We start from the raw sequence: 72,089 nt of genomic DNA on the forward strand, positions 1-72,089 counted from the left end.
ATGAACAAATAAAATTTATATATCTGAATAAAGATATTTCCCCTTTACTTTTTCTCAGAAATAGTATCTAGTGAGATTTTTACATATTATTTGTGTGCTTGCTTTGTATGCATTTGCCATAAATATATATTGATAAACAATATAGAGGATTGTTTTATGTAATTTTCTATCTTGTATGATATTAAAAACCAGAGCCTTTTGGTGGCTTGTTCTGGGACTTCTCTGGAGGCTTTTGTGGTAAGCATTTCCTGTTGTACATAAAGGCAAGTGACCTCCTTTTGTTCACAGTTGGAAACTTATGAACTTTAAACAGCAAAAACATATAGGCAATGTTTTTTTCTGTCAACCTAATTTTGAAATGTTCTGAATAATTACATAATTTATTACAGAACAAGCTGTAGAAGAATCATCTATTTGAAAGGATTTCTAAGAACTTGAAGGCTATTCAGTGGTGTTTGGAAACCATGAACTTTTTTTTTTTTTTTTGATAGGGGGGTACTGGGAGTTGAACTCAGAGGCACTCAATCACTGAGTCACATCCCCAGCCCAATTTTGTATTTTATTTATAGATAGTGTCTCGCTGAGTTGCTTAGCACTTCACTTTTGCTGAGGCTGGCTTTGAACTCACGATCCTCCTGCCTCAGCCTCTAGAGCTGCTGGGATTACAGGCATGAGTCACTGCAGCTGGCCAGAAACCATGAACTTTTACTGTAGGATCTGCTTATATTAATAGCTGTAAATTCAGTTATAATACCCAATCACATGTGTACACAAAAATCAGCTTTTTCAGACAAATATAATCATTAAGCTGGCTTAAGTGTGTAAAATTCATTTGAATACTTTATTAACCAAATCATGTCACATTCCCCCCAAACTTCATATGTTGGTACTTCAGAATGTGACTGTAAATTGAAAAGACTTCAAAGAATCTGTCCCTTAACAGCTTCATTAACTTAAAATGAGGCTAAGTTAAAATGAGTCTGATAGGGTGAGCTATCACATAATATGACTGGCATCCTGACACACCAAAAAAGAGGAGATCAGGACACAGAGACATAAAGGGAAGACCATGTGGAGACATACAGAGATAACGGCCACTTAAAACCCAGGACAAAGGTGTCTGAAGAAACCAACTTTGCCCACACTCCAGTTTGAGAGGTCTAGACTCCAGAACTCTGAGAAATTCTGTTGTTTGAGCCAGTCCATCTGTGATACTTTTATGTAAGCCCTAGCAAACAGAAAGAGAAAGGGTTTTATATCCATTCCCATATATAAGAATGTGTACTTATCTTATGCTTCTTATTTTCATTTCCTTCCTCCTTCACATATTCCCTCACATATTTCTTCTTCTTTCAACTTGATTTGTGCAATTATTTTTGGCACTATAAAGACAGATATGAGTCAAGGGAAATTTTTGATGTAACAGCAAAATGAATATAAATTGAAGTTACCATATTGCAAACATATGATGTTGTATGTGCAAAATATGTAGGAATACAGAGAGAGAAGGAATTTTTTGCTTATAATCCCATATTTGAATGAGTTAGTTATGGTGTACACAGACTCATGGGTCAATGTCAAATGAGGTGAGATTTCCACATACTCCTTAAAGTCTCACTCTTCCATCTCCATTGTTCTATTGCACTCCTTCAATGAGTCATTTTTCAAATATGTGAATAGGAAAAGAGCTGCTGGGACTATACTGTTCTTACATCTTCAGTGTTTTCAGAGAATGTGCCTATCTTCCCTTATTTGCCATTACAAAACACTAGATCTTCCTCAGTTATGAAAAATTTCATTTGTAAATCTTTTATTGTGGCAAAAATGCACAAAATAAAATTTACCATTTTAACCATTTTTCAGTGTATAGTAGTGTTGAGTATATTGACACTGCTATGAAACAGATCTCCAGAACTCTTCCATATTGCAAAACTGAAACTATGTACGTTTTAAAACATACCTCTTCACTCCACTGCAGCCAAACCCCCAGAAACCAGTATGCTACTTTTTGTCTCTGAATTAAATTTCTCTAGGTATTTCATAGAAGTAGGTTCATACAGTGTTTGACTTTTTTTTCACTTAGCATAATGTTCTCAAGGTTCATCCATATTGGAGCAAATGTCAAAATTTCCTTTCTTTTTAAAGCCAAATAATATTCCATTGTATGTTGATGCTAAATTTTTTCCGTTCATCTACCAATGAACAAAACTTGGGTTGCTCCACGTTTCAGTTCTTATGAATAGTGCTGCAATGAGCAAGGATATGAAACTACCTTTCTGAAACTTAGTCTCTTTTTGAGCTATAACAAACTATCCCAAGCTGGGTAATTTCTAAAGAACAGAAATTTATTTGTTACAGTTCTGGAAGTTTGTGAGTCCAAGATCAGGGTGCCAGTATTTGGTGTCTTATGAGAGCCTTCTTGCTGCATCCTCACATGATGGAAGAGGTGAAATGCATGAGGGATAAATGATGTGACCTCACATGGCAGAAAACAGAAGGGCAAAAAGAGCCTAAACTACTTTCAGCCCTTATGTAAGGTATTGCCACTCATGAAGGCAAGGTCCTTACGATTTAGTTTTCATGACCCAATACTACCATAATGGGATTACATTTCAATATGAATTCGGGGTAGGATATATTCAAACCATAACAGAGAGAACCTGCTTTCAATTATTATTAGTATCTACCTAGGGGTGGTAATCCTGGCTCCTGTGGTAATTCTATTTTTAGTTTTTTTCCTTTAACATTCATTGGCTGATTTTTTATAGATGAATTATAATTATACATAATAGTGTATAGAAACATACTTTATTACTTCATGTTGATTTTGTGTTCTATTATTATGGTTTGGATGTAAGGTGTATCCCAAAGCTCATGTGTGAGATGAAGCAAGATGGTTTAGAGGTGAAATGACTGGGTTATGAGAGCCTTAACCCAATCAGCGAATTAATCCCCTGGTGGGATTAACTGAATGGTATATGAAAGCAGATTGGTGTGGCTGGAAGAGGTTGGTCTTTGGGGAGAGAGTGCCTTTAGGATATATATTCTCTATCTGGCAAGTGGAGTCAGTCTCTCTCTCTCTCTCTCTCTCTCTCTCTCTCTCTCTCTCTCTCTCTCTCTCTCTCTCTCTGCTCTCTCTGCTTTCTGATGTGATGTCTTAAGCCACTTCTCTTCACCATGATGTTCTGCCTCACCTTGAGCCCCTAGAAATGAAGTTAGCTGTCTATGGACGGAGATCTCTGAAACCATGAACTCCCAAGTAAACTTTTTCTACTGCAAAATTGTTCTTGTCACAGTGATATTGTTGAATTTCTTCCTTAGTTCTTTTTTTTTTTTTTTTTACATAGAAGTTTTTGTGTATGTGTATGTGAGTGAAATCTTTAGGGTTTTCTAGGTGTAAGATCATCTCTGGTGATAGAGACCATTTTTTTTTTGTTTTTTTTTTTTTGCAATCTTATGCCTTTTTGTCACCTTGCCTAATTTCTCTGGATGGAACTTCTAGCACCAGGTTGAATGGATGTAGTGATAGTAGGCATTCTTGCTTTGTTTCTGCTTTTAAAGGGAAAGCTATCATTTTTACCATTAATATTAATTGTTAGCCTTTCATAAATGGTCTTTATTATTTTTATATGTGGTTATTTTCCTAGTTTGTTAAGTGTTTTCATGAAAATAAGTTTAAAATAAGTTCTCATGAAAATAAGTTTAAATTTGTTAAATCTTGTCCAATGGTGTTTCTTCATCAAATAAATATGTGACTTTTGTTCTTCATTCTGTTAATGTCATGTATTACATTGAATTCCATGTGACAAAACATTGTTGCTTTACAGGAATAAATCCCATTTTGCTCATGTTGCATAACCCTTTATTAAGCTGCTGAATTTGGTTTGCTAAACTTAGTTTGTTGAGTACTTATCCATCAGCATGGCTATGGTTTGGCTATGGTTTCAGTGCTCCTCAAATGTTGATATGTTGAAATTTAATACCCATTGCAAGAGGATTGGAGCTTAGTCCAACTATGATTTAGAAGTGGGCCATTCAGGGGATGAGTAAAATTAGACAAGTTCATCAGGGTGGAGGTTCCATGATTGTTAGTAGTAGCTTTATAAGAAGATGGAGGAGAACAGAAGAGACATACACAGGCACACTGTTTGCCTTTTGTCACATGATGCTCTGTTCCACCTGGATACTTTGTATCCAATGCAACCCTCCAATCTCCAGAAGTATAAGTCTCTTTGCTTTAATACTTCTACAGTCTCAGATATTTTGTTGTAGTAATAACAATGTAGTAACATATCCATTTATCATGGAAATTGGTCTGTAACTTTCTTTCCTTGTGGTGTCTTTGCTTGAATTTGTATCATATAATGCTGACCTCTTAGTACTACTTGGGAACATTCCTTCCTCTTTAATTTTTTTTTTTTTTTTTTGGAAAATTTCAGGATGATTGATGTTAATTTTTTCATAAAAGTTTGGTTGATTTCTCTAGTGAAGCCATTTGGTCTAGTACTTTTCCCTTTGTGGGAGTTTTTCTTTATTGATTCAGTCTTCACACTAATAATTCATCTATTCATATAGTCTGTTTCTCCATGTTCTTTTCTTGGTAGTTTGTTTGTTTCTAAGAATTTTTTCTTCTCATCTAACTTATCCAGTTTTCTCACACAATTGTTCATATAATCCTTTATATTTCTGTGACATTTGTTCTAATATCCTTTTTTGTTTGTTTGTTTCTGATTGCAGTTGTTTGAATCTTCTCTTTTTTTCTCTTACTTAATCAGACTATAGCTAAAGGTTTAAGGATTTTGTAGATTTTTTCAAAAACAATCTCAATGTTGTTGATTTTTTTCTATTTTGTTTATCTCCTTATTAATCTTTGTTATTTCCCCTGCTCCCTTCTCCTAAAATTGGGTGTAGTTTGTTCTTATTTTCTAGTTTCTTGAGTTGTAAACCAGTAAGTAGGTGTTCAAGATATTTCTTCTTTTCTTTAATCTGTCCCTTTACAGCTATGAACATCCATTTTAACACTGTTTTTACTGCAAATGAATTTTGGTATATTGGGTTTTGATTACATTTGTCTCAAGTTATTTCCTAATTGACACTTGACTTATTCTTTGATCCTTTGAATTCTTAAGGATGAATTATATTTTTAAATACTTTTATTAGTTATTAATGGACCTTTTTTATTTACTTATTCATATGTGGTGCTGAGAATTGAACCCTGTGCCTCACCACTGAACTACAACTCCAGCTCCAAGAGTGAATTATTTCAATTCTAAAAATTTGTGGAATTTCCACTTTTTCTTAAACTATGGATTATCAATTCACTTCACTATAACTGGAAAAGGCACTTTGTATCATTTAAATTTTTTTAATATTTATTTTTTTAGTTGTAGTTGGACATAATACCTTTATTTTATGTTTTATTTATTCTTATGTGGTGCTGAGGATTGAACCCAGGGCCTCGCACATGCTAGGCAAGTGCTCTACTGCTGAGCAACAATCCCAGCCCTCATTTCAATGTTTTTAAATTTGTTAATGTTGTTTCATGGCTTTATACATGCTGTATCCTGCAGAATGTTCCAGGTGCACTAGGAAAGAATGTATATTCTGGTGGTGGTGGTGGTTGGAGTATTCTGTACCTGTCTGATAGGTCCAGTTGGATCCTAATGTTCTTCTAGTCCTTTATTTCCTTATTGATCTTCTGTCTGGTTCTTTTGTCAACTATTGACTATGGGGTATTGGGATTTCCTTCTAGTATTGTATCTATTTAGCTTTTTAATTCTTTTAAAATCAGCTTCTTATATTCACGAATCATAGTTTTGGTACCTAAGTATTCATAATTGACATTATTCTTAAGAAACTAGCCTTATTTTCTTTATCAAATGTCCTTCTTTGTCTTTTGTAATAGTTTTTATTTAGGTCATTTGCCTGATATTAGTACACCAATCTTCCTCTCATTTTGTTACAATTCACATTGAATATTTTTTTGATATTCAATATATTCTTAGGTCTCAAGTAAATCTTTTAGCATTTAATTGGATCTTTCTTTTTTATCCATTCACCAAGCTTATGTCCTATGATTGGGAAGTTTAATTAATTTATATTTAAAGTAATTGCTCATGGAAAAGGACCTGTTCTGCCATTTTGTTTGTTTCATGTAGGGTTGTGGCTTTTTTCCTCACTCATTTACTCTTTTACTGATATGCTTTATTGATTTTTTGTAGTTATAGTCTTGAATTTTCTTCTTATATCCTGTTGTTTATTCTACAGATAATTTGTGATTATGGTTGCAATTATTTAAATCATCCTAAAGATATAATATTCTGTTTTAAACTGGTAGCAATTTAATCACATACAAACACAGTACAACTTTGCAGATCCACAACTCCAACACTTCATGTTACTGAAATTGCAAATTCTTGTATGTTGCACAGCATAAAATTATACTTTTTGTATAGTTTTCTCATTTGAAACTTCTATACCAAAATGATAATTGCATGGGTTATGGTATTTGCTCATATTTGTAGTTTAATGGTTTTGTTTTGCTGCTTATTATTGTTTTGATTCCAAAGAATACTTTATCATTACCTTTGAAGCAGGTCTAGTAATAATGAACTCTCTCTGATTTTGTGTATTTGAAAAAGTCTTAATTTCTTCTTTATTTTGAGGGATAGTTTGCTGAATACAGTATTCTTATTTGACATTAATTTGCTTTTCAGCACTTTGGATATATCGTCTGTATTGATTCATTTTTTGTTTCTATGGTGAAAAAAAAAGTGAGGTTGGGGAAAATATAAAGAAAAGAGGTTTTCTTATCCCACAGTTTGGGAGGCTGAAAGTCCAAGTTCTGGTGTTCCCATCAGTTTAGTCTCTGGTGAAGACCTTATGATGTACAGCATTACACTGTCTAGAGCATGAAGGTTTGTGTTTGGGGGTAGGGGGGAACACAAGCCAGCACTATGGATTTGAGGCCGATTTTTGTTTTCAATGAGAAGGAGGAGCCCCCGTATGAGGTTGTTCCTCCTAGTTTCTCTACAGTATGGTGCATACGAGAGGTGCATGAATGAGATGCCAATTGTCACAAGTTTCTCTGCTATTTTCTTTGTTATCTCTTCTTGATTTTTATGATAGGCTGGTGTTGTAACTTCTCAACCAGTCTTTAGACTTCTCGCAGAGGCCTTCTTGTCTATATAGTGCCAATGCAGTGTCTCTGGGGGAAGAAGGTCTTCTAACTTCTTAGTGTGCCATCTTCTGATGTCCTTCCTTTCTTGTGTATTTTACAGCTTGAAATTCATTCTCTTGGCTCATAATTATCATTTTCTGGCTTTTGTATTTTGACATTCTTGCTCAAAATTACTTCTTTATTCCTCTTATTTTTGTGGCCATCTACTGGTCTCTTTTATAATTTTTCACATCAAGAATGATATTGTTTATATTTAAGCTCCACATTTCTATATGTGCCAACTCCTGGAGTTAACTTGGCCAAGTTCAGTATCAAAATAGGTTACTTTTTTTTTTTTTTTTTTTTTTTTTTTAATTTTTTATTGTTGGCTGTTCAAAACATTACATAGTTCTTGATATATCATATTTCACAATTTGATTCAAGTGGGTTATGAGCTCCCATTTTTACCCCATATACAGATTGCAGAATCACATCAGTTACACATCCACGTTTTTACATATTGCCATACTAGTGTCTGTTGTGTTCTGCTGCCTTTCCTATCCTCTACTATCCCCCCTCCCCTCCCCTCCCCTCCCATCCCCTCCCCTCCCCTCCCCTCTTCTCTCTCTGCTCCCTCTACTGACATTCGTTTGTCCCCCTTATATTATTTTTCCCCTTCCCCTCACTTCCTCTTGTATGTACTTTTGTATAACTCTGAGGGTCTCCTTCCATTTCCATGCATTTTCCCTTCTCTCTCCCTTTCCCTCCCACCTCTCATCCCTGTTTAATGTTAATCTTCTTCTCCTGCTCTTCGACCCTACTCTGTTCTTAGTTACTCTCCTTATATCAAAGAAGACATTTGGCATTTGTTTTTTAGGGATTGGCTAGCTTCACTTAGAATAATCTGCTCTAATGCCATCCATTTCCCTGTAAATTCTATGATTTTGTCATTTTTTAATGCAGAGTAATACTCCATTGTGTATAAATGCCACATTTTTTTTATCCATTCATCCATTGAAGGGCATCTAGGTTGGTTCCACAGTCTAGCTATTGTGAATTGTGCTGCTATGAACATAGATGTAGCAGTGTCCCTGTAGCATGCTCTTTTTAGGTCTTTAGGGAATAGACCGAGAAGGGGAATAGCTGGGTCAAATGGTGGCTCCATTCCCAGCTTTCCAAGAAATCTCCATACTGCTTTCCAAATTGGCTGCACCAATTTGCAGTCCCACCAGCAATGTACAAGTGTACCCTTTTCCCCACATCCTCGCCAGCACTTGTTGTTGTTTGACTTCATAATGGCTGCCAATCTAACTGGAGTGAGATGGTATCTTAGGGTGGTTTTGATTTGCATTTCTCTGACTGCTAGAGATGGTGAGCATTTTTTCATGTACTTGTTGATTGACTGTATGTCCTCCTCTGAGAAGTGTCTGTTCAGGTCCTTGGCCCATTTGTTGATTGGGTTGTTTGTTCTCTTATTGTCTAATTTTTTGAGTTCTTTGTATACTCTGGATATTAGGGCTCTATCTGAAGTGTGAGGAGTAAAGATTTGTTCCCAGGATGTAGGCTCTCTATTTACCTCTCTTATTGTATCTTTTGCTGAGAAAAAACTTTTTAGTTTGAGTAAGTCCCATTTGTTGATTCTAGTTATTAACTTTTGTGCTATGGGTGTCCTATTGAGGAATTTGGAGCCCGACCCCACAGTATGTAGATCGTAGCCAACTTTTTCTTCTATCAGACGGCGTGTCTCTGATTTGATATCAAGCTCCTTGATCCATTTTGAATTAACTTTTGTGCATGGCGAGAGAAAGGGATTCAGTTTCATTTTGTTGCATATGGATTTCCAGTTTTCCCAGCACCATTTGTTGAAGATGCTATCCTTCCTCCATTGCATGCTTTTAGCCCCTTTATCAAATATAAGGTAGTTGTAGTTTTGTGGATTGGTTTCTGTGTCCTCTATTCTGTACCATTGGTCCACCCGCCTGTTTTGGTACCAGTACCATGCTGTTTTTGTTACTATTGCTCTGTAGTATAGTTTGAAGTCTGGTATCGCTATACCGCCTGATTCACCCTTCCTACTTAGCATTGTTTTTGCTATTCTGGGTTTTTTGTTTTTCCATATGAATTTCATGATTGCTTTCTCTATTTCTACAAGAAATGCCGTTGGGATTTTGATTGGCATTGCATTAAACCTTCAAAATAGGTTACTTGGTCAGAAACTGTCTTTATTATTCCTTGAGATACTTGATTTTACTTTATTTCATTGCATTAGAAAGCCAAAGATTACTTGTGATAGTTGCCATTTGAATTCTTTACCTTTGATCATATTATGTGTGTATAATCCCTCCTTATATTTTATAGTGACAAGATCAAAATATTCTTAAATTCTGATATATTTTGCAATAAAATATTCATTTATGCAATTAGGAGCTCAAAAGAATTTAACACGGGCTAGATAAATTCTCAAGGTGTGAATTCTCAGGAGGGATTTATTTTTAGGTGTGATCTATAATATGTTTCATGCTACATATGGATGAGTGAATTGGTTAATATCCCTAATTATCTTACATTTTTGGAGCTTAGAGGCATTTGAAAACATCTGTCTGAATCTTCTGTTGAAGAACATTTTACCTTACATCAGTTATTCTTAATATGTCCTTTGTAAATGCCTACAAGACACAGTCATGCTTCAGAACCTTAAGTTGAACTTCAGTGCCCCAAATGCATTATTTTAGTCTCCTGACTAGATCCCCAGACTTCCAGTCACTCTACTGATCTTTCTAACATATCCCTCATTTTTCACTTGCCGCTTAATTGCTTCTTTAAGTGTGGCCCATAAACAAGCTGAAATACTTGGAGTGATTTAGCATTCTCCACCTCAGCATGACAGTATATTGGGCTTATTTGGGTTTGTTTCACAACAAATATGCATTATTTGCAAGTTGATAGGTGATTCCTTTTTTAAACTATATTTTTGTTGTAGATGGACATAATATCTTTATTTTATTTTTAATGTGGTGCCGGGTATCGAACCCAGTGGGCCTTATGCATAGTCAGTGGGCCCTCTACCACTAAGCCATAGCCCTGGCCCCTGGCAGGTGATTCTTATATATCCTGAAGCTTTACAATTGTTCTCTAAATACATAGAATTATTCTCTGTATTTGATCCATGTTTTAGTCAGCTTTGTGTCACTGTGGCCAACAGACCTAACTGGAAAAATTTAGAGAAAGAAAAGTTCATTTTGGTTCCTGGTCTCAGTGGTTCAGTCCATGATTGGCTCCCTTCATAGTTCTAGGTCCAAAGTGAAGCAGAAGAATGTGGCAGAGAAAAGCTGCTCAGTTCATGACAGCCAAAAAGGAGAGAGAGAGAGAGAGAGAGAGAGAGAGAGAGAGAGAGAGAGAGAGAGAGATCTCATCAGGCACAAAAGGAGCACTCCTTGTGACCTTCTTCCTCCAGTCACACCCTGTCTGCCCACTGCCACCCATTTAGTCCATTCAAGTGGATTAATGCGCTGATTAGGTTATAGATTTTATAAACTTGATCAGTTATCCACTGAAAATTCTTACATTGTCTCACAGTGAGCTCTTAGGGGACACCTCATACTCAAACCTTACCCAGTACATTGTACCATAACTCCTTAAACATCTTAAAAATTTGGATGAGGTATATAGCAGGGCCATTGTGCTATCATAAGTAAAATGACTGCTCATTATCAAGTAATAAGATAGTTGAAAAGCATTTCAATTGAATCATTAAAAAGTGGGTTGTGAGACACTCACACATCTCATTTAATAATGATCCATAATGATCTTTAGGGAACAAGTGTGTGCCCCATAACTGACAAAATAAACATTTTCAGCTATGAATGGATCCTTCCTATATTCTGGGGTTCAAGGCCTGAAGACTGCTTTCACTGTCAGGTAATTTTGTGGACCTAGTATAATTCTATTCTGATCACAGAAAATGTCTTTGGGGAAATACTTGAATTTCCTCTTCCTTTTCATTTGTAATGTAAGAAAGAAGATTTGCTGACATTTAAGTTCATACTCTAAGGCTCTAGGCCTGAAAATCTTTGATGTAGTTGAAAAATGCCACAGACTCAAGTCCTCCACTTTCTCTAATTCTGAGAGATTTCAAATACTTAGCCTCATGTGGAGATTTATTAATCTATGTGTGCCTTTAGAACTAAGTTAAGAGTATTCTGTTGATCTTCTTCTCATTACTTTTTCTGCTGTATTATTAATAATTCTTTCCCAAATTGGTAGCTTCACTTTTTTGAATGTCATAATTTTCTTTGGGGCACAAATATTTTAGAAATACCATAGAACTTCAGTTCAATTCAAATAGTATTATGGACTTTTTTTGGTATGAATTTATGTACTTTGTATTAGGCATTATTTATCTTAATTGCTTAATACTTGGGGAATATCTTTATATTTGAACCTTACATAAGTGCCTCATTTGCTTCACTCTGGGCTTGGCCCCCAAAATAGTGGAACAAGAATAAAGAAGCCTTTCCAGATATTTGTTATAGAACAGACCAATTAATTAAAAAGACAGATAATACATGTGTAAGTAAAGTGGACACCAGTAAATGGATTAGCTCAATAGTTTATGGTGAAAACCCTCAAAGAGAAGTATGGGGGGTGGGGACATAATAGAAACACCAAAGCATTCAGATAGGGCATTTCCTTTTCCTGAACTTGCTTCATAGAACTTCAGTCTTGCCCTTCTACACAAATTTGTTCCATATTCCCCAGTCTGCAATGGACAGACAGGTGGTATATGCTGATTTAAGCTTATCCAGGGGCCAAGGTCCTGAAAGTTCTATACCTCTATCTCTTCCCCAAGGTAAGTGGCTTTATGTCTCCTTTTGGCTTAAATATAATCAGAGTTAGATTTTTCTTTTACGTTTATGGTTTTAAATTATTTCTGGAAAGAAAATCAGTTGTTCTATGTTAGTTTTAGGTGTAGTATAGTTTGCTTGTAGATAATGATTTTTGACAAAAAAATAGTGTAAATTTATTTTATCAAGGTATTCAGCATGAAATATGATCGTGTGGCTTATTGAGTCTGAGATGAATGACCGTAAAACATAATATTTTACATATTCGAACAAAGGAAAGTTTTAAGAGAGACATTGTAAGCTTGCTGTAATAACAACTTAGATTATTCTAAATCCTGCTGAAAAATAATAATCCTACAATTAAATTGCAGTGCAGTTGCATCTACAGCATTTCTGTCAGTATGCAAAGTTCAGACTTAGTAATTAACACCCTCTTCCTTCCAAAGAGAAGAGAGATAGTCATATTCAAGATCAAAGACTTGAAGTATAATTCCAACCCAATAGTTTCTAACTTGAAAAGCATAACAACTTAAATGGTCACAAGATACTGGAGCATATTAGTAACAACAAGCCCATTTAAATTTTGTGGAAATTGGCACACTTCTTTATGTCAGGGGATTTAGTAATCTTAGTGAAAGAAATAGAAAGGCTAATGAGACAAAAATATGATGGCCTGACCTGGGGACACATGAGGAGGCTAGAAACTGAAGCAGAAAATGTGTATAAAATTGCCGTGATGTAGTATTACCTTCTGCAGTATAGTTGAATTTATTGACATCAATAACATTACAATTGATTTCCAAGTTGATATTCATTTCATATTACAGCAGTCATATGAATCATAATTTTTAGTAATTCTTGTTATAAGTTTGAAACTATTAAATTATCAAAGCTTTAAGTCATGAAGAAGAAAATCTTACAGTCATCAAACAAGTTGCACTATAATCAACACTTGGAATAAGAGGAAATCAGAAGGTTTTGATAACTACAGGGAGAAAATGAGTGAGCCAGTCATTTTTTCTGATGGGACAAAACAAGTCTCTGTTTTCCTCTGTTCAGGTATGGGAAAAGTGGATTGGTGGGCTTGTTTAAAGGGGGATCAGAAAATGAACTGAACATAGAGAAATGTTTTGAGGCTTTGTCCAAACATTACCTTCTGTAATCTTGGAAAATTTGTCTACTCTGATTACAATTGTTCTCATACAAAATATCACCCTGAATATAAATCTCAAAAAAAAAAAAAAAAATAGTAGAATAAACCAGAGCAAATGGTGTGACTATAGAATACCGAAGTGATAGTGTGAAGATTGTTCTATTATGGACTCTTTGGCTAAACTATTCGTGTTGTGGCAAATGTGTAACACAGTGATGAGGTGGATCAAGACAGTCAAGGAAACCAGAAAGGGAGAGGTGAGCAATGACCTGTTTCACTTGTGGTCAAGTGGCCAAAAAGGCTTTATGTATCAGAAAAAAGCGTAAAAGCTATGGAAATTGCCTCTAGAGGTTATTTATTCATTCACAAAGAAGCATCTGCACATGCCAAGAATGCTCTAAACACTAAGGACAGGGAAGAAAATAAGATAAGAGAATTTTTTTGCTGTTTCTATTACCCTGGAGGTATGCAAACAATAAACAAAAGCCAAAGTCTGTGTAGAAGACTGGATGGTGGTAAGTGCTAGTGAGAAAAAAAAGTTTCAAGTGCAAATTAGTATTTAGGTTTTTGAGATGGTGTCACAGAAAACACAAAAATTATTAACAACCTGCCCTAGAAGATGATATGGAAGTCAAGACCTGAGGAAAGTGAGGGACAAAGCCATGCTCTGGGACAAAAGCCTTCCAAGAAGTTGGATGAGCAAATGCAGAAAACTTGGGATGAGAACACACATGTTCATCAAGTAGGAGGAATATGCAGGCAGCATATATGAGCAGATGGAGAGTAAATCAGGTAATGTTGACCCAGATTGAAGAGAAATTTTCAAACCATTTTGTATACTCAGGTCTGCTAGATGGAAAGCTATTTAAAGGTTTTGAACAATGGATATGATATAATATACTGTTTATACCAAATACAAATTAGCCCTAAGCAGGTACCTTCAGGTAACTAAATTTCACCTGGCCTCTTCCAGTGCTCAGCTGTAACTTCATTAAATTTAATCTCAGCAGAAACTCTTACTACCAGAGAGCAGGAATAAGATACTCCACTTGATTTCATAAATTTTAGCATGAATGAATAACACAATTTAAAAGTCACTTAAGTTGCCCTATTTTTTTTAGACAAAACAAAAAACTACTAATTGAATAGTTACAATGTCCCAGACTCTAGACTTAGAATTTTAGAATTATTTTATATAATTTTCTACAAAACCTGTGATGTAGGTATTATCCAATTTTACAAGTGAGAAAATTTGTGGTTTATGAAGATTGAACATATTGTCTCAAATCTCAGGTCTGCTAGATTTGGAAAAAAAAACTGTGTTCTTAGTCAATTCTAGACTAAGGTGATAAGTATTAGTGTAATGACTGCATGAAATTTTCTTCATTTTGCAAACAAACTTGGAGTTCCAAGGAGACATGAGTAAGGAAGAAAAAAGACAGAAATGTAAAATACTATACATATATAAAATGAGAAGGAAATCCATCCTAGTGCTATTTTAGGCTTATTCACTGGGTTGAGTCACTCTGGGTCACAATAGCTTTTATTAGAAATTCTAGACCAGTACTGGCTCTGGGGCCTTGGAGTTTCCTCCAGTTGTCTACTCCAATCCCCACCTCCACTTATTCAACAGGTGCCAAATAGTGCCAGATGATAACTTACATTCCAATTCTTTGAGTCTAATGTAATGTTTCCTTCCATAGCATTCCTTTGTCATATTTTACTCTACAACCCTTCCTCAGCATCCACAGAGGACTGATATGAGAATCCCTGTATATACCAAAATCTATGGATGCTCAAATCACATTTAAAATGTTATAGTGTTTGTATACATCTTATGTGCATATTCTTGCATGCTTAAGTTATATCAGATTACTTACAGTAACTAAGATAATTTAAACACTATTTAAATAGTTGCTAAGGTGCATTGTTTAGGGAAAAAACAGATGTATATTTCCAGAATGGGTGCAATATGTTTTGCCTATGAATATTTTTTTTTAAAAAGAAAGAGTGAGAGAGAGAGAGGGAGAGAGAGAGAATTTTAATATTTATTTTTTGGTATTTGGCGGATACAACATCTTTGTATTGTTATGCTCGAATTCGGGACCCCCAAAAGACCACCAGAGACCCAAGATCGATGTAAGCAGCAAAGAGGTGTTTATTGCAAGCTAGCTCGGTCCTCTGTGCACACACAGCAACAGGTGATGCTAAGAGGCCCCAAGCTCAGGGTTTACAGCAGTTTTATACATTCTTTGGAGAAGGCAGGGACCCCCACATACGTCATAGCATCTCCTAGCAAATCATCACACACCAAGGGAAAATCAAATAACAACTATAAAACATGATTAGCACATTCACTGGCGGGAACAAGTTGGGTAGGGGTGATTGGTCACTACAAGAGGGGGATTCATTTGAACTGATTGGTTTAAATCATGAGGATGTAGCAAGGGGAGTAAGTGCCAAACTGCAGGGCTTCTAGTTTAGATACGGATCACCACACCTAGGTGGGGGCCATCTGGAATTTCAGATATGTGGTTATCTTGGCCTATCTTAGGTGATCACCATCTGAGGCATTTCTGAACTGTTTCCACAGAGCTTTTCTGGAGTATTTTCCTGACTTTAGGACTACAGTAGGTCAGAGGTTAAGTTTCAGAGCAAAATGAGGTCCTAAGCAGAATAAGATTGCTTAGGTCTTTCAGTATGTGGTGCTGAGGATGGAACCTGGGCCACACACATGCCAGGCAAGCACCCTACTGCTTGAGCCACATCCCCAGCCCATTGCCTGTGAATATTTTTGATCTGTAGTTATTTGAATGTGCAGATATGAAACCCAAGGATAAGGGGGATGATTGTACTAAATTCTGTTTGAGAACATTTTTAAAAAAGCTAACTCATGTGTGTGAATGTCATAACTTTAATAGGAGAAATCATTAGTGTTTGTGTGCAATCTGAGTTATACAACTCAATTTCCCCCAGTGGCAGTATTAAAAAAAAAAAAAGTAGAACTTGCCATATAGGGCTTTTTGGAATATGTAATGTAATGAGAACAAAAGACAGTATTATACATATTGGATGTTAAAATTTTTTAACATTTAACTCAAAGCAGGTAATCATCTACACTAAGAAATATTAGAAAAATAGAAAATGTATATGTTGACAGCTAAAGATAAATTAGAAACCATTACTTCTAGTGATCTTGGTCCCAATAATAATTTTAAAAAGCAACATACAAAGGAACTTATGAAATACATTATAAATCAAAACGAGGAGATCTTACAATTAAATCACATAAAGGAGGTAGTTAAGTCTAAGTTTGAACAGAATAGCTTAGACAGAAACTATCAGAATTGTTTCCTGCTAACTTGATTTAACTTGGGAAGCTGTATCCCAGTGTTTCTCTATATTTGTATTTTTTAAATAAGCCCCTCTTTATTGTTTTTCCCTATGAAATCCCTGTTTTTAACATTGTCTTGAAGCAAAATAAATTGACATTAGATTAATTTATAATCACATTTCATAAATTAATTAACATAATCTCAATGTCTGATAAACATGAGATATTATATAGTTATTGATATGATTACTTAGAAAAACAAAGACGTCAGGTATTTTGTTTAGACCATGCAATGTTTTAGGCATAAGTACATGTTACATTTAACAACTGCAGTCTCTCCTTATCTGTAGATTTGCTTTCTGCAGTTTCAGTTTCCTGTGGTCAACATTGGTCTAAAAATGTTAAATAGAAAAATCCAGACATAAATAATTCATGTTTTCAACTTCATGTTGTTCTCAGTAGCAGGATGAAATCTTAAACCATCCTTCCCCTGGAAATGAATCACACCTTTGTGACCCACCTGTTAGTCACAGTTATGGTGTTCAAATTACCCTTATCTGAATTGTGGCCCCCAGATGCAAAAGTAGTGGTGTGAACAATTCAGTTGTTCTAAAGACAAGCCATAAAGAGCTTCTTATAAATGGTATTGTGAAAGTCCTCTAATTAAGGCAAGAACAAGTATCTTATTCTGAGGTTGCTGATCTGTGTAATAACAAATCTTCTACCCATGAAATTGTGAAGAAGGAAAGAGAAATCCAGCTGGTTTTGCTTTCTCATTTTAAACAGCAAAAGTTACAGCCATAATGTGTGGTGAGTGCTTGGTTAACATGGAAAAGTGCATGTGTGTAAAAGACAGTGAATAGAGATCTTGTTACTGTTCATAGTTTCAGACATCCTTGAAGGGGCTTAAAATATTCCCTCAGATAAGAGGGACTACTGGAGTTGAAATACTGAAAATAATGTCCTCACTAACAAAATATTCTTCCTTGAATGCCATACGTTTGGCAAGATTTGGAGATGACTGAAAAACCAGCCTCTATCTCAGAGCAAAGCCTGTCCAGGGAAGGGACATGACCTTAGTCCTTGGAAAGACCCACAGAGCACTCCTAAGCACATTCCCACCCTGCTGAGTTGTTTATCTACAAATAACAGGAGAGATCTGCTGCACCAGGTGTCCCTGTCTCAGTCAGGCTAGGTGGGGATCCATAGCAGCCCCCTAGCAGCCACCAATCAGCATGAGACAGGGAAATACCTGGGATGCCAGTGGTTTATGGTGGTTGATAGCAAGTCGGGAAACCATGTAGTTCAGCACATACACCCCTCTTGGCTCAAACCAATCAGTTCAAACGAATATCCCTTTTGTACTGACCAATCACCCCTACCTAACTTGTTCCCTCCAGTGAATGTGCTAATCATGTTTTAGAGTTGTTATTTGATTTTCCCGCGGTGTGTGATGATTTGCTAAGGGATGCTATGATGTATGTGAAGGCTCTGCCCTCTCCAAAGAATGTATAAAACTGCTGCAAACCCTGGGCTCCGGGCCTCTCAGCATCACCAGTTGCTGTGTGTGCTCGCGGAGGACCAAGCTAGCTTGCAATAAACACCTCTTTGCTGCTTACATCAATCTTGGGTCTCTGGTGGTCTTTGGGGGTCCCGAATTCGAGCATAACAATGACTATTCTAGAACAGTAAAGCAGAATGGAATTATTGTATTTCATCAGTACCTAACATAGTACTTGGCACTAAATGGAGCCTCAGAAACTATATTTTGAGGGCTACAGTTGTGACTTAGCAGTAGAGTGCTCGCTTAGCATGTGCAAGGCCATGGGTTCAATCCTCAGCACCATATAAAAAAATAAATAAATGAACTACAGGTATTGTGTTCAACTACAACTAAAAAGTAAATGTTCTCCTTAGAATGCTTTGACTTTCTGGCTACAATAGCATATGCAATTTATTTTTGTATAGCGCTTGGAAATTTTCAAAATGTCTTCACATCTATCATATTTGATTCTCATACTAATCCTTTATATAGAAAATATGTGCAAGTATTCCTGTTTTATCAATGAGCAAACTCTCAGTCGGATCTAAGAATCTATCCTGTGTAATACTACTTTGAAGATGGTTGATAAAGGTTCTTTACTGCCCCAAATACTCAACTTGTATCTCATGGTTTATATGTTGGATTATACAAAGCACCACTTTTGATTTTTTGTGCCAGATGTCCTCAACCTAATTTGCCAAGTTTTTTGTTTGCTTGTTTGTTTGTTTTAATTTCCAGATGTCTCTCAGGGTGCACCTTGGCACCAACTGGCTTGGAAACTTGGCTGTGCTGGGATAATTCTTCTTCTCTTGAGTGTGATTGGGTTGAGTGTTCTAGGTAAGTGAAGCAAGGTATTTGCTTCAGAATATCTACTCTATCTCCATCATAAATATAGGTGTATCTTATCATTATTTGGCTATTGTAAATTTATTGAAAGATGAACAAAATGAAAATTTACAAGAAAACACTTTGCCCATTTAGCCCATGTCCACATTGGAAACTTCACATTTATTTCCCATTTTTCTTTCTAATTATTCTGAGCATGATTATGTATATTACCCCATACATGTGCTCTAATAATGGTTGTGACCAAAGATTGTTATAACAGAAAATTAAAAATTCTAATTATGTACCTTTTATTAAGTACCTACTTAATTCCAGATGGCAGTAGACAAGCCCTCTCTCGGAAAAACCACAATTACACTCATTCTGAAGATGAGAGAGTTCAGGCGACAGTACAAGCAATTTAACAGTTTTAAATAATTTCCTTAAGCAGACTTATCTAGTAGATAATATAGAACCTGATATCTGCAGGAGTTTACTTGTTCTGTGTTTTTCTCTTGTTTATTTATGTATGCTGACTCCAAACTAGAACCCTTGGTCACCACAATACAATTGGTTTCATCTGTTCACATTAGTTTGTTGAAATAACCTATTTTCCTTAAAGTGATGACATATCCATTCCACCACACATTTGGGTATCTAACCTTCTTAATGTATTTTCACCTTTATTTACAAGTGATATCCTTAACACAAAAATCACCAATGGAAAAGAGCAGTGTGGATATTCAAGAGAAGAGGAATTATACAACAGGTAATTTTGTGCCTTGAATTTCCTAAGAATAACAGCTAATAATCAAGAGTAAAACAAAACAGATGCATGTATAGAGGGAGCACCAATGAATAACAGTGAGGAGTGTGAGTGGATGGGGAAGAGATAAGGAAAGGAGGACATTCTAGAAAACATAAAAAGAACAGGCAAAGGGCTGGGGATGTGGCTCAAGTGGTAGCGCCCTCGCCTGGCATGCGCAGGACGCTGGATTCGATCCTCAGCACCACATAAAATAAAATAAAGAAGTTGTGTCGACGGAAAAAATTAAAAATAAATATTAAAAAATTTCTCTCTCTCTCTCTTAAAAAAAGAACAGGCAAAAACTCCCCCACCAGATTCTTCCCCACTCTGGGACCCCTTCTCTTTGGAGAAGTCTATCTCTGTATCTCTGTGGCTTTTGTAATAAACCTACTTCTTGCTTGCTACCTCTGTGTCCTGTTCTTCAATTCTTTTCTGAACACAAACAACAAACCCAGCACCCTTAGATGGTAATAGTCATAATCAAAGACTTCTGAGTATTTATAACAACGCGTATATGTGCTGTTTGGGGTGCAGCAGGGACAGATTAGAAATACAATACTTATTTCTTCTTTGTTTTTACTATAGAGACACCACGTCAGTTACAGTGCCCTAAACATTGGCTTCAGCTCCAAGATAAATGCTTCACTATTTCTAGTTCTTCCAAAACTTGGAATGACAGTTTAGCTGACTGCTCCCAAGGAGAATCCAGTTTGCTGCTCATCCAAGATCAGGAAGAATTGGTAAATTGTTAATTAATATTCTTTATATAACTTAACACATTTTAAAGACTGCATCAATACAGCTGGACTTCAGCCAAAGTTTCTGTGTAATGCAAGTGGAAACTTTGACTTCAAGAAGCTCATAATTTGGGAGACCGAACAGTCATATAACAATTTAATATAATATAATAAATTAAAAATAAATAGAAACATATGTAGAGAGAAATATCACAAAGAAGGAAGAAATAACTCATTGGGGAGTTGGGGAATTAGGAAAGACTTCAGAGAGGAGGTGATCCTTGAACTAGATTTTAGGGGATGAGAAGAATACAAATCATGGTTAGATAAGCAGGTTCAATATTAAGTCATGTATTTTGTTTCAATTATAGAGATTCATTCAGAACCTGATAAAGAATGAAGGAAATCTGTATTGGATTGGACTAAATTTTACATTATCAGAGAAGAAGTGGAAGTGGATAAATGGCTCTTTATTAAATCATGACATGTGAGTATTAGGTGAGCTCATTTGAATATGTAGTTCACATCAGGTTCACATGCAAAGTAGTAACATTAATGAATATTGAAAACTGAATTTTATAATTTTAATTTGGCTTAGACATTCTCCATAGGTTCAAAATAGGCTGGGAAGATGAATAACTCCAAAGTTGATTGGAAAATACTATGTATACTATGTACCAGCCCTTTATAAGAACATATGTTTGCATCTGCAATGGAGTGTTAAAGGACAAGGACTAACTCTTTGGGAGGGATACATAAATTTCTTTTGAAATGTCTCCATGGAGACTATTGGCACATAGAATTTAAAAAGCAGTATTTTTTAAATTGTGATGGAAAAGCATCATAGTGGATCATGATCCAATTTAGTAGGTCCCAACCAACATTGAAAAAATAAAAGACTATAAAGGAAAAAATAATAAATATCAGAGTATGGAACTTAGATGCAGGACAGGGACTACCTGCATTGAGGCAAACATTATAGTATATTATATTATAGTATATTATATTATATAATATATAGTATATTTAGACAGTTATTTTGGGGAATGTGATAATATATGCATAAACCACAAAGAAGCCAATTGTTATTTTCTCTTAAGTATCTCATTTTTTTATTGAATGACATTGTCAAGAAAGCCTTCAGTGTTAAATACATATTTTTAACAGAATTCATGGATAGTTGTATAGCAAAGAGCAGAGTATTCTTTTCTTTCACAAGCAAAAGCACGTAGGGATCCAAACAAGTTTCTTTTCTGTAAGGAACATCCAATGAGTTTTTCTCAAGAGGTGATATTGAGTGTTAGTTTAGTGGATCTTGAACAATTTAATTAAATTTGCATACTTTCAGACTTAAAATGTATTTTTTAATCATTCAGGTTTATGTAAAATACAGTGCTAATATATTAAGTATGGACAATATTTAACATTAAAAAGAATGTTGGCTTAATTGGCAAATTTTGACATTATAGAGCCCATCTTATAAAACATTTTTTGAATATTAGATTTTAAAATGAAGATTATTCAAAAATAATTTAACCCTTTTGAAAAAGAAAATATATATCTGTTTAATCAAATCTATGCTGATTTTTCATAATGTTTTCTGAGGATTTTTTTTCTATATTTATATTGAAATTAAGTTTGAGTTGGATATGCTGGCACACACCTGTAATCCATGTTACTTGGGAAGCTGAGAAAGTTCAAGGCCAGCCTCAGCAACATACAAGACCCTGTCTCAAAATAAATTAAAAGTTCTAGGAATGTAGTTTAGTAGTTAAAGTCCCTTTAAAAAGATATTAAATTTGACTTCATTATTTATCTTTTTATACATAGTAAGGATTGATTTAGATTCATTAAATATAGTTTGTGTGTGTGTGTGTGTGTGTGTGTGTGTGTTTTAACTGGGCTATGATGTAAAAGGCTTATTTCATTGTAGTCTTAGTAAAAATAAGAATTGAAAACATATAAGTGTTTGTGAAGAAATATATGCAGTGGATGGATTAAATTCAGTTGAGCCTCCTACTTTAGCCTGAGGATAAAATTGGAAGCTTTGAGATGTAGTCATCAGGTCCACCTTAGAAGCCGTCAAGGTACACGAAAAGGGGATTCAGTTAAATTCTGAATTGATTTCAACTTTCCAGAACCTTGTTTTCAAATAAAGGGAAAGAAAGGAGAGGATAATATATTTCTATAGAATTATTTGGGAATTAAAGAAGGTAATGTCCGAGAATTCATCAGACATCTGGTTAGGGAAGGACCAGCAAGCCATTGAGGGCCTTTATTGACTTGGCCAGATTGGCCTTAAAGAATTTACCCCCCAAATTGAAGAAATACTTCAAAGGATGTGAGACATAAAATCTAGGGCATGTTTCCAACAGTCCAGTTAAGGAAAGTTCACGGTTTGACCAGAAGGCTGGCACTGGAATAAATCAGATTAGCTGCTCAGGCCCAATGGAAACATGAAGAAGAGGAACAAAGGAGAAAAACAAAAGCCATGATGGAGCCCTGACCACTGCCGCTACCACCTTCTGTTTGAGACAAACATAAGTGAGCCTTAAATTCACCTCTCCCTTGCAGCCAACCCCATATTAGCCCCTCCCATTGTTCAAATTTTATTCTCATCCCCACCTATAATAAGCCACAATATCCATTGTTGTTGGAACTAAAGTAGGTTGAAGCAGATACCCACCAACCTCTGCTTGGAATGAGGATGAAAGGAACCCTGACTACATGCACATGAACTGCATCTCCATTCCCCTGAATCCACTTCTATAGACCTTACATAGGCTTTCTTCATCAGGTCTCAGTTACCAAAATAGACTTTTGTTTAAGCATTGTCATACATTTATGTTTCATCTCAGTGCCTCACCCAAACATGTTGTTAGAACCCATGTATTTAAGAAAACTGAGGATCAATGAAGTCAAGAGACTTCATAGAATGTACTATGGAATTGGGAGGTTTAATTCCCAGTTTCCAATGATTATATATATATATATATATATATATATATATATATATATATACATATATATATATATATATATATATACATATATATATATATATATATATCTGTGTTTGTTCTCAAGTTTCTTCTTAGAAGGTTTCTTTCCAAGTGAAGATGAAGTTCCAGAGATTTATATTAACTTTATCTTAAAATTTTAAATCATTATGTTTGAGAAAATCCCAAACAGTAAGAGAGGTTTTTCTTTTTCTCCTCAGATTAAAAATTTTTGGTGAAAATAAAGAAAACAGCTGTGCTGCTATCTCAAAGATGAAAGTATTTTCTGAGATCTGTAATTCAGAAAACAAATGGATCTGTGAAAAGAAACTAAAACCTGTCAGAAATAAAGTATCTTGACTATGAAGCCCATCTCAATTTCTCTACTTTCCATTACAGATCTCTGTGATTTTAATTCTGTGTATTGTACAAACTGTAGATTTAGGAGCATAAAGTGAACAACTGCAGAGAATTCTAAAATTATAAGGAATCTTACAGAATATCCAATCCATGCATTCTGTAAGTGAAGAAAAAAGACACAGACATATCATTTTAAGAGACAGTGATATTCTATGGAAAGCAGACCAGGACAGCTGAAAGGAAGTGAATTTTAATCCTGAAGAGAAAGTGTGGCCTTTGCTAATCCCTCTAATCCTCAGCTCAGATGAGGTGTAGTAAATGATTCCTAAAGTCCTGTGCAACTCTCACAGTCTGTCTTATTCTGTACTATCACACAACTGAGTTGTGGAAGAACATGATGAAAATCCTTTCTCTTAACTCTGACACCAGATCTGTAAATAAAGGGGTCTGGGAAGGGGTCCACTATAGTCTGGATGTCCCCTTCAAAACTCTTGCTGAAATTTAATTGTCATTGCGACAGTATTCAAAGGTAAGCCCCTTAAGGTATTAACCCATGCAGGCTCCACCATCACAAATTAGCTCAATACTGTTACCATGGGAGTGGTTGTTAGGAAAGTGAGCTCTCTCCATGTGGTGCCCTCTGCCATGTCATGATGCAGCAAGAAGCCCTCACCAAGTGCTGGCACCTTGGATTTGGAATTCCCAGCCTTCAGAACTGTGAGAAATAACTTCTTTTCCTCTTCATGTTCTGTTATAGCAACAGAAAATGGACTAATACAGGTTTTTGGCTCTTCTCACCCTCTCACAGGCCTTCCCATTTTAATTTTCTAAACACTTCCTTTCTTCCACATCTCCTTCTTTCTATGGCTCACAAACTATACCCAAAATGTAATCATATCTTTCATTATTCTAATAAAAAATAAATGACATGTTTTCTTTAGCTCTTCAGTTGGGTGAAATAAAGTAAAACCACAAAGAAATCTTTATGTTTTTAGATCCCTTGAATGTTCACTTTTCTAAAAATTATGCCACATTTTCCTAGGGACACAAGTAATGATATTGAATTTACTATAAATTAATAAAATTTCTGTAAAAGTAGACATATACTTACCCTGAACATTCAATGCCAAATTGAATTATATAAATTCAAGTAGTATAATGACCAAGATATCTTGATTTTATTTCCCAAGATTGAAAATTTAGGGCTGGGGATGTGGCTCAAGCGGTAGCGCGCTCGCCTGGCATGCCTGCTGCCCGGGTTCGATCCTCAGCACCACATACAAACAAAGATGTTGTGTCCGCTAAAAAATAAATATTAAAATTCTCTCTCTCTCACTCTCTCTTTAAAAAAAAAGATTGAAAATTTATAATACTTATTAATATGTTTTGACATGTCATAAGTATATTAAAATCTAAGTATAATTTATCTTATGAAAATTACATGGGAAACAAATTATTTAGGAAAACATCTTAAGTGAAAACATCATTATAAAACAAAACAGCACATAATAATAGTGATATTTTAAAGTTTATGACACCTCTGGAATAAGACCTGTAATGACACTAACAGAATAGAAATCTGAAGAAATGTTTCCATAACTGACAATGTGCAATCACACCTCTTGGAAAGGAGATCATAATAACATTCTAAAATGATTCAGGATAAGACTCTGTAAGTCCATTCATTTAGCTCAGAATTTATTCCACACATTGACCTTTTTAACCCCCTTCTTAGGACTAAAGGCAAATGGATCTAAAGCGTGTATCTATAAGAAAGTTTTCCAGTGAAGCTAACCTAAGAAGTTAAGTAATTTATCACTGTCATTTCTATTTCAGTGTTAAATAATTAACTAAATTAATATTGGATACTATACTGCTGTGATCCCCTAAAACAATAAAGGAACTAAAACTCAAACTATAAATGAAGTAAAATCTACATGACTTTCATGTACAACCATCTCTAAGTAGGTTTAAAAACCATTAGGGAAAAATATTTGGCTGCAGTATTTGAGTAAATGTTCATTGAAATGAATTGGAACTCTAAGTCTCAAGGATAAGAGATACTTAGTATGGCACTCAAGGGAACAATTTACAGTGTTGGCGGGAATGAAAACTGATATAGCCTTCATGAGAAATAGTATGGAGTTTCTTCAAAAAAAAATTAAAAATTGAACAACCAAATGATCCAGCAATTCCACTCGTGGATATAAAAGAAAAATCTGAGATGCACTAAACATAATCATAAAGGCTGGTAGATTGAAGGTGGAAGAGATAAGGGAAGGCTCAGGGTCCTGCTTATCCACGTCGGTCACTGCTGTCTCCACCTCTGCCAACCGCCACCACCATGCTCTGGGTCCGCGCCCCACTCGCCACCACCGCAGACCAGCAGCAGCTGCAGCTCTCCCCGCTGAAGGGGCTCAGCCTGGCCGACATGGAAAACACGCCCCGGCCCTCAGTGCAACTGACGACCTGGCCAGCAAGACGGCGAGGAGGATCTTCCAGGATCCCGTGGAGCCCAAACTAAAGTAGCTGCCCCCAGCGTGGAGGATGAACCACTACTGAGAAAGAACCCCTGCCGCTTGGCCATCTTTCCTATGGAATACCATGGTATCTGGCAGATGTGTAATAAAGCTGAGGCTTCCTTTTGGACAGCCGAGGAGGTGGCTCTTCCAGGGACATTCAGCACTGGGAAGCCCTGAAGCCTGAGGAATGATATTTTATATCCCACTTTCTGGCTTTCTCTGCGGCAAGTGATGGCATAGTAAATGAGAATTTGGTGGAGCGATTTAGCCAAGAAGTTCAAATTACAGAAGCCCGCAGTTTCTATGGCTTCCAAATTGCCATGGAAAACATACATTCTGAAATGTATAGTCTCCTTATTGACACTTACATTAAAGACTCCAAAGAAAGGGAATTTCTCTTCAATGCCATTGTAACAATGCCTTGTGTGAAGAAGAAAGCCGATTGGGCCTTGCGTTTGATTGGGGACAAAGAGGCTACCTATGGAGAACGTGTTGTAGCCTTTGCTGCTGTGGAGGGAATCTTCTTTTCTGCTCAAGAAACGAGGACTGATGCCTGGCCTCACATTTTCCAATGAACTTATTAGCAAAGATGAGGGCTTACACTGTGACTTTGCCTGCCTGATGTTCAAACACCTGCTGCACAAACCATCAGAGCAGAGAGTAAAAGAAACAATTATCAATGTTGTCACAATAGAACAGGCGTTCCTCACAGAAGCCTTGCCTGAGAAGCTAATTGGGATGAATTGCACTTTGATGAAGCAGTACATTGACTTTGTGGCAGATAGGCTTATGCTGGAGCTGGGCTTTAACAAGGTTTTCAAAGTAGAAAATCCATTTGACTTTATGGAGAATATTTCACTAGAAGGGAAGACTAACTTCTTTGAGAAGAGAGTAGGCAAGTATCAGAGGATGGGAGTGATGTCGAATCCAACAGATAATTCTTTTACCTTGGATGCTAACTTTTAAATGAACAGAGGATGTGCTTTTATTTGGCTGATTTTCCCCCTCCCTTATCACCTACCCCCCATCCCCCCAAATCAGCTAAAATGAATCCACCAGCTATACCATTGTCCATAAGTTGATTAATGGCATCTAAAAAACTGTGCAGCTACCTCAGAATCCTTGTTGGCTTTTGCAAGCAGCTGTCCAGCTTCAAAGCACTAATGATGACAATCCCAGCTTCCAAGTGAGGGACCCTCAAGCAAGCCTGCCCCAGCAGGATTGAACATCAGTTACAACCACCAGATAGTTAAGGTGTCAGTCTCACTGCTACAAAGAAGACTTTAAAGCTTAATTAACTAGTTTGTAAATAAAACTGGCACTTTACACACAAATGATCATTGTATTGTCAAGGGAAAAGCCTGATTTGTTTGGTTTCTACAACAAATGCAAAGTGTTGTATTTACCACTAATGGCCAATTCAAAATTCACTAAACAACTAAAGTTAAACTTCTGTTGATTCACATGTAATTTAGATTTTGTTTTCTTTAATGAACTGAAGTATTTAATAGATTTTTAAGTCAGTCCTGTGCATATGTAGACTTTAGTCAGCTGGTGCCAGTAGAAGACAATTTGTGTATTTTATTCTGGACCCCAGATAGGGTGGCAGCATGTCTTGCTCAAGAATGTTGTCTTTCAGGGCAAGGAGCTTCTAACTTAAGTCACTGGGAATTGAGATGTGATTTGGGTGACTACTAGTGATCCAGTGACATGTGAGGAACAGTATCATTGTTTCTTATATTGTACTTTCCTCAATTTCTACTTGGTATGAAAAGACTTAAAGGGTCTTTGGATTTAAGATGCTATTATGACTTTTCAGGTCATCCTTAGACAAAGTGACCTGACTCAGCTTTTCTATTAATAGTGGTAAAACCAGAACTGAAATGGGCTCTCCTAGATGTTGTGTTTATTTCTAACTTTGTAAATAGGTACTGTTGAGACTTGATCATTTTTACGTGTCTCTTTAATTAGAAAATATGTTTTACTCTATGTCTATTTAGGTTTTATTTGTTTTGGGGAAAAATCACCCAGTATTATCTTGAAGACATTGTTCTAACTATTCTAACATTTGCTAAATATGAGCATCACCTGGTGAATTCTTTAACCAGTAGGAAATCAGTGCTGGTAGGTTCTTTAAAAATATGTTCCATTCAAATGTTAATTTCAGGTAGAGGTATAGTTAACTGCCAGTTTAGATCAATCTACCTTTGGAATAAAAAACCCAAGGTGTTACGCAGAAGACGGTGCATGACTTGTATTGATCTTTGGCCCTGTTTGTTAACTGATTGGGTTGTGTATTAGCTGACCATTTGTCAGTTTCCTTTTATTGTATAGTCTTTGAATTCCTATAATATGAGACTCTTGTATCTTAAATTATTGTTGCTTAAAGTTAATAAATTCGGGTTATGTTGTCCTTAAAGAGAGAGAGAGAGAGAGAGAGAGAGAGAGAGAGAGAGAGAGAAGTTAATCAATGAACATCTATGGGCCAAAGCCAAAGAATAGACTTTCACTTTCCTAAATATATGTTAAAACCTTGACTAATGACCCCTAGTGGCCAAACCCTGAAGCTACCTCCTCCCCTTTGTACACACTTTCCACATTAAATCTAATTAATCCAGAAGCAACAATTACTTCTATTTGTGGACTTCCATCTGATCTCAAAATTTCATCTACTTTTTGTTATCCCTTTATTTTAGTCAGCTTTTCCACCGGTATGACCAAAAGACCTGACAAGAACAATTTCAGAGGAGGAAAGTTTTATTTGGCACTCATGGTTTCAGAGGTCTCGGTTCCTAGATGGCCACCTCCATTGCTCTGGGTCTGAGGTGAGGCAGAACTGTGGAGGAGGAAAGCTGCTCAAGACAGGGCAACCAGGAAGGAGAGCGAGAGAGAGCACTCTACTCACCAGGGACAAAATATAAACCCTGAAGGCAGTCCCCAGTGACCTACCTCCTCCAACCACATCCTATCTGCCTACAGTTATGGCTCAGTTAATCCATATCTGTGGATTATTACACTGACTAGATTAAAAACTCTCTTAACCCCATCATTTCACCTCTGAATGTTCTTGCATTATCGCACACATGAGGCCACATATAAGAACCATAACATTCTACCTCTGTCCCCCAAAAGCTCATGCCCATCTCACAATTCAAAATACATGGTGGTGCATGCCTGTAATCCCAGTGGCTTGAGAGGCTGAGGCAGGAGTATTGTGAGTTCAAAGCCAGTCTCAGCAATGGAAAGGCCTGTCTCTAAATAAAATACAAAAACAGAGCTGGGAATGTGGCTCAGTGGTTGAGTGCCCCAGAGTTTAATCCCTGGTACCCCCATCCCTGGCAAAATGCATTTAATCTATTTCCAAGTGTTCTCATAATCTTAAGAGTTACACCATTACTCAAACATCCAAACCCAAAGTCTCTTGAGCCTCAAGGTAAACTCCTACCATGAGCCTCTGTAAAACACCAAAAGCAAATCACATATATCCAATATATAATGGCACACACTAGATATTTTCATTATGTAACAAAGAAATAAGAATATAGAAAGAAGGAATGGAACCAAAGAAAGACTGAAACCCAGCAGGGCAAACAAGTCCTGGAGTTTCTCCTCCAGCATCTGGGGCACAGAGCATGGTGATCCTTGCCCCTGTGGCCTTGCTGGTTGCAGGCCACATGATCTCTCTCTTGGCTTGTTTCTGCTCAATTCCTACAGCTTTCTTCCAAAGATACCCCATGTAAATGGCATCTCTTAATCCAGGGGTCTCCAGTGCAGCTTTGGCTTTCTTGCTATATCCTCAGGCACTACCGTTTCCGGGGTAGTCCTGTAGGGACTTCTAACCTGTTGCAATTTGTCTATCTCACTGACCTTCTTTTGAAATATTAGTGGAAGCCTCCAAGACCCTGTAACTCCAGCATCGTGCCTTCCTGAAGAACAAGCACTGAAGGAGATGGAAAATAATAACAAGAGAATGTGACCTGGGAAAAGGGAGGAAGGAAGAAAGCAAAGACATTGATTCTTTTCCAATTATTCCTATGCCAGTGACAATCTTTGAGAAGGACGCACACATCAATCCTAAAATGGCAGTCCCTGGTTAAACATTGATTCTTTACAATATAATGACCCCTGGAGCAAAAAGATAAGCACTGAGACCCTCCATCCTTTTCCAGTAAAAACAAGTTTCAATTTTTTTCCTGAACACCCAAACTGACACATTCTGACAACATCTCCAATGATTAACTCACCTTTCAGTGTAACCTATAAAAACCCAGACCTTTCCTATAAACAGAGGCCATTTTCTACCCAGAAAGTGAGCCCTTCTGATGCCTGACAGCCAAGTAAAAGGCATTGCTGTTCTGTGAGGGCTGCTCCCATGGCCTTCATTTGTGCTTACAAGCACCATGAGGTTGATGCCAAGATCTGCCATCACCTCAAGCAGGAGTCAGTAGCTAAGCCTCCTGGGACCATGGCTACAGGAACCTCTGAGTGTCTGAGCAACTGAACCCAGTGAAACAGCTTCCTAAGTTCCCCTGTGTAACAGGGTGCCCCACTGGTCTCTTTTCAAAGAAATTTTTACCTTACTCCCTTGAGCCTGAAATGGGTCTGGTCATAACAATTCCTGAGCTGCTCTTAAGCCAACTTTCCTGTATCTCTGGATAAAGTCTTCAGCATTTCTAAAGGACTAAGGAACATATGAAAGATCTTCCCTCTCCATGTGCCAGCCATGACCTTTGCACACCCTTCATGGATCATCTAAAGAAGGAGGCCTTCTGGGTGGGTTTGGCTCACTCTTGAACACTCTGAGTTGTTCACTTATCTCAAGGCTATCACTCCCTCCATTCCAGGAGATGGCCAGGCTGTGGGGATAAGTGTCCTTGAGCAGATCACTAGGTCCCACAGGTTGTAAAAACAGAGCTTTCTTTGTCTACCTTGTATTTAAGGAGGAATAGACTTTGGAGCTTCACCCATGGAAAAGCCACTCTGCCCAGGACTTCCCAGTCAGGACCTGAAGAGCTGCCCAGGATTCCTCAGCTGTGTGACTTCAGGGGTTGCTCTTTCCCCTGAATTGATGATGTATTTTCTTCTCTTCCTCTCTTGCCTACCATTTTTTTTTTTGCTTCCACATTGTTCCTAAAATAAATGCTATCTTGTATAAAGAGTGTCTTCATTGTCTGTTGGTTCTGACCTACCAAATTCAGCAGCTGCACACATACCTATTGCTTTAATGTCACAATTTCTTTACTGAATGTAATGTCTTTAACAACCATAAATTTTTCAACCACAGTTTTACTCACACATTTCTGGTCAAATGGGACATTTCTGCTCTTCTTTCTGCTTCAGATATCACAATGAATTTGGCAAAAAGCTGCCAGCCATATCTACATCACCACCTGAATGCTGGGATACCTTGAAATTTTCTCTGCCAAATAAGTTAGTACATCACCTTTAAATTCAGACTCACAGAAAGTCTCAGGACACAGACACAATGTAGATAATGTCTTTGCCAAAACACAACATAAATGGCTTCTTGTCCAATTTCCAATAGAGTCCTCCTCCTCTGAAACCTTACAAGCCCAGCCTTTGTTGTCCGTGGTATGTCCAATGGGTATTTTGGTCTTGTGAGTTCCCACCAGAATCCCCTATGAAGTTCCACTTACAACAATCTAAAGGTTTGCCAACTTGAATTTCTAAACTATTCAAAATCCCCCCTCCCCTGCTCATGCAGCAAACCAGCTCCAAAGATTTTTGAAACACTTGGTCAGGTTAGTCATGGCAACAACTTTGCTTCCTGGTACCAATTTCTGTTTTACTCAGCTTTTGTGTGTGTGTGTGTGTGTGTGTGTGTGTGTGAGAGAGAGAGAGAGAGAGAGAGAGAGAGAGAGAGAGAGAGAGATGAGGAGCCTGAACCACTCCATTTTTCTTATAAAGGAAAAAAGATCATTTCCACTTAAAGACATGGTCCAGGGACACTGAATCCTCATCATTCTCCAAACACATCCTCACATTTTCTGATTTCACAGTTTAATGCATAAACCTAAGACTCTCTATAATCCTGTTCCTTCATTCTTTCCCCACCATGGGATGGACAAGCAGCCTTCCCTCATATCAGCCAAGCCACAGGTGCTAGTAATTGGAGAAGGCTCAAATTAAATGTTCATTTTTTAAATAATTTTTCCTCTAAATCTCTTTTAAAAATATGTAATTTATTTCTTCTCAATTTTCTGAAATATGATTTGACTTTTTGTAATAAACTCCATTCTGCTACCTTATAACCTCACTTATTTTTTTTCTTTAATTTTCATTTTGTTTTGGTTTTGTGACTGCTTTTTTCCCCTTTCAAACAAGCTAAACAGAATAAAAACAAAAACGATATTATTCAGAACATGTTTACCCATTTTGTCCCTTTGCAGTATCTACTTTCTCTACAACAAATGAAACTGGATTATTCATTAATTTAAGTTGCTTATTTATTTTTATTTGCTAATTTTTTTTATTGTTGCTGTTGCCAATCTTATTATGAGGGCCTCTCCAGGGGAATGTAAATTCTGTGAGAATAAGGTCTTTCTTTGTATTCTTATCAATGAATGATTATGACACAAAATAGATGCTCTCTCTCTCTCTCTCTCTCTATCTCTCTCTCTCTACATATATATATATATAAAACAAATATATATATATATATATATATATATATATATATATATATATATAACAAATGAATAGTTATATAATTATGTGGGAGGCCATCCTCTTACGTGATTTGAGTTACCTCCTTGGCTGGGTGAGAGGCGCTTAGGGACAGTTGTGTCAGAGCTTTCCCCACCCTTCTTCTGGTCCAAGGGATTGTCTGTGCAGAGGCGTGTCTAGCCACTACCCTGAAGACCCAACAGTCACCCCTGACCTTGGGTTGCTGCCCCCCTTAATCTTCATTGGATGGGATTTTCCCCAGAATTTTTTGTTCCCCAATAAAAGTCCAATCCCTGGCATGTTCTCTCTCTCTCTCTCACTAGCCTCTTCAGTAAACCTTGCTACCACAATAGGTGGCTTCAGGTTGGAGCTGAGAGGAGCCATCCTGGAGCTGGTTTTAAAGGTAATTAGAGTCTTGTCTCTTTAATTTAAAACTCCAAAGTGGTTCTCATGATTCGTACCTTCTTTCATGAAGCCAGCAAGGGTTGAGGGCTAAATAATTAGTTTCATCTATCTACTGGAGTGGTCAGAGTTTTTTGCTTGAGATCTCTGTAAGTTAGCATGTGGTGGTGACTGGGTCCCAAGGCTTTCCTCACACATGTGGCTTGCCTGGAGCCTCAACAGTGTGGCAAGAGTGGTTTTCCCAAAAGGACTATTTTTTCAAACAGTAAAGCAGAAACACAGAATGATTTGTCAACATGTTGGAGGTAATCCACTAGTGGAAGTAGAACTGAAGTTTGACTGCACTCAGTTTCACTCTATCTCAACATGCTCAGGGAACTTTCAAAATAAAAATTAGAATACTGTAAAACCAGAGTGTATTTGACCACTAAATATAATGCCAATTCTGAGTGAAATTACTCTCCAGGTAAACTTTTATTCACAAGTTTGTGTTCATATATTTTCATCCATCACTATTTGCAGGTTTAAAGCATGAAAAATATACCCAATTATTATATACTATTTCATTTAAATTTGGGAAGCTAATGTAAAGAAAACAAGATAGAAAAGTGGAAAAACATTAGAAAGGTGAATTCAAATTACATAGAAGTAGCTCCATAAAAATTATCATTGCCTCTTTCTTCACTGATATATAATAAAAACCAGGAAAATGCCTAGCATACAGTAAACTCTCAGTGATTACTGAATGGATGAATATACAAACAAACAAACAAACAAACAAACAAAAAACTTTAACTCTTCCATGGCAGGGTTTAAGCTCTGTAGGAAATTTTTGGTAGTTCATAGGATAATTTTAGAAGATGCTTTATGGGACAACAATGCTTTCATTTGTGTTGTTTTTCTGTCTGAATACTCTTATTTTCTTCTTTAACTATTGACAACTGCAGTAATTTTCAAGAATCTACATCTGTCTTCTATGGAGCTGCCTGTTATCGTTTCAAAATGCAGTAAATACTGTTTTCTTTGAAATTTTATTTCACTTCTGGTTGCTGCAGTCTGGCTGGGCACAAAATAACTGAGCCACCACAAAAGCCTTGTAGATTCAAACAGCAACTCTTTATTCCCGAACTCTCATCGGCACTCTACACGCACGTTCTGGGAAAATACACTCCCTCCACCGGGCTCTGGGTACCAATTCTCTCAGAATCCCTGCAAGAACTCCTCGGGAACTCAAGGAGCGGGCACCTGAGGCAGCAGGATATGCCCTATTCCTAGCAGGATCCACCCTAAACCTGGAGCCGCCCTAATCCCTGAGTAGGGTCACCTTACAAACCAAAACTCTCAAACCTTCATGCAATGTCACTGCAAATGACCTGGGTCCAAGGAAGCCCATTTACACAATGGAGAGTCCTTCCTCTAAGCAACATTGGGCAGGCTGACAAGGAAATTGACATGCATCATTCCTACTTGGCTATGGCTCTCAGCATCTGGTCTTGGGTATATTGTTTGTATCAAATATATTCTCAATTTCATTCTCTGTCAATATTGTTACTGCACTAAGATAAATAGTCATTTACTTGGATTTATTTTAAAAATATTTTCATGCCATTTAGCATTTGTTTAGTATTTAATTGAGCTACTTTTGATTTGTCCATGTTCTTTCCTAAATTAGGATCCATTGCAGTTACTATTTGAAAACAGACAAAAACCAATGCAGAAGAACAATTCCTAAAGCAAAGCCTCCAAACTGTCAAATAAATAAAATCAAACCAAATGGTGACAAATTGTTCAAAACCATTTCAAATTTAATTCAAGGAATTAATTAAAATAGTGCTGAAATAAAATTAGAATAAATAAGCACAAATATAACTGTATTTTACCATCAGGATTAGTTGTTTGCTGCATGACTAATCAAACTCAAATTCAGTGACTTAAATCACAATGATTCCACTTTGCTGATGAGGCTGTATATTAGCTCAACTATTCTACTGGTTAAGTCTTATGTGATTTTTCCCAGGTTGACTCATGCTTATGGGCAGCTGACAAATCCTCTGAGGCCTGAGTCAGACAAAAGACAGTTAGCTTATTGTCCACTTGACTGAGAGAAGCAGAAGTATGTGTTTCTAAATCTCCAACTGATTATTCTAGGTTGTTCACATGACCTCTGGGCAGAGTTCAGAGGGGTGGAAAGATCTTGACTTGCAAATGAACATTCACTTCTCTCACATTTTGTTGGACAAATCAAGCCAAAAGTCTTCCCAGATTCAAGGGAAACTGGCTTGCCTTTTGGGCACAAAGTCACTACAAAGGGCCCAGGTACAAGGAGAGGGTAGAGAAGCAGACATGGGACTAACTTCTACCTCAACATAGGGCACTTCAAAGTTATTTATTTTCTATTATATCAGATATAATATATGTGAAAAAAATCTCATTTATTAAATGGAACATTAGGACTACATGGCCTCAAATATTATCCAATATTAAGATTCACGATTCTAAGTTTCACCCACAAAAATTAGGAGTGGGGAAAGGGGGATTTTAATCAATGAAATGGATGTCAATTTATTTGAAAATATTTTTACCAGGAATGGACTTTAAGAAGGAAGTTGACAACAGGTGTATAATAGGGGTGTGACAAAGGAGGAAAGATCTGGATGTCTTTGAAGCTGCCAGAAGGCAGTAAAAGGACAGCAGGATCCTGGAAGTGGCAGGTAGAGAGTAAGAGAGGATCATGGACAAAATGAATTGCCTGTGGGCTGGGAAGGATGAGGTTCACAGGGCAATATGTTCAGTCACTTGGGCTTTCTTTCCTCATCAAAGACGCATATCCTTTAAATCTTGCTGCTTCCTCATGTTCCCTTGCACACTGCCTCTTCCTCCTTCATTATTTCCCTGCTCTACTCTGTCCCTCACTGGTTCCATCACTTTCTATACAGGACCAGGATACTAGAAGCAGGAGGAGAAGAAATTGGCTCTAATTAGCTTGCTTCTATAGAAGAAATTGCAGATATTTGGGTGTTGGATATTTACATTAAGTTTTAAGCTAAAAAATAAAACAAAAATTGTGAATATTTAGGGGGTGACATGTAGTGTTTAGATACATGGGTATTTGTGTAATGTTCACATCAAGGTAAATTTAATCTATCACCTAAAGCATTATTTTTATGATGAAAACATTCTGTACCCTTTCTTCTAGTTTTCTTTTTGAATATACAGTATATTATCCTTATCTATAGTAACCCTACTATGCAACAACACAACAGAACTTCTTACTCTGAACTTAGTACCCACTAATTAAACTTTGGTTTTGTTTTCTTTTGTAAAAAATCTTCTGTTTTGCAAAGAGATTTGTTTCATAGAGATATGCCGCTGTCTAGCTGGGCACAAGTCAGGAGCCACTGAAGCAGGAACAAACTTTATTTTTGAACTGCAAAAAAAAACCTCACACTCACTCCTGGGGAATTCTCCCGAATGCCACGCGGCTAGTCCAGGAAACCCCAGCCGGAAATATCTATCCCGGAAATCCCTCCTCCTGCACTTCCCCAACCAATGGGAACTCTCGGGGAATCCCCGGAAATCCCCATGAGAACTCCAAAATAATGCGAGATCTCAAAAGTAGTGGCAGAGGCGGATAGTAATGCCTCGCATGTCAATCAATACTGTTGGCAAAATGCCAGGAGCCATACAGACTTGGCCGTGGCTCTCAGCAGAGATATTTTAAGGCATCTATAAGCACAAATGCACACACACACACACACACACATATATATGTACATATATAATTTCTACATCAACAGCATAAAAATTGAGCTCATCTGTAATTCTTGTATTTCAAGACTCCACACTCAGAAAATACATTATTAGACAATGAAAATATGCAAGTAGAAATAAAAGGGAAAAATACTTGCTTCAAGTATTTTTACAAGTGGAAAGAAAGCCAAAGATCCTCATTTCATATGTGAGACTTAGTCACAGGTTTCCTGGTCAGGTCACAAAATTAATCTGTGGCAGAGCCAGGTCTAGAACCCAGATCTCTCCCGGGTTACTAAGCCTTGTTTCTTTAGTGTTTCTTCTACTTACAATATGACAACTTGAATGTTAATCACTCATTCATATTTTATGTTTTCTCAAGGATGCCTGCCTTCTAAAATGTTTTACACATTTCTCCTCATAGAGGAAGCAATGAAAGAGATGTTGTTGAAGTATTGGTTTCTTACTACTCCTTTGACCACAGGAGTGCTCTTACAGAAGTTCCAAAGTGAGTCTATTGCTACCATGTGGCCATAATGCGCAACTACAATGTTGAAAGTTTGTTGGAAGGATTTTACATTTAAACAAAGGTTCAAGAATAATTGGAAGACCACCAGTTCTTGTTTGTTTCTTTGTGTTACTGCGGATTAAACCTAGTATACTATTATTGAGCTACATCCTCAAGCTTTACTTTATTATGAGACAAGAGTTTGCTAAGTTTAAAGGCTCTCTTGAAAATTGCCATCTCACTGCCCAAGTCTAAAGCAACAGGGATTACACATGCACTTGAGTGCCTGATGAGGAGCACAAGTATCTTCACTATTTAGATCCAATAATTATTACAATTTTACTGTAAATATGTTATCTCTTTCTCAACTATCTTTGTTCTGAATGATTTAAAAGTAATTTGCACATAGAAATGAATCTAAGATTATGAAAAATGACATATTTTATATCACAACATAAAATCATATACCCCCAAATTTACCATACTATTCTCAAAAATGAAATATCATATCATAAAAACAAACAAAAACATAAAACAAAAAAGAAAACAAACAAAACAGAAAAACTCAGAAACTCAGGAGGAGAGGAAAAGGAGAGCCAAGTGGGATATCTGGCATTGCATAATCCTCAGGAACTCACAAAGGTAGAGGTGTCAGAGGAGACATGAGCATTAAGGCAGTGTCCACTTTCCAGCAGAGGTGGAGAGGGTGATGGCCTGAGAGATTGTTGACCTGGTGCCTATGATGTTTGCTGGGTTTAATTGAGGTTTTATCCAGGAGACATAGGTGAAAGAGAAAAGAGCCCCATCATGACAGGCCAGGGACTCATGGTCCTCTTGCAACAGCAAACACAGTCATTGGAATTAAAATGTGCATCATCTTGTATTGCAAAGCAATAGTGTCTAATTTGTTTGGATTAATCAACTGTCCAGCATGCAGACTTCAGACACAGAGGAGGTGCTCCATAAACAACAACCTGCTGCTGGGCTCAGCTTTAGAGTGTGTGCTTAGGGAGAGGTGCACCCAGCTCTAATGCTACTCACAGGAACTGAGCCAAGAGAATATCAGGTTCAAGGCCAGCCCAGGCAAACTAAAGGAAACCTAATGTAAAAATTAAAAAAAAAAAACATAAGTATGTAAATACATACAAGAAAGGGAAAGTAACTAAGTGGGAGAGCACCCCTGGGTACATTCAAAACACACACAGAGAGAGAGAGAGAGAGAGAGAGAGAGAGAGAGAGAGAGAGAGAGAGAGAGAGAGAGAGAGAAAGAGCAAGCAAAAGAGAAAGAGAGAGCAAGGAAGAGGGGTCTAGCTCTGTGGAAAAAAACATTAAATTGGATGAGAGCATCAGGCCCCATTCACTAGTATTGTGAAAAGAGATCAATTACTTAATGAAAGGTAGAACAACTTACATAGGAACTGTAGAGGCTCATATGTTTTCCCCAAACGTCATACTTTAATACAATTTTTAAAAGGCTTTTGATTCCCCTATAGGAAAGCATTTGTGGGTCTTGAAGGAATTTCAAGGAATGAAAAATGCAATATTCCAATCACTCACTTCAAAACAGGTGAGACAGAATGCCTGCATGTGGAAGCAGGCAAAACAACAACCTTGAATGGCGTGGTTCACAGGAGTGCAAACTTATGGACAGACCCGACACAGGGTTCCAGTACCCACACAAACTCAGTGACATACTGGGGCATAACCTCTGGTCAGAGACAGGAGTCCATTGGCCACCATGGACAAACACTTCAGTGCTGCAGGGGGCTTCTATGTCTCCTCAGTTCTACAGGGTATTGCATGACATAAAGGAAGACTGGGAAAGATTTTCTTTTGATTTCGCTTGTGGGAGGCATTTCTATATAAATTTAAAATTAAAAAAAAACAACTAATCCCCATCATTTTTTCTGACAGGAGGTATAAAAAGAGTTGATATGGAATGCATTCCTATGCAATGGGGTAACCACAGCCCTGCCTTCCTCTCTTCCAGATGCACACTTTTTTGCTGCAGTCTGGCTGGGCACAAAATAACCAAGCCACCACAAAGCCTTGTAGATTCAAACATCAACCTTTATTCCCAAACTCTCACTGACACTCTACCCACACTTCCCGTGAACACACTGCCTCTACCCGGCTCCGTGCACCAATTCTCTCAGAACCCAAAGAGCGGGATCCTGAGGCAGCAGGATATGCCCTAATCCTGGAGCCTCCCTATTCCCAGCAGGATCCACCCTAAACCCGGAGCCACCATAATCCCTGAGCAGTGTCACCTTTCAACCCAAAATGCCATGTGTCATTCCTACTTGGCTATGGCTCTCAGCATCTCCCCCCTTCTGTTTAAATAAACAACAAGCAATGTGGCTTAGGGACTGTGCCTGTTAGGTTGTTCAATTCAACATATGGTCCTCACCTGTCATCGGATGAACTGACCTCTAGGCATCAGCCTCCTGTCTTAAATTGAACCACTGCAATTGGATCATACCCCTCACTGACTACCGGTCCAGCATACAGCCATACTTGTGGATAGGCCTATGCACCAGTGGGGGGTGAGGTTCTTTGCCTCACCTCTGTTGGCCCCCAAATTTTAGACCATCACTAGCAGAAGGGAGGAGGATACAGAAATGCCACGACACCAAGCCAATTGATGGCTCCTTAGGAAAAATTGTATCACCGGTGACACCATCAGCAAAGATACTCCAGCATTACCACATTTTGCTGCACCAAACAATAGTCCACAATATATACAAGTCATACATAGTCCAGGCAAGTTCTGCAAGCAGTTCAAAGTGGAGGAATCTATCAATATGTCCATTTCCTCCCAAAGTAAATCAACTCCTTGATTGAGCATTACTTGTTGAGTTATTATTCATTGATGCATCAGTTTATACAGTTTGTTGTGATAACTATCAAAGAAGCTGTAGTTTGGTTTTATCTTTGTCTTCACTGGCACTGGGATGAAGATAGGAATTCTGGCAATGATGCTAAAAAAATTATGTAACATTCCAACAGGTACTAAGAAAACAATTTTCTGAACAATTTACATTATCCTGAACAGAATTATTAAATATAATGAAAAGGAAAGGTGAAAGTAAACAAAAAGATCTGTTAAACTCCTTATTTGTACACATATTAAAACAAACCTCAACAGCTGTTTACCCAATTTAAATTAAACCATTAAAATCACATAATTAAAAAAAAATTAGGATCCATTTATTCATGAGCACTCCTCATATATGATATATGGACATACGCACATACAGACATACAACACAAAACACAAGTGTGCACACAAACGTACAGCACATAAGACAATAGTAAAGGCCTTGTAGCTTTACACAGGTGAAATCTCCATTGCAATGTTTAAAAACTCCACAGTCAAAAAATAAAACTGATCAGAAAAACATTAACCTAGGTCTGTATGAGCTCAAAAAATAAAATAAAACTTTATGATGTGGGAAAAGACAATAATAAAATAGATATTGAAAAAAGCATCCTGGTTAATCACTGTTGCAGATGTAAGAATAGCCAAGCTGGAACTCTGGATATCAGCTGTTATGGATTTGAGTCAAATCATCTTTTTTTGGTCTGTAGAAATTGCTTTGGCTAGTCTCTCTGGAATCCAAATCGGCTGCTGTTCTCCCTGTGGAAACACACAAACAGAACCTCGACTCCAGACAAACACTGGGTCAGGACCTTCCCATTGTCCTGTTAGAATATCTTTCCAAAGTACCTTAGGCTTATGTACATTTTTTGGACACATATGTCTTTCCACAGCACTAAGCCCTAATGAATCCAAATTTAAAAAGTTTAGAGTAAAAAGGGTTATATTAAGTTTAAATTTGGGGGATATATATACCTCTTTCCAATTCCCTCTTTTTGCTTTAATAAGCACATTTTAATAGTTTGATGAGCTCTTTCAACTATGCTTTGTCCCTGTGGATTGTATGGGATTCCTGTTAAGTAAAACATTAACTTATTTTTCTTCAGGGATGATATTCCAAAATATCCTATATTTCATCCTTTGGAAATTTAAAGATCCTTTTAAATTCAAGTCTCCCAAAAGCATTTTGCCTTAGTTTTTAGAATTACTTTAGTCCTTTTAATTTTTTGATGTGGTTTTAAACCAATTTCCTTCTAGTTTAACGTTTTCTAAATTGGCTCTTGTCTGTAAATTTTAACACCTTCATCTGAGACTTCTAATATCTGCACCACCAGAAATTAAAGTTGATGGACTTTTTGAAAAAATTACTAATAATCTCCTTGTTCTTCTATTTTAACCAATAGTTGACTGTAAACTTCTCTCTTGTATATTTTTCTATCTTGAATGTCTGTATCTAATAGTTGTCTTAGCTTTTTGCATTTTCTATCTGAAATACCTTTGCTTGACATTTTCAACCATTTTCTATCTTATTTCTATATTCTAGTTTATTTTTTTTCCTAAGGTTTGTACATTCACCCTTAGTTGCTTTTTTTCCTCCTAGTTTTTTGTTTTGTTTTGTTTTCTATTTTGTGGGTTTAAAATTCTTATCTTCCTGCATCTTTTTTATCTTCCTACATCTTTTTTCTTTTTTTTTTAACTTCCTCTCTTCCAGATGCATACTTTTTCTTCTGCATGTTGTAGATTTTTCCTTTTCCACATGCTGGTGTGCAAGGCCAGATCAGGATGTGGTTGGTCACTGGGAGAAGCATGCACAAGAAAGAGCACATAATGAGAAGCTGAAAGAGTGGGAAACCGATATCTAGGCCTGTGGAGTACAGAAGGGAAAGGGAATCTCTTGGTATTCCCTTGCCCCTGGTATCTCTTAAAAATCAGCAGGGTCAAAGCAGGGAGTGAACCCAAGTATAAGAGCAGGACCTAAATAGGGAGAGCCTCAGGCAGTGTTGATCACAGGCAATTTCCTTCTAAAAGTTCTTTCTCTGATGAGCAGGACCCTTGGGGTGGGGGGAATGCCTATGAGTACTGAGACTTGCCCTTTTACAGCACTTGGTTTTCTGACTTCAAGTCTTAGGCTATAAGTTAGCAAAGATAAGTGTGTTTTCAGCTCAGCCTCTTCAACATGGCAGAAATATAAAACTTTTACTCTAAGAGAAAATTGCACTTCAATGTTCTCATTTGAAAGAACTAAAAAGATTCTGACACAAGGCTACTCTAGTAGTGAGATCCATCTTCCATACTTTTTCTTTTTCTTTTTCAGACAGAATAAGGACAATTTCCCAGGTTCTTCTGGATCTTGTCATGTCCAAAAACCTTAGATTCCCAAGTAATTTGGCATTCGCAGAGCACACTTTTGTGTCTGGGTTCTGAAGCACAGGGTATTTTCTGTCTTTCCAGTATGGACCATTAAACCAGGATGCTCTGCCCCTGAGCTCCATCCACAGCTCCTTTGATGCTTCATTTTAAGACCAGGTCTCTCTAATTGCAGGGTGCAGCCTTCCATTTGCAATCCTGCCCTCCCAGGGTCTTCAGTGTCTGCACGACCTGGATCCTGGCCCATAGCATTTGGAAAGAATAGGAACTCTGGGGTGGGACACCTGGCTACTACTGGAACGCACTTGCCGCCATGTCCCTGACTACAGGCTACCTCACTGGAGGATGACTGTGGTGAGACAACCTCATCAACCCAGTCACCTCTACTAGGCCCTCGATGCAGGCTGGCATTGGACATCCCATCTGCTCACTGCACACACAGGTGTGGGTCCTAATGAGCTGGAGCCAATCTAGCACAAAGCAGGATGATCCAAGGCACTGAATTCCATATTGCTGAACCTCCATCTTGTCAACTGAAACAATGATAGTCACCTTGAAAGTCAGCCAGGAGCTCAAAAGCAAAAGCAAATGGATACTCTGAGGTGTAGTGGTGATGTTGCAGTGTTCCTCTGATGAGATCCCCCATTCAGACCATCTGCCTAGGTCACTGCACACCATCTGCAAATCACCCCCCACCCCCCATTCCTGTGACATTCAGCATCCAGAGTGTGGGCACCTTTCTCTAAGGCACTAGGAAGTATGTTATCTTCTTGCAGGTCAGGTGTTGGGGTGATAGGTGGTAGGGCATCCTCACCTCCTAGGCATCTAAAGGGCTACACTATACCAGGAGAGGGACCCACCCACAGCAGCTCTCCCTGACTCAAGGAGACAGCACCCAGGGCTCTGAATCTGACAAGTTCCAACGTTTATTATGGCTGGCTATCCTTTGCCTGGTCCTGAAGGGAGTCTTTTGGACATGTGACTTCTGTGGATTTGTTTGCATGACATTACCAGGATCCAATGTGAGTAAGTTCCTTAAATGAGGGCTTTGACACATACACTCCACCCTCAAACACTGTGGACATCAGGAGCAGTGCTCTAAGTCGATCCTCATACTGGGCCTGTGGCTATCAACATCCTGCGTGATCCAAAAAGAAGGATGTCAAAATTTGTGCCAGTCTTCGCCAATTAGGGAGTTATTCACAAAATGTTCAACTAAAGAGTCCTATCCAAGAACCTCAGTAGCAGAGCACCCTGGTTTCCTTGCACATTACTGAAAAAGAAAACAAAAACAAAGAAAAAAGTAAAGAAGAAAGATGTTGTTTGTAATAGGTCAACCATCACGTTTTCAGGGCTTTGCATGAGGAAAATGTGGCTCCTGAACAGGAACTTGTGTGCTCTTCCAATTCTGCATAGTGTCTTGGCATGGATTCAATGACATGGGCCCAAAGCCTGAGACCCAGAGTTGGCAGGGGAGTTCCACTTGTCATCACATTTCCATTTGAGTTCCTACCACCCAGTAGGGGGCAGGGGTTCCACTCCACATTGGAGAGCAGGAGACCTAAGTGTGACCACACTGGCAAAGACACCTCTTCTGTTGGATTCTACATTCCATGTGCATGGTCCTAAGGGCATTGCCCCCAGAAAAGCAGCCCCTTCTGGTGGCAGGGAATCCTCAACCTTTCAGGCAGTCACTTCTCCCCCATACTCAGGGGCCTCTATCTCACCTCCTCCAGAATGAGCAGTGTGTGTTCTCCCCCACAAGACCCATGTGCTCTTCAGGAGTCTCTCCCATTGAAGCTACACAGTGTTGGTGGTGATGCAGCCTCGGGAATTGATTGAGCAGGACACTTGATATCACACAATATAAAACTTTATTACCATACTTTTTAACACACCTATCTCAACAAGGAAAACTTATAGAGAAATAATCATAACAACAACAATGAAAGAACCTGAAAAAACTAAACAAAACTCAAACAAAACCAGATAATAAATAAATAAATAAATAAACAAACAAATAATAAAGGCAGTAAATAAATAAAAGGAAATAAATAAATAAATAAATAAACAAGGAAGTAAATAAATAAGGAAATAAATAAATTTTAGAAATCCAGAAAATTCCAGAGAAGAGGAAGAGGAGAGGCGTGGTGGAGACCTGGGACTGAGTAACCCTCAGGAGCTCACAAAGGTAGAGGGGCCAGAGGAGTCATGAGCTCTAGGGCAGTGTCAACTTTCCAGCACACGTGGAGTGGGTGCTGGCCTGAGAGATGGGTGACCTGGTGCCTCTGGTGTTTGGCCGTGTTTAATTGAGGGTTTTTCCTGGAGAGGCAGCTGCAAGAGAAAAGAGCCCCAACATGACTGCCTTTCCCTGGGTCTTTCCCGATTCTCAGAAGAACCCTGGCTGTGAGAAGAGCCCAGCCCCTATCCTGGCACCAGGACTTCTTCCCGGACGAGGGCCCTCCAGCTGCAGGTAGGGTCAGGAGTATTTGGCTGGGGACCACAGGCCAGTTCCCAGTAGGAGTGGCAGAGTTTCCTGGACACACACATGCAGTCACCCACCCGAGGCCCCCTCATCACAGGCCTCGGACTCACTGGGATCTGTGTTCTCCAGCCCTGTCAGGAGGCTCTCCACCTGGACTGTCAGCCCTGACTCCGGCATGGTGTGGATCAAGAAGGTCCTGAGGCTCCTCAGGCTGTCCATGGACCCCACAAAATCTTCTGGGTATAGGTAGAGCCACATTTGGACAGTGGAGCAGACGGTGCTGGGGACATAGGAGTGGGGCAGGGAGCCATGAGTGACTGGGCATCTCCTTGAGCTGGATGCTCCTTTGGACCACCCGGATGATGGGCTTCCCAGAGAGTGGCCAAGCATGTCCAATGCAGCAGGGCGAGAAGGGGGACGTCCTGTGAGGGCCACGTGTGGGTAAGAGGCTCCCCTCTCCTGTGCATCGGGGGCTCCCCACATTTGCCTCAATAGAGAAAAGTGAGGTCCATTGTGGCTGGGATTGGCTGTGGAGGGGAGGGATGCTCACAGGGCCAGGCTCTGAAGTGCCAGCCCCACCTGCGGTCCTTAGCTACCCAGAATCCCACCACAGCTATCTGTGCCCACTCCAGAGTGAAATCACCAGACCACATCTGTGTGCCACAAATCATAGAAGGTGGATGCCTGCGTTTTTTCCCACTCATCCACTGGAGTCAGAAGCCCACTCTCATGGCCCCCAAATCACTCACAACTGTCCCGGAAGGAAAACTTCCTCCATGCATTGCTGCTGGTCCTCATACCTAGAGAAGGCCAGGAGAATGTCACCTCCTACATCCTGTGCCCTGCATGCGCCAAGACTCCTGGTGGATTTGACTAACTTTCTGCCAATAATGAAAGCTCAGGAGGGCTGGGAGTTGTGTGTGTACTGCTTCCTAATGGATAGGCCATGTGCCTGCCAAGGGCAGATGCTTCCTATCTATTGGGCTCATGAATAAACCCAACAAGGTCCCCCTTCATCCACCCCAGCTGTCCCCACTCTGCCTCCAGGCAGGTCAGGGGCCCTTCCACATGCAAGCCACATGCTCCTTCCCCAGTGTGCAAACTGCTCTTCCTGAGGCCTCTGTCCAGTTGGGCTGAGGCAGAAGAGTTCCCCACAGGGGCAGGACAGGCCCCCCAGGAGAAGGCCTGAGACCTACACTGCTAGGGCTCATCCTACTTGGTTGGCTCAACACCCCAGTGGGGTTCTCCTGTGAATACCCTGCATCCCACAGAGTTGCCAGAGGTCCAGAGTGGTGTCTAGCATCCCATCAACCATGCCAAGAGATGGCCATGTCCTGGGGCCTGGAGGTCATACACACTTTTGACTGAGGAGCTCCAGCACTTTCTGGATGCTGAGCACCTTTGGGCAACTGCACAACAATCCTTCCACCCAAGAAGAGTGCCCCCTCTGCAGGACATTGACAAGGTCCTTCTCCAACTCCTTGCAGACCAGTGAGGTGAAGCTGCCAACCAGATGGGACACAGCCAGGGACAAACGCTTGTCACCTTCCTAGTTTCAGGGATCGAAGAGGGACTTTTCAACCAGGAAACAGTATCATCTGCAACATGTCTCACTGTCATATATTCAAGTGAAAAACCAAACAAAACGCTTTCCTTCCCTTCTAATTCTCAGTTGAAATGAGGGAAACACATGCACCCACACCCACTCGCATTTGGTGAGGGTCTGAGGCTGTCTCAAGGGGAGTCGCAGAAGCAGGTTAGACTCTGGTCCCCTGCAACTCTCTGTCTTTTCTCACCTCCGGTGTCCTTGTGAAAAATCGCCAGAGTGTTCTGGACCCACAGTTGACCCAGCACCTCCACGCACGTGAAAGGCCACCCTAAAGGGCTTTCCTGAGGCCAGGTGTCCGCCGAGGACTGGACCACAAGAGCTCATGGCTCTCTGCTTGTCTTATCAATGCAAGTGAATGGACAGGGGCTGGAGGTGGACTGTTGGGACCTAGCTAGGAGGGTTCCAAGTTCTAAATGTTTCATGGCCAAGGAAGTGAGGTCACTTCCTCTGGGACTCCTTACCTGACACCATTTTTCACACAAGATGGTTCCAAAGGCTACCTGGGGTGCTGGCTGTTGCCATCTTCCCATGGCCTATGCAAAAGTGGACAGATTCTGCCAACACAGCCTGGATCTCTTCCCCAGGAAAATCCAGGTCTTGCCAGCAACTGCCCTGGTTGGGGGAGACAGAGCTGGGTTCATACCCATCTCCTCCTTCTGACCATAGGTGTGAGTCTCAAGAATCCAGGGGGCCTTATAGGATCTCCAGAGCTTCCTAATATATTCTCGGGATCCTTCCACCCTCTGCTTTGGAGATGGTCATCACCTGTATGTGCCCATGCATGTGTCAACCACCTGGGCAACCATCATGCTGGAGTCATGTGTCTGTCATGCACAAACACAGAGGTGACACAACACAGGAAGGGGGGGAACCAGGGATGACATGCAATTCTACCCCACCCTGAGTCCTACAGTTAGAGAGGGAAAGTGGACTCCTCTCTTGGCTCATATTGTGCCTGACTGTGCATGACTGGAAGTGTGTAGGGACTGATTTTTAGAGAGAGCCTTCGTTTACCCCAGAACTGCCAGTGGCTTCTGGGAGATTTTGAATAGCACCCATGTCTCTTTCCATGGTATCATGTGGGTACACTACAAAGGCTCCCAATCTCCAAAGCAGCCCTGTGCCCAAGTCCTGTAGCTCCCTACACTCTGAGGCTGTCCCAAGGGGAGTCACAGAAGCGGGGTACACATCACTTATACCTGGATTCTGAGAAAGAGGCAAGAGCCAGGGTCATGGGGTATCGCTTGCAACATGGTCTCATGAGAAGTATCAGGACTCTGTGGGGTCATTGCCCCCCAGCAGGAGGGACTGCTGGGATTCTCGAGCTGTGTGACAAAAATAGGTGAGTGGCATATATATTTATGATTGTTATGTCTTGTTGGTGTATGGTTCCCTTGAGCAGTATGTAGTGTCCCTCTTTATCCCTTTTGATTAACTTTGGCTTGAAATCTATTTTATTTGATATGAGTGTGGACACTCCTGCTTGTTTCCGAAGTCCATATGAGTGATATGATTTTTCCCAACCTTTCACCTTCAGTCTATATATGTATTTTCCTATCAAATGCGTCTCCTGTATGCAGCATATTGTTGGGTCTTGTTTTGTGATCCATTCTACTAGCCTGTGTCTCTTAATTGGTGAGTTTAAGCCATTAACATTTAGGGTTATTATTGAGATATGGGTTGTTCTTCCAGCCATATTTGTTTATTTCTGTTACTAAACATGGTTTGTTTTCCTCTTTCCCCCCCTTTACTGTCCTACCTCCCACTGTTGGTTTTCATTGTTATTTTCCATTTCCTCTTCCTGTAATGTTTTGCAGAGGATGTTTTGAACAGATGGTTTTCTAGCTGCAAATTATTTTAACTTTTGTTTATCGTGGAAGGTTTAAATTTCATCTTCCATCCTGAAGCTTAATTTCGCTGGATACACAATTCTTGGTTGGAACCCATTTTCTTTCAGTGTTTGAAATATGTTATTCCAGGATCTTCTAGCTTTCAAAGTCTGTGTTGAAAGATCAGCTGTTATCCTGATTGGTTTACCCCTAAATGTAATCTGCTTCCTTTCTCTTGTAGCTTTTAAAATTCTCTCCTTATTCTGTATGTTGGGCATCTTCATGATAATGTGTCTAGGTGTGGATCTCTTATGATTTTGCACATTTAGCGTCCTGTAGGCTTCTAGGATTTGGGATTCTGTCTCATTCTTCAAGTCTGGGAAATTTTCTCGAATTATTTCATTGAATAGATTGCTCATTCCTTTGGTTTGGACCTCTATACCTTCCAGTATCCCAATGACTCTTAAGTTTGGTCTCTTTATGTTATCCCATATTTCTTGGATGTTCTGCTCATGGTTTCTTAACAGTCTTGCTGAGCTGTCTATGTTCTTTTCAAGTTGAAATAATTTGTCTTCATTGTCTGATGTTCTAAGTGTTCTACTCTGTTGGTAGTATTCTCAATTGAGTTTTTAAGTTGGTTTATTGCTTCCTGCATTTCTAGGATTTCTGTTTGTTTTTTATAACCTCTATCTCCCTGTATAGTTGATCCTTTGTTTCCTGGATTTGTTTATGTAATTCATTATCGAAGTGATCTTTCATTGTCTGATTTTGCTGTCTAATGTCTTCCTTGAGACTCCAGATCATCTGAAGCATGTATATCCTGAATTCTTTATCTGACATTCCATCTGCTGCAGCTATTACCTCTTCTAAAGTTGAGTTGAACTGCATTGCTTGTGGTCCTTTCTTTCCTTGTCTTTTCATACTGCTCGCGTTTCTTTCTGCTTGGTGAAACTGTTGTGTTTTTGAAATTTCCCCCTATATATTTATATTGCTCTTGTATAGTTGAAAAGTCTCCCTTGCAGGGGCGGGCGGCAGCTGTGCTCCTCCTCCAATTGGGGTGATCTGTCTACCACGATGACGGGCCGCTGGGACTGTTTTGTCGGTCCGTCGGAGGTCTGCCTACTTTGCAGGCGCGGGCGGCGGCTCTGCTCTGCCCCTCCTCCAATTGGGGTGACGTGTCTACCATGCCGGCAGGCCACTGGGCCTGTTCTGCCGGTCGGTCGCAAACAATGGTGCAGCTATGTTCATCAAACAAACTCTTCTCAAGTTCAAGAGTCTAATAGACCACCATACAATAATCATGGGAGACTTCAACACACCTCTCTCACCACTGGACAGATCTTCCAAACAAAAGTTGAATAAGGAAACTATAGAACTCAATAACACAATTAATAACCTAGACTTAATTGACATATATAGAATACACCACCCAACATCAAGCAGTTACATTTTTTCTCAGCAGCACATGGATCCTTCTCAAAAATAGATCATATATTATGTCACAGGGCAACTCTTAGACAATATAATGGAGTAGAGATAATACCATGCATCTTATCTGATCATAATGGAATGAAACTGAAAATCAAAGATAAAAGACAGAAGGAAAAATCATGCATCACTTGGAGAATGAACAATAGGTTACTGAATGATCAATGGGTTATAGAAGACATCAAGGAGGAAATTAAAAAATTCTTAGAGATAAATGAAAACACAGACACAACATATCGGAATCTATGGGACACATTGAAAGCAGTTCTAAGAGGAAAATTCATTGCTTGGAGTTCATTCCTTAAAAAAAGAAAAAAACCAACAAATAAATGATCTCATACTTCATCTCAAAATCCTTGAAAAAGAAGAGCAAAACAACAGCAAAAGAAGTAGAAGGCAAGAAATAATGAAAATCAGAGCTGAAATTAATGAAATCAAAACAATTGAAAAAACTGACAAAACTAAAAGTTGGTTCCTTGAAAAAATAAACAAAATCGACAGACCCTTAGCGATGCTAGCAAAGAGAAGAAGAGAGAGAACTCAAATTACTAGCATACGGGATGAAAAAGGCAATATCACAACAGACACTTCAGAAATACAGAAGATAATCAGAAATTATTTTGAATCCTTATACTCCTATAAAATAGAAGATAGTGAAGGCATCGATAAATTTCTTAAGTCACAGATTGAGTCAGGAGGATATAGACAACCTAAACAGACCAATATCAATTGAGGAAATAGAAGAAACCATCAAAAGACTACCAACTAAGAAAAGCCCAGGACCGGATGGGTATACAGCAGAGTTTTACAAAACCTTTAAAGAGGAACTAATACCAATACTTTTCAAGCTACATCAGGAAATAGAAAAAGAGGCAGAACTTCCAAATTCATTCTACGAGGCCAACATCACCCTGATACCTAAACCAGACAAAGACACTTCAAAGAAAGAAAACTACAGACCAATATCTCTAATGAACTTAGATGCAAAAATCCTCAATAAAATTCTGGCGAATCGGATACAAAAACATATCAAAAAAATTGTGCACCATGATCAAGTAGGATTCATCCCTGGGATGCAAGGCTGGTTCAATATATGGAAATCAATAAATGTTATTCACCACATCAATAGACTTAAAAATAAGAACCATATGATCATCTCGATAGATGTGGAAAAAGCATTCGACAAAGTACAGCATACCTTTATGTTCGAAACTCTAGAAAAACTAGGGATAACAGGAACATACCTCAATATTGTAAAAGCAATCTATGCTAAGCCTCAGGCTAGCATCATTCTGAATGGAGAAAAATTGAAGGCATTCCCTCTAAAATCTGGAACAAGACAGGGATGCCCTCTCTCACCACTTCTGTTCAACATAGTTCTCGAAACACTGGCCAGAGCAATTAGACAGACAAAAGAAATTAAAGGCATCAAAATAGGAAAAGAAGAACTTAAATTATCACTATTTGCAGTTGACATGATTCTATACCTAGCAGACCCAAAGGGTCTACAAAGAATCTATTAGAGCTAACAAATGAATTCGGCAAAGTGGCAGAATATAAAATCAACACGCATAAATCAAAGGCATTCCTGTATATCAGCGACAAATCCTCTGAAATGGAAATGAGGACAACCACTCCACTCACAATATCCTCAAAAAAAATAAAATACTTGGGAATCAACATAACAAAAGAGGTGAAAGACTTATACAATGAAAACTACAGAACCCTAAAGAGAGAAATAGAAGAAGATCTTAGAAGATGGAAAAATATACCCTGTTCATGGATAGGCAGAACTAACATCATCAAAATGGCGATATTACCAAAAGTTCTCTATAGGTTTAATGCAATGCCAATCAAAATCCCAACGGCATTTCTTGTAGAAATAGAGAAAGCAATCGTGAAATTCATATGGAAAAATAAAATACCCAGAATAGCAAAAACAATGCTAAGCAGGAAGTGTGAATCAGGCAGTATAGCGATACCAGACTTCAAACTATACTACAGAGCAATAGTAAAAAAACAGCATGGTACAGGTACCAAAACAGGCGGGTGGACCAATGGTACAGAATAGAGGACACAGAAACCAATCCACAAAACTACAACTATCTTATATTTGATAAAGTGGCTAAAAGTATGCAATGGAGGAAGGATAGCATCTTCAACAAATGGTGCTGGGAAAACTGGAAATCCATATGCAACAAAATGAAACTGAATCCCTTTCTCTCGCCATGCACACAAGTTAACTCAAAATGGATCAAGGATCTTGATATCAAATCAGAGACATGCCGTCTGATAGAAGAAAAAGTTGGCTGCGATCTACATACTGTGGGGTCGGGCTCCAAATTCCTCAATAGGACACCCATAGCACAAGAGTTAATAACTAGAATCAACAAATGGGACTTACTCAAACTAAAAAGTTTTTTCTCAGCAAAAGAAACAATAAGAGAGGTAAATAGGGAGCCTACATCCTGGGAACAAATCTTTACTCCTCACACTTCAGATAGAGCCCTATTATCCAGAGTATACAAAGAACTCAAAAAATTAGACAATAAGATAACAAATAACCCAATCAACAAATGGGCCAAGGACCTGAACAGACACTTCTCAGAGGAGGACATACAATCAATCAACAAGTACATGAAAAAATGCTCACCATCTCTAGCAGTTAGAGAAATGCAAATCAAAACCACCCTAAGATACCATCTCACTCCAGTAAGATTGGCAGCCATTATGAAGTCAAACAACAACAAGTGCTGGCGAGGATGTGGGGAAAAGGGTACACTTGTACACTGCTGGTGGGACTGCAAATTGGTGCAGCCAATTTGGAAAGCAGTATGGAGATTTCTTGGAAAGCTGGGAATGGAGCCACCATTTGACCCAGCTATTCCCCTTCTCGGTCTATTCCCTAAAGACCTAAAAAGAGCATGCTACAGGGACACTGCTACATCGATGTTCATAGCAGCACAATTCACAATAGCAAGACTGTGGAACCAACCTAGATGCCCTTCAATAGATGAATGGATAAAAAAATGTGGCATTTATACACAATGGAGTATTACTCTGCATTAAAAATGACAAAATCATAGAATTTGCAGGGAAATGGATGGCATTAGAGCAGATTATGCTAAGTGAAGCTAGCCAATCTCTAAAAAACAAATGCCAAATGTCTTCTTTGATATAAGGAGAGTAACTAAGAACAGAGTAGGGATGAAGAGCATGAGAAGAAGATTAACATTAAACAGGGATGAGAGGTGGGAGGGAAAAGGAGAGATAAGGGAAATTGCATGGAAATGGAAGGAGACCCTCAGGGTTATACAAAAGTACATACAAGAGGAAGTGAGGGGAAAGGGAAAAATAATACAGGGGGAGAAATGAATGACAGTAGAGGGGGTAGAGAGAGAAGAGGGGAGGGGAGGGGAGGGGAGGGGAGGGGGGATTGTAGAGGATAGGAAAGGCAGCAGAATACAACAGACACTAGTATGGCAATATGTAAATCAATGGATGTGTAACTGATGTGATTCTGCAATCTGTATACGGGGTAAAAATGGGAGTTCATAACCCACTTGAATCAAAGTGTGAAATATGATATATCAAGAACTATGTAATGTTTTGAACAACCAACAATAAAAATTAAAAAAAAAGAAAGTTAACCAACAATAATTTAAGAAATAATAGAGAAAAAAAATTAGGGTAGAAAAAATAAAGAAAAAGGAAACTGGTGAAGGAGGAACAATAAAAGTAATTATTTTTCAAAAACTGTATGTGCCTAGTCACTATTTAAAAAAATCACCCCAATACAAGTGGTATCTATGCTTTCAGAGATACCACCGTTTGTCTAATACTTATTTCTTTTGAGCTTTTTAATAACATCATAACATCATCATGTCAGTATAGAAATTACACTTGTCATGCCTTATTTATTCTGCATTAAATTTTATAGCAAAAAAAAAAAAAAAAAAAGGTGAGTGGCAGCAGGCAGAGACCCAGGGGCCCCAGGAAATAACCAGGAGCTTGCATTTCTCTGCTTCTATTTCCTAGTGCCCCACATAGGTGAAAATATTGGGGTTTCAAAATTCACTCATGCACAAAATATATCAAGAAGTGAGGATGGTGTCAAGTGGTCAAGAGTCTGTCCAGTATCATTGTGTCAAGCATGGTCACGAGTACCCCTTCCTCCATGTCTCTAGGGAGAGCCAACATTGCTTCTTTCAGGGAGGCAGCAAGCCACTTTGGTTTGTTTGGTGCACAGTGGAAGGCAAGACTGTTGTCTCCCATTCTTTCAACACAGAGGAAACCAGGCCCCAGTATTAGGAGCAAAGAAGCCTCCCAGAAGGCAATATCCATATAATAGCCAAGACTTCTGAGCAGGCCCAAAGACAGACAACTCAGTGTGGAGGAATGGAAAGGGAACAGGAGGCCACTCCTGGCAGGGGCACTCCCTCACCAAATGCATGTTGAATGAGCACCCTGTGCTCACCATTTAGTGTAACCCAAGAGGCTGAGGCCTTTCCCTGCTCCCAAGGAACTTCAAGAATGCGCCATCCATGCCAGGAGCCTCAGGTCCACCTTCCTGATGCACACAGAGCTAAGCGGCTGCTCATGCTGCTGCCAGCCAAGGTCAGAGGCACAGCATAGACCACTGGCCAGGAAAGACTGGAAGATCACTCCTCACATGCCAAATCACCCCTGAGGGGCGGGCTCCTAGCACATGGCATACCTGGCTGCATCTGTGTTCTTGGAAAGATAGATGCTGGAGAGTGGCATTTGGGCAGGGAAGGCCACAAGAAAGACCAGCAGCCACTCAGAAGGGTGATGGGCTTGGTCTACCATGAGGCTTCATTCCGCTGGCAAACAGGAAATGGCTCCTGAGTTTGAAGCCACTAAGAAGTCAGAGGAATGGAAAATCCTGCCCTCTTGTGTCCTGAAGCTACAGGCATTCAGTTCCTGTCCTCAGGTGATTACATCCCCTAGGCCATTCAGTTTCTTTGGGAAGGAGAAAATGCCCTGGTCCGGCCTCTCATGCCTCTTTGGGACCTGTGATAGGAGGAAGTTCAGTCAGGATCCCTGTCACTAAATACAACCATGAAGCTGACAAGGGCAGCTGGCGATTTTTTGTCTTTGGTGGCCACTTCTGGGGAAACGACTCAAAATGGCTCTGATCTTCAGGGAACTCTCCCAAACAAGAAGGTGTCTACACTTTCTTCAAGGACTTACACCTGTAGAATGTCATCCCCCTGCTCTGAACAAAGACTTCAGGTTCTGGTTTCCTACATCACAACCAACTTCCTCTCAGAAGCAAGTAGGCCCTGACTCCATTTCCAATCTTCTTGTGGAAGCTACAGTTGGACAGTGGGGAATAAAGGTATCATCAATAATGTTGCCATCACCAGTAAGTGGTGGAGGAGGGACTCAAAATTGATCTAAAGTGCAGAACATCTTTCCTAATAGTCTAAGGTGGACACTTTGAAGATGTTGGCATATAAATCTGGAAGTCATGAAGGCTACTGCCAAGTTTATTCCTTGGAGGACCAGTGAAGAATGTGTGTTCAGGGACAGCCTTCCTTCTGGAGCTGAACTGTTGTTCATTCAGGCCTTTCCCTGAGATCAAGGCCACAGCTGGTCCAGGAGACAACACATAGTGGCTCTAATTGAGTGGTGCCCAGGCTTGGGTGTTCTGCCAGGGTATGCTATGCATGTAGAAAGTGGGCTTGTTTCATATCAGAATCATTTACTGACTTTTGTGTGGGTTGCAGGGGCTCAGGGTATTTAAGAGGGCGATTGTCTGAACCCTCTTGGACATTGCTGACCTCTTCTACACATTCAGAGCCCCAAAGTTAAAGAGTTATCCAGAATATTTTCACGCATCTTGACCTAGTTTATGATGAGATAGTATCCAGAATCTGGCCAGGATTTGGACCCAGGAGTGCATTTTACGAGCATTAGCCCACCTCTTAGGAAAGAAGCTAGGCAACATGCAGGTGCCTCCTCCTGGGAAGTGTGTGGGCATTTCAGATTGCTTCATGGGGAGGCCCTGCCCTACATGTACTTGGAGTAGGGAACCCTGGGGTGAACTGAGGGTGACATGACCCTAAGCCATCTAGAAGGAGCTGGTTTGGTTTTTTTGTAGTACAACCATATGTGAATCACCTGCATTTGCAGTATCTTAGCTTATCATTTAGGCAGCAGTGTAGACAAAACTCCCAGCCCTCATAAACTTCCATCCCTGCCAGGAAGTCAGCCAATCCCATTATGCATATCTAGGAAGATGAGTGGCACAAAATGTAAGAGGTGATATCCTGGCCTTCTCTAGTTATGGAAACCTCCAGCCAGATTTTCAGGAGGAGCACCTTCAAGTAAAGAAGTGAATGGACTTTGGGCCAAGAGGGAGGGCTCTTGTCTCCAGAGCAAGGTACTTGGGAGGCTGGTATAGAGGAGGGCTGGGCAAACCCCAAGTTCTATCCTTATGTAATTTCCAGCAGAGAGCCTACATCTGGGACTTTGCCTGTAGGTGGAGAAACATGGAGAGCTGTGGTGGGTTTCCTGGCCCCAAGGAGCAGAGGAGTGACTGGGGGCTCTGAGCTGGAACCTATCTGATCCCTCCACAGCACAGTCCATCCCAGCCTTGATTGCCCACCCTTTCCTGTCTAGAGGCTGGACAGCAGGGGCAGGGAGGCACCTGCACACACATGTTTCACATGGTTGCCCTCTGTGCCCAGCTGCATGTGAAATGGGTAGTCACTGCAGGGTAAGTACATGATGCAAGGTCCTTTAGGGGTTCCAGGAGAAGAAGAGGCCAAGACCCTGGCTGCTGTCCAGTGCCCTCTGCTGGTTAATACAAACACGGATGTACAGCTATCCAGAAGGTTTTGGTGACTCACTAAACCTGAAGAACCTGAAGCATCTCAGGACCATCCTGGCCTTCACCATGCCTAAATCACAGGTGATCATGTCCACAAACTCCTTGAACAGCTGGAGGACCCAGATCCCGGTGATCCTGAGTCCAGTGATGAGGAGACCTGGGGTGACTGACAAAGTGTATGAGGAAGAATTCATGCTGGTCCCACCAGGAACTGGCATATGATCCTGAACACAAGAAGCATCCTGCAGGTGGTGGAACCTACTCTGGAAAGAAATAATATTGTGGAGATAGCACCTGGGGCCACTCTCAGAAGTGGGGATCTTCTATGAATTGGGAAAAGCCCAGGGAGAGGCAGTCATGTTGGGGTCTTTTATCCTGCAGCTCCATGCCACCACAAGTTAGAGAACTGCCTCCAGCAGCAGAACCCCAATTTGCATTCTAACTTTTGGGGCAGCACATAGCCATACCCTCTGAGCTGGAAGAAGATCAGTAATCAATGCAGGAGGACGGATCAACTCTGATACCATCCACAGAAGGAAAGTTCGAATTCCAGAGGCCACTGTGATACTTGTGGACCAGGAGGTATCTAAGCTGCCAGCAAGCAAGTCAGAGGACATTGAACCATGCCTTCCAGTTGCTATGAATGGTAAGTCATCTGAATCCACATCTCTTGAAAGAGAGCTACTTCCCCATGTAGCAGCAGACATTGCAGGCACCAAAAAGCCAGAGGTACGATGTACAGGAACATTCAATCCAGAAGCCATTCCAGCTCTCATTGTTCTAGAAAACTTTGTGGAACTTCCCTCCCTGTCAGCTCTTGAGTGTGACCTAGTGGCAGTTCCCCCACCACAGTTGTCCTTTCCTTGCCCTTATAAATTGTCAATTTTATTTTTTGTCATGCTGGGGTTTTTCAATTTTTATCATGACATGTTAGGTATTTGTAGTCACAAATTTTATTATTGATTCATTTAAAGTTCATGCCCAATCCATTCACCAGGTTCTGCCATCATCATCAATGTGTAGCTACAGATAGAGTCCCCAGTAGAGCACATGGATCTTGTGGGGTGGACATACACGGGCCATCCAGAGGAGGTGAGATAGAAGCCCCTGTCTATGGGGCAGAGGTGACTGCCTAGAGAGTGGTGAGGAATCCCACTCACCAGAGGGTGCTGTCTTCCCTGGGGAGTGCCCCTGAGATTAGGTACATGGGACCTGGAGTCAGACAGATCAGGTATCTTTGGAAGTTTGGTCTCATTTGGACCTCCTATTTCTCATCTGTGGAATGGGAATGTAGCCCTCTCCAAGGGTGGTACAAATACAAATTGAATACAAATTGAATGTGATTGAATGTGAATCTCCCCTGCCAACCTGGGTCTAAGGAGGTGTGCACACACCCATTGAAATCACACAGACACAATGCAGAATTTGAAGTGAAGAGAGGTCAATGTTTAGGAGGCATTTTAATATCTTCATAATAATTTTCTTTTTTAAAAAATTCATTTTATTTTATATATATACATATTTTTGTGTGTGTTATGGTCAATTGAAGCCAAGGCTGCTCACAGTGGCTCCAGCAAACTTCTAGCTGCCAACTGATTGGCTCCCCTGCGGTGATGCTCATTGGGGTGTTTCCCCGCCCTTTCAGACCACGGAGCTGCTCATTGGGGGACTATTTTTGGCTCTGCCCACAGGACCCAGCCAATCGGCCTCAAGAGCAGGAGGAGTAGGGGAGGTTGAGAGGCTTGTGGGAAGCCGGTGTTGGCAGTTGGGCTCTGAAGGTTTTTCCTGAGAGGCTGTGTGGTTTGGTGTGTATGTTCTAAAAATAAAGTTTGTTTCTTTTGACAAGTGGCTCCTGAATTGTGCCCAGCCAGACTACAGCATTTGGTGGCTCACATGGGGAATGACTGAGGGTAAGTGATAAGGCAAAATGCTCACCCCTGAGGGCAGGGCGAGAGGATGGGTAGCCATTTTAAGATTATTCTTTTGTTTTGCTTCACTTTTGTTTTAAGTTGCCTGTCCCTGGAGATGTGTAAGATGGAAGAAAAACTGCTCACATCTGAGGAACAGATAGGGAGAAAGGATGGATGGACATTTCAGGAGGATAGAAAGGCTATAATGATTTTTTGTTGTTCCAATTTTGTTTCACTCTGTTTCAGTTTTGTTTGGCATTATCTTCTTGGGTTGTATTATAGTTATAGTAGAAATATTCAAGTAAAAGAGAAGGTCTCTTGAGTTAGTCAGACAGAGAAAATAATTCAAGTAAAAAAGAAGGTCTCTTGAACTAGTCAGACAGAGGAAAAAATTCAATTAAAAGAGAAGGTCTCTCGAACTAGTCAGACAGAGGAAAAAATTCAAGTAAAAGAGAAGGCCTCTCGAGCTAGTCAGACAGAGGAAAAAATTCAAGTAAAAGAGAAGGTCTCTTGAACTAGTCAGACAGAGGAAAAAATTCAAGTAAAAGAGAAGGCCTCTCAAGCTAGTCAGACAGAGAAAGAAAGTGTAGAGCTGAAAAAGCCATCAGGGGGAAAGTTACAACAGGAGACTCCTACTAACACCTTTCTATCACCAGAGGGTGTAAGTGTCCAACCAACAGCGCCACCTCTACAGGAGACTGCTACTAACACCTTTCTATCACCAGAGGATGTACATGTCCAACCAAGAAGGCCACCTCCATATGCTGGGAGGCCCCAAACCCCCGCAGTTGATAGTTGGGATCCTGAGACAGGATCTCAAATATTAACATGCCCTGTATTTGAGGCAGGAGGGCAGCGAATTCACAGTGCTTTAAATTTCAAAACAGTGAAGCAGCTAAAAGAAGCTGTAACAACCTATGGTCCTCAAGCACCCTTCACTGTAAGCATGGTCGAATCCATTAACAACTTGAACATGATGCCAGCAGATTGGGCTAATATGTGTAAAGCTGTGCTAAATGGAGGACAATACCTGTTATGGAAGGTTGCCAATGAGGAATTTTGCAAGGAGACGGCTAGGTGAAATGCAGCAGCTGGTTATCCTCAGAGAAATCTAGATACGTTTTTAGGAAAGGGACCTTATGAGGATCAGCAGCAACAAATAGCATATGATCCTGGTGTATACACACAAATTGCTGCAGATGCGGTTAGGGCATGGAAGACTTCACAAGGACATGGAGGTTTACAAGGTCAATTATCTAAGGTAATACAAGGAGCTAATGAATCTTAGCTGAATTTGTAGATAGGCTTATTCAAACAGCTACCAGAGTTTTGGGGAATACAGAACAAGCAATGCCATTAATAAAACAACTGGCTTACGAGCAAGCGAAAAGTCATTAGATCATGGAAACATGAAGATTTAAACACATATATTAAATTATGTAGAGACATTAATGAACAAGGGCAAGTCGTGGCAGCTGCAGTAAAACAGGCTTTAGATGCCAGGCCAAGAACATGCTACAATTGTGAACAAACAGGACATTTTAAAAGGAATTGCCCCATAGAAGGAGGGTTTAACAAAACTAGGTATCAAAGGAGTAGAATACCGGGTATTTGCCCACGATGCCATAGAGGGAGACATTGGGCTAATGAATGCCGTTCTCAAACCACCATAGAGGGTACTCCATTATCAAAAAATGAACAAGGACCAGGTGTTTTTCCACAATATCGTGGAGAAAGGCATCGGGCTCCATTGCCAAAAATGGACGGGGGGCCCAATGCTCCGGGGCCCAAGACCACAAATATACGGAGCACTGGAGGAACCCAGCAACCCTATCAGGGAAGTGCCCAGGACACATTGTCCATTAGATCTCTCATCAGACAAACCAGAGGGAGCGCAGGGTTGGACATCTGCACCTCCTCCAGATCAGTACTAACTCCAGATATGGGAGTTCAAATCATTCCCACAGGGGTAAGAGGACCTCTTCCCAAAGGAACAGTAGGCTTATTATTGGGACACAGTTCTTCTACTCTAAAAGGACTTATGATAAGTCCTGGGGTAATTGATCCCGATTATGAAGGTGAAATAAAAATTATAGCCAGTTCTCCAAAGGGTATATCAATAATTTCACCAGGAGATAGAATAGCACAGTTATTAATAATACCCAGCCTACATGATAAATTTTCCAGTCATACTGTAGAAAGAGGTTCCAGGGGATTAGGCTCCACAGGTGTAGATTGGGCTATGCTTTCTTTAAATTTAGATTCTCGCCCCATGCTAAAACTAAATATTCAAGGACATGAATTTAATGGGCTACTGGATACAGGTGCAGACTTTAGCATCATCTCTCGTCAAGAATGGCCAAAACATTGGCCATTACAACAAGCCACTCAAACACTTCAAGGCCTAGGAGTGGCGACTAATCCCCATAGAAGTGCAATGGTATTAGATTGGAAGGATCCTGAAGGATGTGAAGGAACTATACAGCCATATGTATTGGATCATCTTCCCGTAAATTTATGGGGACAAGATGTCCTAGATCAATTAGGTTTGACATTAGCAAATAACATCAACCAAAATGCACCCACTATTATGACTAAACAAGGTTTTAGGAAAGGAAAAAGATTAGAAAAACAAGAACAAGGTATAGCAGCACCAATACAAATAGATCAAGGAATGGAGAGACATGGGTTGGATTTTCAGAAAGGGCCACTGAGACAATAAAAATTACTTGGAAGTCAGAAAGACCAGTATGGGTTCCTCAGTGGCCCCTGACTAAAGAAAAGATAAAAGCAGCCCATGACCTGGTCAAACAACAATTAGCGGAAGGACATATACAACATTCTGTATCTCCCCATAATACTTCCATTTCTGTCATCAAAAAGAAATCTGGTAAATGGAGATTATTGCAAGATTTAAGAGCCATTAATAATGAGATGGTTATTATGGGACCTGCTCAATCAGGGATTCCTCAATTGTCTGCTTTGCCAAAAACTTGGTATGTTTTAGTTATAGATATTAAAGATTGTTTTTTTTTTTTTTTCAATTCCAATTCATCCTGAGGATAGTCCACATTTTGCATTTACTATCCCTGCACTGAATCATGAAGGTCCTGAACAGAGATATGAATGGAAAGTACTCCCTCAAGGGATAGCTAACAGCCCAACTATGTGTCAAATTTATGTTAACAAAGTAATCCAGCCACTTAGAAATCAAAATCCTGAACTACAAATATTTCACTATATGGATGATGTATTATTAGCACACAAAGATAAAAACACATTGCTAGAATGTTATGCCACACTTACAAACTTATTAAAAAATTATAATGTAGTGATAGCAATAGATAAAGTACAATTAAATTTTCCAATTAATTATTTAGGAGTTCTATTATCCTCAAACATTGTCCGTCCACCAAAAATTCAAATACAAGTAGATCAACTCAAATCACTTAATGACTTTCAAAAGTTATTAGGAGACATAAATTGGATAAGGCCTTATCTAGGTATACCAACAGGAGAATTGGGACCTTTATTTGATATCCTAAAAGGTCCATCAGATCCAAATTCACCCCAAATGTTAACACCTGAAGCAAGAAAGGCATTAAAAATCATTGAAACATATATGGAAAATATGCATTTGGATAGAATCGATATAACTTTGCTTTTATTATTTATTGTACTACCAACAAAAAATATTCCTACAGGAGTATTTTGGCAAGAAGGTCCATTATTATGGATACATTTATCTTATTCTCCTAACACTATTCTTACTAGGTATCCTGAGGTTGTAGGACAATTAATACTCAAAGGAATAAAAGCAGCAAAGGGAGTGTTTGGAATTTCTCCCAATAAAATTATTACTCCATATACTATGAATCAAATTGATGAGTTAGCTAATGAGTTAAATACTTGGGCAATAATCATGTACAAATCTAATGTTTCATTTGATAACCACTTACCATCTAATCCTTTATTGTCTTTTTGGTCATGGCATCCTGTAATTTTTCCAAAAATGACAAGAAAAACACCTATCATGAATGCTCCAAATATATTTACTGATGGGTCAAAAAATGGTACAGCAGCAATAGTTACACCTGATCAAACTTTTACATTTTTAGTACCCAAACAATCAGCTCAAAAGGTAGAGATTAATGCAGTATTACAAGCTTTTGTGATGTTTAAATATTCTGTATTTAATTTATTTTCCGATAGTCAGTATGTAGTTAATGCTATAGTACCCCTTGAAGATGCTGGTAGGATTTCCCCTTCCTCTACTGTTTTATCTTTGCTTTCCACTATACAAAGTCTAATCTGGGACAGAAAAGATCCATTCTTTATAGGACATATCAGGGCACATACAGGATTGCCTGGAGCCCTTAGTTTGGGCAATGATTTAGCAGATAAAACTACACATGACATACATATTTTCTCTACACTAGAAGAAGCTACAAGTTTTCATAAAAAGTTCCATGTCAATGTTAATACTTTACAAAAGCGTTTTAAAATAACTAAGGAACAAGCCAGACAAATAATAAAACAATGTCAAAATTGTGTGACCTTTTTACCACAAGTTAATCTTGGAGTCAATCCTAGAGGACTGATACCTAACCATATTTGGCAGATGGACGTCACACACTTGCCAGAATTTGGAAAATTAAAATATTTGCATGTTACAGTTGATACTTCTTCTGGATTTTTGATGGGCTCCCTTCATGCCGGAGAAAAAACTAAAGATGTTATAGCTCATTGCTTACAAAATTTTGCCACTGTGGGCGTTCCAAAACAGTTAAAAACAGATAATGCCCCTGGTTAAACTTCTACCTCTTTTAAACAATTTTGCTCATCATTTGGCATTACTCATATAACAGGAATCCCATACAATCCACAGGGACAAGGCATAGTTGAAAGACCTCATGAAACTATATAAAATGTACTTATTAAAGCAAAAAGAGGGAATTCGGAAGGGGTATATATTCCCCAAAGATAAACTTAAAATAACCCTTTTTACTGTAAACTTTTTAAATTTGGATTCATCAGGACTTAGTGCTGCGGAAAGGCATATGTGTCCAAAAAATGTACATAATCCCAAGGTACTTTGGAAGGATAATCTAACAGACAATGGAAAGGTCCTGACCCAGTAATTTTCTGGAGTCAGGGGTCTGTTTGTGTGTTTCCACAGGGAGAACAGCAGCAGATTTGGATTCCAGAGAGATTAACTAAGGTCCTGACCCAGTGATTGTCTGGAGTCGGGGGTCTGTTTGTATGTTTCCACAGGGAGAACAGCAGCCGATTTGGATTCCAGAGAGATTAACTAAAGTGATTTCTACAGACCAAAAAGAAGATGATTTGGCTCAAATCCATAACAGCTGATATCCAAACTCCAGTTTGGCTATCCTTACATCTGTGACAGAACCAGGATGCTTTTTTCAATATCTATTTTATTATTACCCTTTCCCACATCATGAAGTTCTATTTTGTTTTTTGAGCTCATACAGACCTAGGTTAATGTTTTGCTGATCAGTTCTATTGTTTGACTATAGAGTTTTTAAACATTGCAATGGAGATTTCACCTGTAAAAAGTTATAAGGCCTTTATTATTATGTTATGTGTTGTATGTATTATATTATGTGTGCACACTTGTTTTATGTTGTATGTTTGTATGTACGTATGTCCATATATCATATATGATGAGCGCTCATGAAAAAATGGATCCAAATTTTTTTTTTTTATTCACGTGATTTAAATGGTTTAATTTAAATTGGGTAAACTGCTGTTGAGGATTGTTTTAATATGTGAACAAAAAAGGAGGTTAACAGATCTGTTTGTTTACTTTCACCTTTCCTTTTCATTATATTTAATAATTCTGTTCAAGATAATGTAAATTGTTAAGAAAATTGTTTTCTTTTAGTGCCTTCTGGAATGTTACATAATTTTTTCTTTAGCCATTATTGCCAGAATTCCTATATTCATCCCAGTGCCAGTGAAGACAAAGATAAAACCAATCTACAGCTTCTGCAATAGACATCACTGAACTGCTTGCAGAACTTGCCTGGACTATGTATCACTTGTATGCATTGTGAACTCACTTGTATGCATTGTGAACTATCTGTTGGTGCAGCGACTTGTGGTAGTGTTGGGGTATTTTTGCTGATGGTGTCATCGGTGGTACAATTTTTCCAAAAGGAGCCATCAATTGGCTTGGTGTATCCTCCTCCCTTCTGCTTGTGATGGTCGTTCAGCTAAAATTTGGGGGCCAACAGAGGTGAGGCAAAGAGCCTCACCCCTCTGCTGGTACAAAGAGCTATCCACAGGTGTGGCTGTATGCTGGACCGGTAGTCAATGACGGGTAAGATCCAATTACAATGGTACCAACCTAAGACAGGAGGCTGATGCCTTGAGGTCAGCTCATCCGACGATGGGTAAGGACGATATGTAGTATTGGACAACCTAAGGCAGGCACGGTCCCTAAGCCACATGCTTGTTGTTTAAACAGAGAGGGGGAGATGTTGAGAGCCACAGCTGAATGGGCCCCAGCAAACTTCCAGCTGCCAGCAAACTTCTAGCTGCCAACTGATTGGCTCCTCTGCAGTGATGCTCATTGGGCTGTTTCCCCGCCCTTTCAGACCACAGAGCTGCTCATTGGGGGACTTTTTTTTTGGCTCCACCCATGCAACCCAGCCAATGGGCCTCAAGAGCAGGAGGAGTGGGGGAGGTTGAGAGGCTTGTGGGAAGCCGGTGGTGGCAGTTGGGCTCTGAAGATTTTTCCTGAGAGGCTGTGTGGTTTGGTGTGTGTGTTCTAAAAATAAAGTTTGTTTCTTTTGACAAGTGGCTCCTGAATTGTGCCCAGCCAGGTTGCGGCACTATACCATGTTGATCTTTTTAAACTACTAAGCATTTCCAGAAGTGTTAGGGGTAGACTATCAATAATAAAGCCCTCATAGCAATTTACACACATTTGCTCTTGGCAATATCCTGGAAGCAAAGCAAATGATGCACAAGTGACCCTCCTCAGGAAAGGCCATTGATTTCCACTATCAAATAGTATCTGGCACCTATCACTCTGAGAGCACTGGGTTCTGTGTACCTGGAATGGGGAGAGTTGGTGAGGACAGTGCCCTCTCAAGGTCACAGGCTAGCTCTGTTTGGCTGCCTAGGGAAGGAGGGGGTTCCCACCATAGGCAACCTTGCCATGTGACCTGGGAAAGTTTACACACATCAGGGCCACATACAGGCAGGTGCCATCACTCAGGACAGTGGATGTCATAAGCAGGAGGAGTGGAGCTGCATGCTGCTGTGAGGTCTCAGAAGTAGGAGTCTTATGATGTGAGTGAAGTTGTGGGATACCTCACCCCACCTGGGTTAGAGACAGACTTCCAGGAGGAACGTGCAGTCAGAGAAAGGTGGGCCTATCCAGCAGAGGTAAGAGGAGAGTGGGCAGAGGCCAGAGCCCATGGCAGTAGTGGGCTGGTTGCAGGGAGACAGCAGGAACACCCTAGGCTGTCTGTTTCCCTCAAAGGGAATCCTGAAATCCCACTGTGAGTTATTGCATTGTGTGCTTTGCAGAACCACACAGGAGATAAAATGAGCATCCTCATTACACTGATGGGAATACTAAGTCTTTGCCAAGGAGCCTTCTCTGCCTTACAGAGTGGTAGAGCTGGGATCTGATCCAAAGGCTACGAGGCTCTGTGAGGCCAACCTGACAAGGGGATGCACTGTGTGCCTGGTTTGGACCTCTTGGATCTGCACTTCCATGAACCTTTGCCTCTGTTGCCTGGAGAGAAGCCTTGTCCTGCCCACAGATAGGCTGGTCCTGGCCCATGGAGAGCCCAGGGCCAAGGGTGGCCTTTCTCTAGCTCACACCTAGCCCAGGCAGTGGAGATGGCTCTGTCACATGAGTTCAGTGAGGGAAGAGAAGAAGAAGAAGAGGAAGAGGAAGAGGAAGGAGAAGAAGAGGAGGAGGAAGAAATTTCATATGTTTAGAAATACACACACATGTTGGGAGGCTGAGACAGGAGTATCATAAGTTTCAGGCAAGTTCAACTACTTAGTGAGAATCTGCCTCAAAATAAATTTAAAGAGGGGACTGAGAGTACAGCTCAGTTGTGGAGCAAACCTGGGTTCAATCCCCCAGTACCACAAAAGGAAAAGAAAAGAACAACAGAGCCACACACTCATGCTCAACATGTGTTCTATCACCAAGCTGCATCCCTAGTCAATAGGGGCAATTTTACATTTTTTCTTTCTTTCTTTATTGGTACTGGGGAGTGAAACCTGAGGTGATCTACTACTGAGGTGCATTCTCAGCCATTTTACTTATTTTTTATGTTTTGTGTCAGGGTCTTCCTAAGTTTCTCAGGCTGGTCTAGAAAAATTAAGGTCCTCCTGCCTCAGTCTCCCAAGTTGATGGGATTATAGGTGTGCACCACCATGCCTCGCTATGAGTTTTTCTTTGGGAGAATACAGAATATTTTTATGTTCCTATAAATATCCTTGAATTGATTTTATAGGACACAGATTCATTTCGAGTATTCTACCTCATGCCTGTGAGTTATATGGTTGTTGTTCTGACTGGTGGTGGGGACGGGCACTTCTCGTAGCCTAATGTGAGAACTGAGTTTTTTTTCTCTCTTTTGCTTGGTTAGGAATGATTTCTCAGTCACTAATGTATCACATATATGATGGTGGTCCCAAAAGATTACAATGAAGCTAAAATTTTCCCATGACATAGAGATGCTGTAGCTGTGGTAGTGTCATTACACAGCACATTACTCATGTGTGTACAGTAGTACTGGTGTAAACAAGCCTGCTACACTGCCAGTCATGTGAAAGTATAGCCCAGGGCTGGGATGTAGCTTAGTGGTACAGCACACATGCCTAGTCTGTGGAGGCCCTTGGTATGCACCTAAGAGCTGAAAACAAACAAACAAACAAATAAACAAATTAAGTATAGCACACATAATTATGTATAGCAGAGGGTAATAATGGTACTAAACACCCCTGTACTACTTGATGTATTTATTACACTATATGTTATAGTATATACTCCTTTTACTTATCAAAAAAAAAGTTTATAAGCCTGGCATGGTGGTGCACATCTGTAATCCCAAAAACTGTTGAAGCAAGCAGATCACAAGATGAAGGCCAGCCTCAGCAACTTAGTAAGGCTCTAAGCAATCTAGTGAGAACCTGTCTCAATATAAAAAATAAATAGGGATTGGGACTTGGCTCAGTGGTTAAATACCCCTGGGTTCGATTCCCAGTACCAAAAAATAAAGTAAAATAGAATTGCTATAGAAGATAAACATAGACCATTTTGTGCTCTCCTGCTCTTTTGCCATATGAGGAACACAGTATGAGCCACCACTGAAAATGCAGCAACAAGACAGGACATCACCAGACACCAAATGCTGGTACCCTACTCTTAGATTCTCCAGTCTTCAGAAATGTAAGTAATTAATTTCTGGGATTTTAAAATTTATTTATTGCTGTGTGATGGAGTCTCCCAATCCTCCCATCCCAATCTTCTTTCTGAGTAGCTGGGATTGTAGGAGTATATCACTATGCCTGGAATATATTTCTGTTTTTTTTATAAATTACTCTGTCTCAAGTACTTTATAATAGCAGCACAAATGGAGTAAGGTACCAATTTGGTAAGTATGTCAGTTTACTGGGTGAACAGAGATTTTTTTTAGTATGTTTTTCTTCCCTTATCTTCTTTTCTCTAGTTCTGGTACTGGAGATTGAACCTGGGGATATTCTTCCACAGAGCTATACCCACAACTTTTTTTTTTTGTTTTTGTTTTTGCTTTTTGAGACAGGGTGTCACAAAGTTGTCCTAGTTGACCTTAAACTTGCAATCTTCCTGCCTCAGCCTCTATCACTGGGATTACATGTGTGGGCCACCATGCCCAGCTTGTTTTGTAAAAGTAATGAACAGAAATATATTGTCTTGGATTCTGGAAGCTGGGAAGTCCAATTTTAAGATGTCAGCATTTAGCAAGGGCCTTCCTGCTACATGATTCAATGGAGGAAGGTGAAAAGGCCAGAGAGCACCTTATCCTTCATTGATTTAAGAAGAGAGTGTAATATGGAAGCAGGCCTGATAGCATTACCTCTGGAAAAGCACATGCTTTCCCAGCCTGCTTCTCCACATTACAAGCCCACTGGAGTTGCATAGATGATGGGATGATTCTTTAGGGAAAGGAGGTTATGTATTATTTATAATGCTCTGCTTTGTACAAGTGACATTTGGTTTCCCAAAATGTTTTGAACGACCAATAAAAAAAAGAAGAAGAAGAAAAAAAGATAACTGAGATTATACTAATATAAATTTTTATGGTTTTAGGAATTTAGATTTTAATTATTCACATAACAAATACTTACTGAGCACCTATGATGTGGCATGTACTGTTCTAGAAGTTGCAATTGAAGCAGAAAAAAAAAAATTGTCCCAAATCTCTCTATTCTGGTGGACACAGAGGTTCTCTTACATTAGAAAGTTCTGGAAAAGACAAGGCACTTTGCTGCACTGAAACAAATGTAATGCAAGAATTTACAGGTCTTTCATGTAGTGATCTTTTATCAAACATTCTAGCCAGCTCCTCAAATTCTGATAAATTCTTTGGTTCCTATACTCCACCCCACCCTATTAAAACTGCCCCATACCCCAATAACTAGCAGAAATACTGAAGATATATTTTCACATAGGCTGGTGAAAAGTGCCAGGAGAAGTTATTAAAACATATCCTCATAGTTGGTTTTATGGAGAGCAGACAACGATAGCTTCATGACAATGATAATTTTTTTCTCTCCTCTCCCCTTCCTCCTCCTCCTCCTCCTCCTCTTTCCTGTCCTCATTGTCCTCCTTCTTTCTTCTATTCTTGCAGTCCTGGGGATTGGACCCAGAGACTCTACCACTTTGCTTCATCCCCAGCCATTTTTATTTTCCCAATAAAAATGAGTCTTTCTAATTTGCTCAGGCTGGCCTGAAATTTGTGATAATCTTGCTTCAGCCTCCCCAGCAGTTGAAATTACAGGAGCATGCCACTGTGCCTAACTGACAATGATTAATTTCTAATGGAGGATGAATCTTTGTGATTGATTCACCGTAATACCTGAATGAGGAAAGGAGAAAAAGTCCTCTCTCTCACCATGCACAAAACTCAGCTCAAAGTGGATCAAGGACCTAGGAATTCAACCAGAGACTCTCCATCTAATAAAGAAAAAGTAAGATCTAATCTTCATCTTGGGGATTAGGCCTCAACTTTCTTAATAAGACTCCTATAGAGCAAGAATTAAAACCAAGAATCAATAAAAGGGATGGACTCAAACTAAAAAGTTTCTTCTCAGCAAAAGAAACAATCTGTGTGAGGTGAATAGAGAGCCTACACCTTGGGAGCAAATTTTTACCTCTCACACATCAGATAGAGCACTAATCTCTAGGGTATATAAAGAACTTAAAAAGCTAAACACCAAAAAAAAAAAAAAGACCCAAATAACCCAATCAATAAATGGGCCAAGGACATAAACAGACACTTCTCAGAAGAGGATCCTCAATCAATCAACAAATGTATTAAAAAATTCTCAGCATCTCTAGCAATTAGAAAAATAGAAATCAAAACTACTCTAGGATACCATCTCATTCCAGTCAGAATGGCAGCTATTATTAAGACACAAAAATAAGTGTTGGCGAGGATGTGGGGAAAAAGGCACACTCATACATTGCTGGTGGGACTGCAAATTGGTGCAGCCAATATGGAAAGCAGTATGGAGATTCCTTGGAAATCTGGGAATGGAACCACCATTTGACCCAGCTATCCCTCTCCTCAGTCTATATCCAAAAGACTTAAAAATAGCATACTATAATAACACAGCCACATCAATATTTATAACAGCACAATTCACAATAGCTAAAACTATGGAACCAACCTAGATGCCCTTCAGTAGATGAATGGATAAAAAAATGTGGCATATATACACAATGGAATATTATTCAGCAATAAAAGGGAATAAAGTCATGGCATTTGTAGGTAAATGGATGCAGTTGGAGAAGATAATGCTAAGTGAAGTTTGCCAATCCCCCCAAAACAAATGGCAAATGTTTTCTGTGATATAAGGTGACTGACTCATAATGGGGTAGGGAGTGGGGAACATGGGAGGAATAGTTGAACTTAGATAGGAAAGAGGGGTGGGAGGAGAAGGGAGGGGGCAGGGGGTTAGCAAAGATGGAAGAATATGATGGACATCATTATCCAAAGTACATATATGAAGACATGAATTGATGTGAACATACTTTATATGTAAACAGAGATCGAAAATCATGTTATATATGTATAGTAAGAATTGTGATGCATTCCACTGTCATGTATTTTAAAAATGAAATTAATTTTAAAAAAGAAACTTCATCCACTGATGAAAGCTCCTCATATACTTTAATGAAAAAATTCCCTGCTTTAGTAACAGGAAAAACAAGTTAGTAACTTGAGTGCAAAATATATTTCTTATTAGACTGTGAGGACAATTACATACTTCTGCTTGGCTCTGGAACCTACCCTGATTGCTCAGAGCTGGATGATACAGATCAGTTGTTCTATAATTGGTCCCTGGATCAGTAGAATAAGTCACTTGGGAATTTGTCAGACACAGGATTCTTGCACTATACCCCAGGACTACTGAGTCAGAAACTCTGGGATATAGGGGGCAGCAGTCTATTTTTAGAAGTTCTTCAGGTGATCCCAGTGTAACTGATATTTGGAAACTTCTGCACGAGGCAGATGCTTATGATTTCCTGATGGAATGTCAGCTATTTATTTATGATTTCCAAGATGGCTCTAAAATATATGTAACTATAAATACATCATTGACTACATACACTGAGAGAAAACCTTAAAAGGCTGGAAAGAAAATACTCCTGGTAATTCATTGCATGTGGTTGGAGTTTTATTTATTCAGTAAAAATTTTCTTGATCATTTTTATTTTTCAAATCTTCTATGAAGAAATAAATTTAAGAAAAGGGGAATGCAAACT

The 72,089-nt window shown here is 39.3% G+C and overlaps 1 protein-coding gene and 1 pseudogene across 2 annotated transcripts; both read left to right on the plus strand.

The window, feature by feature from the left end:
• The first annotated feature begins 11,834 nt into the window (after nucleotides 1–11,834).
• Nucleotides 11,835–23,769, plus strand: Klrb1 (killer cell lectin like receptor B1). 2 transcript variants are annotated; one of them, XM_046423962.2, is made up of 6 exons: nucleotides 11,835–12,008; nucleotides 18,772–18,870; nucleotides 19,553–19,627; nucleotides 20,252–20,406; nucleotides 20,775–20,901; nucleotides 23,624–23,769. In XM_046423962.2, exons 1-5 carry the CDS (start codon nucleotides 11,924–11,926, stop codon nucleotides 20,892–20,894), a joined length of 534 nt encoding a protein of 177 aa, XP_046279918.1. In that variant the 5' UTR covers nucleotides 11,835–11,923; the 3' UTR covers nucleotides 20,895–20,901; nucleotides 23,624–23,769. The 2 variants fall into 2 exon arrangements, with proteins under 2 accessions (XP_046279918.1, XP_046279917.1); XM_046423961.2 differs by having other exon boundaries at nucleotides 20,775–20,890.
• Nucleotides 23,770–25,151: 1,382 nt separating this feature from the next.
• On the plus strand, nucleotides 25,152–27,733 carry LOC124078871 (ribonucleoside-diphosphate reductase subunit M2-like; annotated as a pseudogene).
• The last annotated feature ends 44,356 nt before the right edge of the window (nucleotides 27,734–72,089 follow it).

The sequence above is a fragment of the Marmota monax genome, unplaced genomic scaffold (genome assembly GCF_021218885.2).
Source record: "Marmota monax isolate L192 unplaced genomic scaffold, Marmota_monax_Labrador192_F-V1.1 WCK01_AAM20220418_F8-fsc00488, whole genome shotgun sequence".
NCBI classification, from domain to species: Eukaryota; Metazoa; Chordata; class Mammalia; order Rodentia; family Sciuridae; genus Marmota; species Marmota monax.

Excerpts from the sequence above, each read along its gene's own strand:
- Klrb1 (XM_046423961.2), top strand. The coding sequence starts at position 11,924 with ATGGACAGACAGGTGGTATATGCTGATTTAAGCTTATCCAGGGGCCAA. Across the intron at positions 18,871-19,552 it reads GATTGGGTTGAGTGTTCTAG|TGATATCCTTAACACAAAAA; the intron begins GTAAGTGAAGCA and ends TTTATTTACAAG. Across the intron at positions 20,407-20,774 it reads TCCAAGATCAGGAAGAATTG|AGATTCATTCAGAACCTGAT; the intron begins GTAAATTGTTAA and ends TTTCAATTATAG.